This window comes from Poecilia mexicana, unplaced genomic scaffold (assembly GCF_051168715.1).
Source record: "Poecilia mexicana isolate PSO_F unplaced genomic scaffold, ASM5116871v1 scaffold_12, whole genome shotgun sequence".
NCBI lineage: Eukaryota > Metazoa > Chordata > Actinopteri > Cyprinodontiformes > Poeciliidae > Poecilia > Poecilia mexicana.
This window is the reverse complement of record NW_028263381.1, coordinates 6,859,781-6,931,869: the sequence shown is the minus strand read 5'-3', so window position 1 is coordinate 6,931,869 and position 72,089 is coordinate 6,859,781. Positions and strand designations below refer to the sequence as shown.

General features: G+C 39.8%; 1 protein-coding gene across 3 annotated transcripts; it reads right to left on the bottom strand.

Moving 5' to 3' along the window:
• Positions 1 to 38,478: 38,478 nt before the first annotated feature.
• Positions 38,479 to 66,685, bottom strand: olfm1b (olfactomedin 1b). Of its 3 annotated transcripts, none has more exons than XM_014972612.2 (6): positions 64,722 to 66,685; positions 55,461 to 55,610; positions 54,687 to 54,842; positions 51,307 to 51,526; positions 44,256 to 44,362; positions 38,479 to 40,654 (listed from the first exon to the last, which is right to left on the bottom strand). In XM_014972612.2, the coding sequence occupies exons 1-6, from the start codon at positions 64,785 to 64,787 to the stop codon at positions 39,980 to 39,982; spliced, it is 1,374 nt and encodes a 457-aa protein (XP_014828098.1). In that variant the 5' UTR covers positions 64,788 to 66,685; the 3' UTR covers positions 38,479 to 39,979. The 3 variants fall into 3 exon arrangements, with proteins under 3 accessions (XP_014828098.1, XP_014828092.1, XP_087866966.1); XM_014972606.2 differs by lacking the exon at positions 64,722 to 66,685 and adding an exon at positions 57,959 to 59,308; XM_088010840.1 differs by lacking the exon at positions 64,722 to 66,685 and having other exon boundaries at positions 55,461 to 56,010.
• Positions 66,686 to 72,089: the final 5,404 nt, after the last annotated feature.

The window sequence follows — 72,089 nt, the reverse complement described above, 5'->3', positions numbered from 1 at the left end:
AATTTGTTGCAGAGGTTTTAGAAGACTGCTCTAATTTGATCTCAATTTTTGGAAAAATACCCTGCCAAAAAAAAAAAAAAAAAGACCACAACATCCCATTTTCAGTTTTCTTAGATTCCACCAGATTGTAAAATAAAAAAAAAATGGCCTGGATTTTCAAAGACTCTCATGGATTTTCATGTCCTCGAACAAGGTTCCCACCGCCTTTAGAAGAGAAGCAGGCCCGCAGCATCACAAATCCACGTATTCTTTTTCAGTTTTTTTTTTTTTTTGTTTGTTTGTTTGTTTTGCTCTAGACCCAACTGGAATGTTTCTGAGTAGAGTCCCTACTGAGTTTAGCAAACTACTCATGTTTATATTTGTGATAAAGGCTTTTTTTTAGCTCTGGCATGCAGCCAACAATTTTTTTTAAATCGCCATGTACATAGTTGGTAGCTACTGGTGTTTAATATGGAGACTTGGTGTTACAAAGATGCCACTCTTTGTTGCAGGTCTCCATTGTCGTCCCGGGTGCTGCATGTGGTGGCAGGATTAGCTTGATTCTGCATTCTGCCTTATTTGTACAGGTTTAAGACAGTATCTGTATCTGCTTTTTGCCAGTTTTCTACATATAAAAACTCAGGAGTGGCTAAAATAGTGAAGTATAAATATTACGTTGACTGAGAGTCGAGTTATGGCAACGACTGAGCAAGAAATGTGTCACCCAAAGCATTTGCACAAAGCAAATTTGTTCAAAGATTTTGGACAAAAGAGCCAAAAATGTGTGGGCATTATTTCTTAAATGTGTCACAGCATAATGCGTGAGTTTTTATAACGCTTTCTTGTGCTGGTTTTTCAAGCACAGTCCAAAATGGTGGGATTACCAGCCGCAGGTGTTGTTTCACATAACTTTTCCCCCTTTGGACAGACCGTGGTCATATTTTCTTTCTTTAACTTATCATGATACTGCTGTGAACCTTGACTGGAACTCGTCTGTATGTTCATGTCAAGTATAAACACTTCAACTTCATACTTGAATTGTTTGAGGTAAAGTATTTCTTCAAAGTGCTCTCACCTGCTGGAGCAGAACTGATTCTAAGTGAGTTATATCCGAGTTGGGAAGTCAAAAATGTCTCCAGTTGATGTGAGGTTATGAAACAGACAATACCTAAACCAACTGAGGCTTGTCTTTGTTTCAATTATGCTGAGCCTTCTGGAGGTGTCACCCAGCTACTCTACAGGCTCTGTTAGTTCATTTGTGCTCTGCTCTGCAGTTTATGATATGATAAGAAGCAAACTGAACATGTGAGCGGTCTCATTAATTAATCGGCCTCCCAGCTGTTCGTTTACTTCACAAAGTTTCTTTGTTCAGTATCTCAACACAAACCAATTTACCTCAAAATAGGCGGAGGCCTTTTGTTGTTGTTGTACCGCATATTTCACTAGTATAATCGCAGGACAATTTAAGCAACGAGTCTGTTTGACGTAGACGAGAACATGGGGAGCAAATAATCCGTTATACAAACGTTTTCACAACTTTTACCAAATCGATGTCAGTCATTATGAGTCAGGACACGTTAAACTTTTGAGAAACACAGATTGTGCAAAGCAGCCTCATCTAGACCTGAAGACGTGTGGTCATGATTTTATGGCTCTGGGAGCTCTGCTAAATATTACATTCAAGGACTTTGCTGGGCTGCTTCAGTTTGCTTTATTTGCAGTATATTGGGTTTAAACAGCAGAGGCAGTTTTGAATGAAAATTTGATATGATGCATACTTAGAACAATGAGCTTTGATTTTATCCAGGACTATTCTTTCTTTCAGTTTCCAAGGAAAAGTCTGACCATACTGTTTTGACGTCCGACTGCACATCAGAGTTTTTGTTTGGTGCCATTTCTTTTTCCTACATGTCATCTGCTTCTATTTAAAAGGAAATGGCTTTCAGCTTTCCAAGTTCCTCAAAGTGGCACAAACCGGGAGACCTTGAACATTTCTCTGAGCTTTTAAACTAATTGTGAAGTCATGTTGCATTAATGATAAAGTAGATCCTGCTTGGTTGCACAGAAGAGCCCGTCCACAGAGATACACTGGGCTGTGTGCAAGCCTCTGTTATAAAGATCTAAATGAGACTGAATTACACATAAACTGCAAGTTCATTACAGCAAAAATCGCTGGCAGCAATTAACTCTGGGCTGCTGTAGATTACATTTTTAAAAATGTTCTTCTGCCAGAGAAACTGTTCCCTATTTGTCAGTTTGAAAGTTACTGCGGTGTAAACACGAATATCAAATGGACAACGTGTTTCATGGAGAAAATTAAGTTGCAAGTGAGGGGAGAAGAAAAAAAAAGGCCTAAAATGAAAACAGTGATGGGAAATTAATTGGAAAACCAAAGGGGAAAAATGACTGCGCGAGTTGTGAATAAAATTTGGCCATTAACGAATATTAAATTCCAGTGACAAATGTTACTGATGCTCTGATCAGAGATTCTGTGGCAGAGTTCAGAGATTTTTATAAATATCTGACCTGCTGATATTGATTTTAGATGGTGCCAATTTCAAGAGCTGTAAATATGAAAAACACTTCTCTTGACTTCAGCATGAGCCAAAAATGTATCAATTTGTACGATAATATATATATATATATATATATATATATATATATATATATATATATATATATATATATTAAAAATTCTCAAATGATCAAGAGCTGAATCTCTGTAATCTACAAATGCAGTAAAATTATCTTAAAAAACAGCTACATCTATAAATAAAATCCACAAACAATTACAAAATACATCACTTACTACTTTTACAAGACAAATTATAGCTTTTCATTATTTAATTTGCCCAGCACAAGACATATGATTGTGTCACATTGCAAACTTTGCCATATTTTTTTTTTAATAGGGACAGTTAAACGTAGCAGCAGTCTGAATATTTGTTCAAAGAAGCCCAGAATTACTAATATCATGTGGTAGATCTTTAAATTTGTTATGGATTATGATCATAAAGGATCCCTAAGCAGCCTTGATTTGTAAGTATTTATTTATTCCTGGACCAGAAGCAGTGACCCACATATTTTGAGCAAGAGCAGTGGGTGTTACACAGCTCCGCAGGTAAACAGAACGTCACCGTTATTTCAAATCAAAGGCAAAGCAATTACAGAATGTTCATTTTAAAAGGTCTTAGGCATATTTTCACTACAAGCAACGATGCTTTGTGCAATTTTTACATGTAAAAAAACATTATTTTGCAATTTGTATAGAATTTCTACTGTAGTTTTAAGAATGGAGTGAGGGCTACAAAGATCAGGATGTCATGGCCTGACCGTAATCATAAAAAAGGATCACTTGTCTCTCCTGAAACCTAAAACCATAACCGTATCTTCTCTCAGCATTCGCCTGTAATTCTTGACAAAAACTGGCATTTCTTTCCTGGCGATCGATCGGTTAGAATGGGTTGAGAATTTTCTCCCCCAGGCTGTTTTGTTGACGAAAAGTGAAAGAAGAAAACATACCGTGTGTTGCTCAAGTTGAAAACTAAAGCCCTGATGAGGAATAACTCCATTTCACTTTGGGTGCATGTTCAACAAGTGCAAATTGTTAAGGCCAGAATCTAAGGTAACTTTAGGATTACTTTGATATGCAGTAAAAATTTCATCTTTGTCTTGAACACAATGGTACAAGCTGCCTAGTTAAAGCTGCTGAGGGAATGAATTCTTTTCCAAGCCACTCGCTTAGAGAAACGACAGTGTTACCACATTGTGTACATTTTTATTTTTCAATTGCATTATAAAATGACTTTGTTTACTTCGAGGTCAGCCACATGTCGTCATACACCAAGTGTAGCGTCCTGTAGCCATTTAGAGAAGATGAATGTGCCTGATTCACTGTGACGAGCTGAAATGTGCACCAGCAGGACGGATTAAGCTGATCCTTCCCCACCAACAAAAATGAATGTAATGATTACAAGCAAAGAAATCAAACATGGAAACAAAATCTCCTTTGCTCTGGCAGGCGAAAGACAAATTTTGGTCACACACACACAAACCTGCGAAACACTGGCGTGTATGTGACAAATGTCATGATTGCAGTCGGAGGTGAAGCGGCGGTTCGCCGAAGTGCGAGAGGAATGGTGCCGTGTCAAATGGAACCGTTTTGCAGCTGCACTTTCAGCTCATCCTCTGGCCAAATTCAGCGATCCTAATAACCTTTTAGATGCTACATAACAGCTTCTCCCACGGGTAATGGCTATGTGGAGGTGGGGAGGGGAGCAGAAGCTCTTGTCTCGTGGCTCCTAATTCCTACAGACAGACAAAGGCTGTAACTGGTAAATGATTTCTTGTAAACCGTTTCTGCTTTGAACGCACGTTGACCGCAGTGCTTTAGAGAAACCACAGTCCTACTAATATACATACATAACCCGCACTCCTGGCTTCAGAAAGAGCTGCTTCACACCCCCCTGCAACCTCTCAATAATGGACCACGGCCCCTTAAGTGATCTCTAATGGAAGCACTTAAGAGGAGGAGGAGGCACTCATTCATATTCCATATTTCAAACTTGCAACCGTCGACCACTGCTGCAAATGGGTCAGAGCAAATGCCATCGCGACCAGGCTTTTCGCTCTCCAGGGAAATGCCATGACCGGGGGACGGGGGATATGAGGCTGCTGGTAATCCAGATTAATTTGGGACCCCCCCCACCACCCTCTCATCCCCTACCAAGCCCCTTTTCTAATCTGCTTTTAATCTGAAACAAGCAGTGTGTGGTTTAAGAGCACGCCATATGTGGTAGTGATGACGAGTGAAGCTTGCGCATCGTGAGAAAAGCTGAATAGTTTGACATTTGGAAATATGTTGCAGTCATGTCTCATGTTCATTCACAGCCCGTCACTCTGCCGATGTGAATTCGCTCATTTGAGTGACTCTTCATTACATCAATTTGCAACTTCTTTTTTTTTTTATTTATAATTTTATGACAAAGACGAACACAAAGTAATATTCGGAAAGGATACATGATTTCCAATTTTTGATTAAAATAAAAAAACCTGCATAAAACCCCTAAATAAAACCCAATGTACGCAACTGCCTTTATAAATCAACTTGTCAGTAAACAATCTGAGCAATCTGTTCTGCTCAGATTTGTGAGAGGGGTTTTATGAACAAATAGCATCATGGAAATCAAGGAATACGGCAGACAGGTCAGAGGTAAAGCGACGGAGAAGTTCATCACAAGCTTCAAACGTTTCTTGGAGGACACTTCCGTCTATGAAGTCAAAAACAATGACAGCAAATGACACAGCTTAAAGGCTTAACTCATCATTTGGCAGTTCTGGAGGAGATGCAAACATCCACAGCTCAGGTGGGGAAACGTGGGGAAAGGATAACCATTAAGTCACACGTTCACTCAACTTTGGCCGTTATCTCAATTTTTAGATGAGACTAAAGTCGGACGATCTGATGTCGATGCAGACACCACCTCTGTTACAGAAAATGGACATCCTGAGCACATCGTCTCCGCACAACGCTGGCAGTGGCGTGTGAAACTTGGAGAAAGTTGATGTAAAGATGGATGAAGCTAAATTTGTGGAGTCTTGGACATCAGTAGACATGAGTCAGGTGACGTTTTTAACTAAAAAACAAGACGCATCATGCTGGAGTCAGCCAAAAGAAAATAAAGATTACCTGTCTTCAGCTGTGAGTGTTTTCATCAGATGCATTAACGGTCAATATGAGAACAGGTCTATAACCACTAGCTAGACACCGCCGAGGATAATAGAAAGTTAAGGAGGCGTAATAAAGAGCAACATGCGTCTTCCAGTGCTGCTGATGTGCAATACACTTCAGAGATATCGAAAGATTTGAACGTGCGGTAGATATTCCTCTTCCGACAGGAGAACTACACTGAACATAAAGTCAGAACTGGAACAGGTTTGATGAAAGCATATATATATATAGGGCAAGTCAACGTTCATTTTATCAGTCCAATCAGGGAGTTTTTACGATATTTTACAGAAGGTCTGGTCAAAAGTATCAGATTGTAGATACCCTCAAAGACCTGAGGACAGAGTTAGCTGCAGGAGCTAAGCAGAAACTTACACTTTAGTTTTTAGTTTGAAAGAAACCCACAATACCATGCATCCTTTTGCTCTCACTTTACAATGGGATGACTGGTGTTGCTCTATTACATAAAATCTCATTAAAATACAGTGAACTTTGCGGTTGTCATGTAACAAAACCTGAAAAGGTTCACGAGACATAAATATCGTTGCAAAGCGTTGCAAATTCTTTCTTCTCTTCGCTTCTCTGTAATTTTGGGTGAAATTATCAGCGACAGGATGTAGTTAAAAGGAGCTTGTCGAGAGTTATGAGACGCTGAAACGAGAGATTAGGGAAAGGAGGAGAAAAAAAATTGAAAAAGCCTCGCTAATTAGCCACCTGTAAACAGACACACTATTCATCCGGCTGTCGTTTGCACAGCACTGTGACTTGTTTCCCTCCATTGAGCGACGAGCTGAGCAGCGGCTCAAACGTAGCGCCTTGTAACAGACAAAAACGCCGCTATAGGCCGACGCGTGCGAGCGCCACGGCCACCGGAACGCAAGGGGAGACAGAGAGCATCAAAAATTCATGCGCCTCACTACGACGTCTGCTGCGTGCCGTCTATGAAATATTCAGGGATACACGCGGAGACGTGGGAGATACATGGTGATTTGTCACGGTCTGCACGCTCCGCGTTTTACGGTGCGTGTTCTGAGCCGCGGAACGGAGCAATGAACGGCGAAGGAAGGAGATCCGTGGAGCCGGGGAGCGAGAATCCTCAAATGGCAAAAAAACCCAAAAAAAAAACAAAAAAAAACTGTGTAAATTCAGAGCTCCAACAGAGCGGCATTTAGTGTAAACACAGGAAGTGATTTTGAAGCTACACGGTTAGATTTTCTCTTCACTTCCTGAGCACCTTCTCCCAATCTCTGCACACTGCTGATATTAATAGACAGCTTAACTTCCTTTCTTTTTTCACCCCTCCTTTGTATTCCACACGTTCCCCCCGCCACACCTCGTTCTTCTGTGCCCCCATCCCCTCTCCTCCTCCCTCCCAGCGCTCCGTCTTCACCTCCTCCGTTCTGCCTCCTCCCTTCTCCCCTTGGAGTCAGCTTTGCAACCAGCTAATTCAAAGACGGAGCCGCATCTCATATCTGCGATCAGTCGGGTTTAACCAAAATTCCCCCAGCCTGTCAACAGTCTCCCAAGTTCAAAGGAGACAAAGGAAAGAAGGGCTGTGGGAAGAATCAGTCCCCCTCCACTTCAAGTCCCATAAATCTTTTAATCATGGCACTGACAGAAACAGCTTTTGCCTTCTTTCTTTCTTCCTCTCCTGTTATTCTTCTTCTTCTTCTCTCTCCATTTTCTTGTCTTTTGTTTAACATCTGGGTGCTCTTGTTTTCCCTCCGTTGCTCGTGGACTTCTCGCCAAAGATGACCCCTTTTTCTTTCTCGGACCATCGTTATTCCTCGTTTTGTCTGCCTACTCCTATCTAACGACTTCACCGCTCTGGTCTGTGAATTATTTAATAAGTGGGAGAAGAATCTCCCATCCCTCCACATGCCCCACCATCTCTTGTTATTCCAAAAATAGACTTTCTTCTTTGGAGAATAAATCATGTGCAGTAATTGGAAAAAAAAAAGGAGGAGTGACTCCAGTTGCTCTACTATCTCTGACTCGAGCATCAAATTTAACAGAATATTGTCTTGTATGGAGACAATTAGGGTGATATTACTTTTCCATTTGTTGACAACGGTTGGTAAAGCAGTTTGGGTATATATATAAATATAAAAAAAAACATTCCCAAACCACATTTCTAATTATTGCAAAACAAGATGACAATATGTAGCAGTAATATGCCATACTTCAGGGGCTGGAAAACCGAATTACGCCATAAACTGATAGCGTTGAGTTTTTTAGAGGCTTAAAAATAATAGAACATTGCAATGTCAGGATCTAATTAAATTCTACAAAATGTTTCGACATGAAGGTTAATTTACTTTAAACAGCCCAAGGTACAACACATCAGCATAGGGTTCAAAGAGTTTATGCAACACTCTGAATTCAAAAACAGAAATCATAAGCGAATGACTCATCAATTAATGACAATAGTGAAACAAGGAGGGGCTTGATAGCAGAAGGCAAAAACAGCAAATTGATGCTAAATGTCTTGTTTTGGTTGAGTCATTGCATGTTTAGACAATTATTCCTTCTGGTTTTGGATGCTGTGCAGCTAAAAGGATTTTTGCTCTCTTTTTATTGCGATGCGTAACTGTGGCAACTGGTCGTTACATCTGGAAGCAGCTGATTAGCATCAAAATGTCCAATAATACCTGAACTACGACCCCGAATCCCAGAGGAGTTGAAACGAAAGGAGATTTCATGGATGTAGAGCAGAAGAGGAAGGAGGAAATTCAAACCGTCTCTTACGTCAATCATAATGGGTAAGGTTCATATCCTCAACTCCGCCTCTGCCCAACAGTCAGGCAGAAATTTAAAAAGGAGCAGCATAAGCAAATGAATTGGATTAGCAGCGCTTGCCGACTGATCATGTCTGTCATACAGCAGCAGTCTTCAGCCAGAATGCAGAACCGACTGATACCAGACATATTTCATGCCCTGATTTCGCAGTTTTGCAAAATTGCAACAAGGGACAAGATGACATTCACATGAACTAAAACGAGTGCGCACTTACCAGAGCACTTAAGCTGCACATCCTCTCCGACTACGTAGGGGACTGTTGAGATAATTTGTTTCTACATTTAACAACTTTGCATTCCTTCTCTCTTGCGAGTGAACTCTCGAAAACCGACGGAGCTTAAGCGCCTTTTGCTCTGTGTTTTTCTTGATCAACAACACCTTAAGCCATAAAGCTAGGCTTATTATTATGAGGCTGGAATCCTGAAAATGGCCAGTTTGCAAATCTGTTAATCTGGCATTACTCTGATCCACTTGGCTCATTTTAATGCGGTTGGGAGGTCAAAAAATGGCCGATTGGTTAACGATATCCTACTGACATAGTCACAATGACTCCCAATGCCTGCAAATTAATTTTCATGATAAAACTGCATGCTAAAAGATAGGAGTCTGGATAATACTAAACACTAAGTAACAACACTACAAGTTGTGGGAAATTACTGCACTCAAACCAGAGTCTTCCTGACCTTTGATCTACAGACTCTGAGAATGAACGATTCGGATCCAATCAGAAATGTTGGCACTATCTTGCAAGTTTAGGTTGTTCCTCAAGAAATTAAAAGTGTTACAGAGAATTCATTTACTCCCCGAGGTACAGAGTTTATTCGCTTTTATTTTCTTCTTGGTTCAGTGCTTACACGTAATGTGTGTTTGCATGACTTACCCATTAGATCGCTGTAATTTTAAGCTTTCCGGTCCTACTAAAAGGATTTTCAGTAGGATCGACTACAAACAAAATTTAACCGATTGCATCCTGGCAAATGGTAAGATATGTCAAACTATTACCCCTTGAAATGTTAACAGGTCAAATGTGAACAAGTTTACTTTTGCCCAAAATACTCACAAAAAAAAAAAGTTAGCAGCACATTCCTAACTTACTATGTATTCATATCCAGATAAACCTTGCTTGGTAACTTTATTTGAAGGGGTGTGGTTAAGACTGACATGACACTGTCATAAATATGATATAACACCTGTTATGAACACAAAGAAGTCTTTATGAATGTTTATGACTGTTGTCATGAAGTATCATTTGCTAAATAATGACACTTTTATTGCAAAGTTGCATTAAAAGTCCTTTAGAAGTGCCGTTTTGCATTAAAGTGTCATTATTTACCAAATAATGCGAAGTTTGCACCTTTAATAGACTTTTAATGCAACTTTTAAAGCAACTGTGCAGTAAAAGTGTCATTATTTTACTGAATGACTAAAGACTTCTTCATGTTCATAACAGTCATGTCAGTCTTATGCACACCCCTTCAAATAAAGTGTTACCCATTAAATGTTATTCTTTTTCATCCAGACTTTTTTTTTTTTTTTTTATCAAAATACACAGAACTCGGAACACATCAATTTCAAATCACTCAGATTCACTGAGCTGAAGACAATATCGTCTGAGTGTAATTGTCTGATAATAGAGCGAATCTACCAAAAAATTGGTTGTTTTCATTTCAAAATGTACTAAATCAGCGACTGCTTTCTTGAAGGTTAGTGCAGATACACACAGTCAGGAAAAAAGGCAAAAGGCCATTCCTTTTTTCATTTCAGTAGTAAGTGCAAGCTGAAAATTAAACCACGCATTGAACGCCGCAAAACCATGGCCAGGATCTCCAGGCGTAAGGACTCGTACGTGTCTGGTTTGGGAATTTCATTCTGGGTTTCATCTTTGCATTTTGCAGATGTTGGCGATTCTCCTGGTGTCTGCTGGCGTCCTCAGCGTGCACTGAAGCGATCCACGGCCAATTACGAAGCAGCCAAGATGAAACGCAGCTCTCCTCCGTCTGAGGCCGTGGCTCGCCACTCTCGGTGTCGGGGATCCGTCTCACGTTACATTTCTAAGTGCGTGCAGGCAGGATGGAGGGAGAGACAACCGACAGATTGGGGGATTGGTCCTTACGACCGCATATACCATTTTGTTTATTTATGACGAAGAAAGAGCTGAGCTAGAGAAAAGCTCTTAATTCAACTGTCTGTCTATCTGCCTGCGTTCCGAGATTAACTTACGTACACGAGCTATAGATCATAACTGTATCATCAACAGGAGAGAAGCGTGTGACATGACTGAAGTCTTTGAAAGAACTGTTAATTAAAAATATGACTTTTATTGTTGTTTTGTTTTGGTTTTTTTGCACAGTTTGGGAGCAAATCCGGCTAACAGCGCGGTTCGAGACGAATTATCACCGTCCCATGGAAAATAAATTCTTACCCATAAATGAGGCTAAAGATCGCCTGGGGAGCTGACATTTGTGGGACCTCGGTGTTATTATCACCTCAGCCATCCACCGGTTATTGTTCAGAGGCACAAGTTCCCCTGAAACCAAACACTTCATCAGGCGAGGCGTCAGAAAAGGAGCGGGAAATGATAAAACGGCTTTCGTGTGCTGCGTGAGATGGTGAGCTTTGATGAAATTCCCAAACCCCCCATGCGCCCCCGCTCCTTCGTTCTGTCCTGCGGCTTCTCTGCCGTTTTCTCAGCTGACGTAGGGAGGAAAATGTGCCTCCCTGAAAATGAAACAGAATAAACAAATTATACCGGGTGTGCTGACCTCACTTTGTAATCCCCCATGAAATATGCTTTCTGATGCGCGCGCTAAACTAGACACTCTCCACGCTCCCCGAATAATCCGTCTCCCAGTTCGTGTAGTGCGCGAAATGTTTCAGGAAAGGAAGAAGCGATTTATATTATTCATTGTTTTTGGAATAAAATGTAGGAGCGGATTAATTACGGGAAATGGAGGGAACTCGGAGGGAAGGTTTGAGACGGCGCATGAGATGAACGAGTCAGTAATGTGTGCAGAAAAGGGGGGCGGGGCGGGGGGGGAGTCGTAATAATTATTTTTCACATTGTCCAGTTTTAAATCGACACTTTTGTGATGTACAGTCACTGAGGTACCCACGTACGCAGAGATTAAGAGGCAATCGAATCCACGTCATTTACACAGAATCAGTATTTGCTCCTTTCTTTGAATGAATCTACCCTGACTCATCGGGATAATCCTTGTGTTACGGTGAATAATCACAATGGTTTCTGGAAAACAGACCAAGAGCTTTGTCATAGGGGTTCTGAAAAAGAATGTCAAATCAGGCTTTCTCCCATAAATCCATCAGGCCTTGGTATATCTGTTTATGCCAGCGAAAGGTTGGTCACCACCCATGTTTTTTTTCACCTTTTCATCACGTTTAAATGTTTCACAACATAAATACACTTTATTACCAAAAGAATATAATGTGCTTAAATACATAAAGCAGTTTTTGAAGATTTATTTTATTAAGGTAAATAAAAGCTATCCAGATCAACCTGGATTATATGTCCGCATTGCATATTTTAGTAGATTTGGTATTGGGGAGCCCAGTCTGACTATAAGTCAGATCGTAAATATCTTCGGGACATTTCGGAGCAACTGTCACGATCTTCACTACTCTGTGAGTAGTACCTGAAACGTCTCTGTAGGGAGCGACCTCGGTCAGGTAAGCCATTACTTCCTGCTTGAACATTACTGTTTTTTGCAGAGTCTGACCTGCAAAACAGACAGAAGCAGGAGGAAAGCAGCCCTTTACTGTTTGCATATTCATATAATAATTGTCAAAAAAATTTGCTTAGCCGTTTCGGGGTCATCATTTCAGTTGTAGGTCAAGAACCTAGTAAGTGCATTACAGCAATTGATGTGCTTCGATAACTTTTATAATCTACTTACTGTGTGCCATCAACATGTATTTCTATTTCCATTAGGACATCACCATCAAACATGTCAGGGTGGGTTACTATGTAGCCCTGAAACTATAGCATCTCCACGGTTGACTGACATTTTAAAACAATATAGATGTTTCAAATTGTAACCTGAAACAGTTTTGAGTTTCAGAATATGTTGCTTTAATTGCCTTCTCACGTCGGCTTTTTAACTGAAATATCTTCTTCAAATACCCGTAGCTCATTTGCTTCTGGCTGATGTTTTTTTTAGGGTTTTTATTTTTGGAGTACAGCAAACTAACCCAAATGTTTCTGCTGCACTTGCTAGACCCATATTACTGCGCTGACATAGCTGCCAGCTCGGTCTAGCTCTTTGACAAGGTTTCTTTTCTTTTTTCGATTGTCAACTCTTGGTTGGCATCCATACACAAATCATCTGCAATTTTTCTCTTAGGTTGTTTTACAACATCTTTTTCTAGACTTTTTTCTCCCCCTCATCCCATGTTTAGTTTGGTTCTTATTGGTTAAAAATAACAGAATGAAACAGCAGGACATGAAAGTAACTAATTGGGCTCTTTTAAAATGTAGTTGAACATACAATAGGGTGTGTTCACAAATCATTCCACTGCTTTATTGTTTTCTCTTAACAACCCTCTTTAATCAGCTCTACTCGTCTCCCCTATAACAATTCATGACATTGTCGCCCTGATTAATGTCGCAGTCCGTCCATAGCTTTTGTTTTGCTCCAGCAAACCGTGACAGATGAGACAAACAAATCAGCTATCAGGATCCCATTTTATCTAAAGCCAAACAGATGCCTCATTTGGAGAAAAAAGAAAATATGACCTTGTAAAACTATTGGTGTATTAGCTGCTCTGTGTATCCGTCATTGTTCTTTTCCAGGTTCCTGACTTAGATGCGCACTGCAGCGCATGCAAAAGCAAGCAATCGCAAGCAATCGCACATAGTGACAGGTTGGATATGTAGACAAAGAATGTAACATTCCTTTTTATATGAGCTGACAAAAAAAAACAAAAAAAAAAAAACAGTGACGAAATACATACCAAAGAAATAAACTCTGAATGCAGGCAGCAAGCATGCAGCTGGGTGGAAGTTTTGAAATGCAAAGTAAAGGAATGATAATAAATAAGACGTGGAGAATCTGGGGAGATTTTTTTTTTTTTCCACTGGATTTACAACCTGACTTATCAGGGAGCAAATGAACATACTTTAATCTAAGCTATCCCATTGCAGCTCTAGTTGTATGTTTAGAGTCATTATATTGCAGGAAGGTGAATTTTCACCCCAGAGTCAAGTCATCTGCATCTCCAACCAATTTTCTTCCTTTGTTTGACTATAATTTTGTCTAGTTTCTGACTATACTTTGACACGCTTTCGTGTTTCTGGTAAAGCAATGATGCCGCCACCACCATGTCTCAGCATGAGTCACGTAATCTTTCAAGGCAATTGGTTGCGTGGCATTTTATCCAGGGTTTTTGGATTTACAGGGATTGAAGAGAAATGTACGCCACACTCTACTGCATGTTTGCGTGAACCTTGCTTTGTACACTGCCAACCCACACTTTTCCTACAAAGTTCTGTGTTTTTTCATTTCATTTTTGCGCGCTAAAGCAATAAGAGTTCCTTAAGTCGGAAACTGGAAGGCAGCCCCAAGTCTTTACTCTCTGCTCCCCACCATAATCCAAACTTTAAACCTGACAATGGAGTAAGGAAATCATCATCTGGTAAATGCCAAATCCAGATTCCTCTACAGGATTGGTAGACAGAAACAAGATTGGTCATTCTAAAAAAAAAAAAAAAAACAGACCTCTGTTTAAAAGTCGAATGGTGATGTGCTTTTACACCACTGTGTTCAACACTTCAGTCATAAAACATATTATGTTTGGTCTAAAATCCATATGCTGTTTGGAAGTCTTGCACCTCTCGACTTTGCAGAAAGTCGTCAACCTCTGCACAGACCTCACTCTGTGATTCTTCTTGGCCGACCGCTTTTGTGGCTGAGTTGCTGTCCCGTTTAGTCCATTTCACTTTGACATAACACCTCTAGCAGTTGAATGTAAAATACCAGGGAGCAAGAAAATATCACTGCGGGAGTTATTTCACAGATGAAATCCTATAACAGTACCCCACTGAAATTCAATAACCACTTTAGAGTGGCTGGGTTTCTACAAACCGTTTGTAGAAACAGCCTGTGTGCCTTGGTGTTGGACTTTCAACATCTTTGGCTGCAGAAGTGATTGAAAACCCTGAATCCAGGGATTAAGGAAGGTGGATTGAATACGTTTTGCAATAAGGTATCATTCTTCTTCCACTTCAGTTATTTGATTCTTTTTTGATTTTAACGATAAACGGTGAAAAAGTTGACAATGTAGTTTCGTAAGGTACTGTTCGCATTGAACTCTGGAGGTTTTTGGTGGTTTGCTTGCTGTCTGTTCGTGGAATCAAACATTTTCATAGTGCTCGTTCAAATGGTTCATCCTTATTGCACCTCAGTCTATTGTAATGTACAAAGGTGGATTTAAGGGTCAAAGCTGTCACCCATTTGATCGCCAATGTCACATAGTTGAATGGATCTGATCCGAGGAGGAGCAGTGGATCTATTCACCTGATCCTGCTGACAAACGATCCAGTGCCACTGAGACGCTGTTAGGAAGGACATTGTCAAAACTTAAATTCAAAAGTCCACCAACGTATTGATTACAGGAAACTTGTATTTCTCCTGACAGTTAAATTAAAAATACCTACTTGAACTTGGTATCCACTTTTGGTACGCTTTTTCATTTTCTGTGATAGAGGAAGGTGACGATAAATGAGAGTTACAAGAGAAAATGTCAGAAACTTGTTGCTTTACGGCAAAGTGATGATCTAGGTTTGTTAATTATAACTGGAAAATAAATACATGTCTATTGCCTTGCTAGCTTTTGATCCCCCTGTTGCAGATTATAAAAAGGAGGGGGAAAAAAGATAATATGGGAGAACCTTCTCCAATTAAATGTGTCTGCCTTGTATCACTTTGACAGTCCCGTAGCCGGTGCCTGTGGCGTGAAACTTCCATCTTCGTGAGGCCATTAAAATGTGCTGTCAATTTCCTGTCTGGCCTCTTTGGTTTTTCTTCTTAGTGGATATCTTGGCTTCAAGCTGTGCTGCAAATAAATGTGATTTTTTTGCTAATAAGACACGTTTTTGGTCATGGTTCCCTGTAGAGCACAAAAGAAAGATTGTGGTGATTTTTTTTTTTTTTTTAATTATTACTAAATATACGACTGGCAGACGCAGAGAAAATATCCACGGAAAATTGTAGTGTCCATATTTATGAGGGTATTTAAAAATGGAACCAATACTGTAGGTTAATGACAGAGACATAAAAAATGTACAGCCCCGTTATTGTAGTGAAAGGAATGATTAAAAAATTAACCACAGGCAGAGTGTGACATGCCATTTTTCAGTGCAATAATTTCAGTCTGCTGCCCGATTGACTTATGGACGACAAGTGTCCATTAATCCATTGGGACCCGAGCTAACATTTCACACTTTTCCCCGATGGAGAGGTGAGAAGTGAATGTAATGGTCCTTTCAGAAAAGCGTCGTGATTCTTTTGCAGTAACTTTGAGTTTGGGGTCAAATGGATAACAGGACTGACTGAAAAGGCACTGTGCTAGTTTCAAATCAGGAGGGTGTGGGATACGTTTTGGTTTCCCATGCAGTAAGTCTGGGTTACAATATAAAGACCTTTTTTTCTCTCCACTTATACTAAACACAATGTATTTAGACCTGCACAATCAACACGACTACTGAAAAAGATGAGAAGTTCTCAAGTTTACATAAACGCATATTTTGTCTTTAGCAGAACGCATCTATTTAATTTCTCTTTGGGACCAATAAAGTATTTTTGAATTTGAATTTGACGTCAAATGAGTCATTTCAATCTGTATGGAAAATTACCTTGAACTTAATTAAATAATTTCATATTTAAATAACTAAATATTGCAGGGCTTTATTATCATTATTATTTTGCGGTATTAAATTCCATGAGGCTGAAGACAAAAGCCAGTTAAACTTTTAAAAATAAAACCCACTGAGACTTATGGTTGCAACGTCTCTAAAAGTAAAGGGTATGATATATATATATATATATATATATATATATATATATATATATATATATATATATATATGCAGGCAAGTGAAGAGACAGATTAAGAGAGCAGACTTTACAGTCAGATGTTTCATGTACCCCTACAGTCCTCTATGTTAATGCAAAAGCACTTAATCAACAGTGTTAGTGCAGGACATTCTGCTAACAAGACCCTGTGTGATTTGCTTCTTTTGGTGTATATAAGGTCCATTTTATCTTATCGCACCCTGAGAATGTAGCCATGCTCTCTGTGAAGAGAAGTCATCGAGCCCTGAGCCTCTTGATGAGTCAGTCCTTCCCCTTCTCTTACTTTGTGCTCCAGATGGCTTGTTGCATATAACCATCTGGAAAGTCCTCCATAGAAACCTGTTGGAAAAGGGCAGGCTCTTAAAAAAACAAAAGAACACCAGCTGACTGGATGAAGCAACCACCATCATCTACACCAGCAATTTTTGACCAGTATTGACTAAAAGCAAAGCGTATATATTAAAACGCTGATATGCACTAATTGTGGTGCAGTCCCGTTCACTTTTAGCCACAAACGATACGGTAGACCTCAAAACTTGTCAAGTTTAGTTTATGTTACAAAAGAAAACCTGAACAATTTAAATTGTCACAGGAAAATGTGATTGTGGTAAAAAAAAAAAAAAAAAAAAAAAAATTCAACTTTTGGCCAAATGCCAACATTCAATCTTTTTGGGTACACACGTATCATCAGCTACAGTGAACATGATTAAAATGCAGTGAAGTTCAGGTGTCAAATGACTGCATGTTTGCTCCTTTACACCTAAGACAATAGTTTGAGAGAGGTTTTCATCATTTGCTACAAATGATGAAGCAGAAGCACTGAGCACCACAAAAACTCCCCATCTATCCACAGGAAACCAGGTGGTGGTGGCCGCCTTATGATCCAGTAATGCTTATAGAAAGATGAGGAGGAAGATATATAATAGTGTTACTTTACTCACATAATAATCTACCACGTAACTTCAGCACAGACATTTTGGACTGGAGGGATCCAAAGAACTTTCTACCAAGGCAGATTTGATGAATATTAGAGAAGACGGAACATGCGGATGGCATATTGAGCGATGAAATTGAATCAGAAGGTGATACAACAAAACGCTGCAAGAATTGCACACTTATGCAGCCAAGTAATTACAGGGATTTACTTATTTATTTAATCCCCAAACAAGGTTTATTCCTCTGTTGCAACACTGCAAGATATATGCATCGTATTTAAAATGACATTTGATATTTTCTTTCACAAAATCCTAGTATTATAACAGAGGTGTGAAAACCTTTGAGAGTCACTGTATGTAGGCCAAAGTATAGCAGCTGCTTGCAAGATATTCGATGCCTGGGCTTCACTTAATTCAGTTTTAATGGGAGAATCTTGGATCTGTGACGAGTTTGCTTATTAAGGCTTTTTGTAGAAGAGGGATTCCTCCTTGTTGCTACCCTGCTAATTAAAAGCAACCTGTCACCAGTGTTGCCATCTTTTCCCTTCTTGTACGAAGCAAGGTCAGCAGCAGCGACAGCTTTCAGCCTTGGCAGCGTCAGAGGTGTCCCTTAACTTGTCTTAATTAAATAAAAATGAATGTCCGACAGCTTGGAGGATATGCGGAGGAGAGAAGCAAAAACCAGCATATGTTTTCGTTTTATGTTGAATTGATTCAAATGGTTTCAGATCCGCAGTGACAGTTTGGAGATGTAATGCGAACACCAAGGTCTTCAGTTGGTGAAGTTTTCACACCCGATACGTTTCCCCCGTTGATCCTTTTGTGCAGGTGTGCATGCACTCACGCTTCCAAACGAACTCTGGCGTGTGAGAGAGGCTCCATGGGACAAAACTTACAAACTCTCCCACAAGTACTGGAAGTTAACTTAAAATATCAGTTTCTGATTGGACCCCAGGCAGGAGAAGGCGGGTTTTCACGGACAGAAAAATAGCACTGAGGCAGTTAATATTTAACATAACATCGAGTTTGACGTGTGCGACAGCACAGGTTACGACACAGCTCCTTTACAAGCTCCTTTCAAAATAAAAGCACACTTCTGTTTTATGTTTGATTAAGTTTCTTTCCAGTGGCTCTAAAAGTTTAAAGCTTTGTGTTGATTAATTTGCAAAAGGAAATTATGTATCTGAAAATAAATTAAAATACTTTGTTGGGGGGGGGGAATCCCATAAACCACAACCTCAATCGAAATTGGTGACATTTGAAAGGCAAAAAATCTTTCTGATTCCATAAACGATGTGGTACCAGTGACTTCTCTCACTTCAGGGTGACACTGGGACAACTCTAGAAGACATCTATGTCATCCAGAGTCTGGAAGAAACAAAAACAAAAAAAGAACTAATGTGGCCAGTTATTGAAGTTTCATAAATCAAAAATATGGTTTTAATTATTCAGGTGTTAGTACTTAAGAATCAAATCCATGTTTGTTGTGTTGAGTTGTTATAGTTGTGGAGCTGGAATGTTTCTAATGTGCTCCAGATGCATAAATGTAATAATATGAGCCTTCCATGAAGTTTAATAAATCAAAGAATGGTTTCACAAATAACATATTTGTTTATACAGGTGCTGGTCATAAAATTAGAATATTGTGATAAAGTTCATTATTTTCCATAATGTCATGATAAAAATTAAATTGTCATATATTTTAGATTCATTGCACACCAACTGAAATATTTCAGGTCTTTTATTGTTTTAATTTTGATGATTTTGGCAAACAGCTCATGAAAACCCAAAATCCCTGTCTCAAAAAATTAGAATATTATGAAAAGGTTCTCTGAACGAGCAATAAAAATAATCATCTGAATCAACAAAGTAACTCTAAACACCTGAAAAAGATTCCTGAGGCCTTTAAAAACTCCCAGCCTGGTTCGTTACTCAAAACCGCAATCATGGGTCAGACTGCTGACCTGACTGCTGTCCAGAAGGCCATCACTGACATCCTCAAGCAAGAGGGTGAGAAACGGAAAGAAATTTCTGAACGAATCGGCTGTTTGCAGAGTGTTATATCAAGGCACCTCAGTGGGAAGTCAGTAGGAAGGAAAAAGTGTGGCAGAAAACGCTACACAACGAGAAGAGGTGACCGGACCCTGAGGAAGATTGTGGAGAAGGGCCGATTCCAGACCAAATTAAATTTTCATCTCCGTAAAACTTTTCAGCAGATGGAAGCATGAAGTGCTCCAAAATCTTCTGATAACTGCTGCATTGATCCTGCCCTTGATAAAACCCAGTGGACCAACACCAGCAGCTGACATGGCACCCAGACCATCACTGACTGTGGGTACTTGACACTGGACTTCTGGCATTTTGGCATTTCCTTCTCCCCAGTCTTCCTCCAGAGTCTGGCACTTTGATTTCCGAATGACATGCAAAGTTTGCTTTCATCCGAAAAAAATACTTTGGACCACTGAACAACAGTGGTCCAAAGTGCTGCTTCTCTGTAGCCCAGGTCAGGCGCTTCTGCCGCTGTTTCTGGTTCAAAAGTGGCTTGACCTTTGACCTGGGGAATGCGGCACCTGTAGCCCGTTTCCTGCACACGCCTGTGCACAGTGGCTCTGGATGTTTCTACTCCAGACTCAGTCCACTGCTTCCCCCAAGGTCTGGAATCGGCCCTTCTCCACAATCTTCCTCAGGGTCCGGTCACCTCTTCTCGTTGTGTAGCGTTTTCTGCCACACTTTTTCCTTCCTACTGACTTCCCACTGAGGTGCCTTGATATAACACTCTGCAAACAGCCGATTCGTTCAGAAATTTCTTTCCGTTTCTCACCCTCTTGCTTGAGGGTGTCAATGATGGCCTTCTGGACAGCAGTCAGGTCAACAATCTGACCCATGATTGCGGTTTTGAGTAACGAACCAGGCTGGGAGTTTTTAAAGGCCTCAGGAATCTTTTTCAGGTGTTTAGAGTTACTTTGTTGATTCAGATGATTATTTTTATTGCTCGTTCAGAGAACCTTTTCATAATATTCTAATTTTTTGAGACAGGGATTTTGGGTTTTCATGAGCTGTTTGCCAAAATCATCAAAATTAAATCAATAAAAGACCTGAAATATTTCAGTTGGTGTGCAATGAATCTAAAATATATGACAATTTAATTTTTATCATGACATTATGGAAAATAATGAACTTTATCACAATATTCTAATTTTATGACCAGCACCTGTATATATTTCTCTACTAGTTTAGAATAATCTAGTCTAGACTACTGATCTGGTGTGGATGCATCCTAAATTGTCAAATCAGCCTATCAGTCAGTTTTTTCACCTCTTATTTTAGACATTTCATCTCCCACTGGCTTCAGCCCAGGTCATTTTTTTTCCTCCATTCTGCAGTGCATTTAGTATCACAAAGCCAGCCCTATTGGATGAAGAGCTGACAGTGGATGCCCCCCTGATGACCTACCTGCTGACAGTGTGTGCAACTGCAGCACTGTGGTCTGACACCCAGTGTAGTCAGCAATACCAGAGCTCTGCAGGGGATGATCCCAGCTCCCTTCTCCTCACCTTCTAAACCACATATCTGCCACCTTCAGACATTTTCTGATGACTCTGCGGAACCAGCTTACTGTGGCACGGTGTGCGAGTTTGTCGTAGCCAGTGGCGCCCAGCGGACTGAGTTGGGTGGACATCAACAGACTCAAATAAATCAATCAGTAAAGACTGGCACTTCACTCTCTCTCTTTCTCATTATGTAAAAATATTCAATAAAAAACTAATTAGCAAGAGAGTGGCTTAATTACAATAAGGTTTGGACTGCATACTCAGAGTCACTGTCTATTTGGAAGATCCATATGTACTCATACTTCCTGGTTGATTTCTTAAAAGGGGGTATTATGTATTTTACAGGCACCTCGTGCCATTTTATAACACAGTCAAGTAACTATGTTGCCCTCAGTTATGAAAATATTGTATACATCGTAAATAACTAAAATTGACTTTGCATCATAGCTGTATTTGATGCCTTGACATTAGCCTATGTGTCTATAAGAACCATCTGTCCTAACCACCAATATTTTTAATATAATTCCTCGTGGCTGGGGTTATTTGTCCTTGCTTTATCTCTACACCTTTTGTTTACAAGGGGTGTGAGAAAGGGGTTAGTCTCATGGCCAACCAATAAGATTCTATTCTCCATCCTCGCATGTTCAGCAGTCTGTGACGATGCTTTTTTCATTTCCACTTTCTCTCCACCTCCAGGACGTCCTGTGCTAACACGCTGCACACGGAGGAGGCGGAGCAGACATTCCCGATCATTACAAATAACTTCCATGTTGTATTAAACGTATTAGCCCTTCCTAGACTCAGATTCCGCTCGGTCCCTACTTAACGTGCTGTGCCGATGTAACTGATGGCCCATTGCTATCTAGTGCTTGCATAGTCGGTACCATCTGCATTGCTTCATCCCGTAGAGAGCAAGAGAACATGAGCAATCAGATGGTGAGGGAGCTGCAAAATCCTCCCCTCGTAATCTCAAGCCAAGAACCAAAGCTGAAATCATTTCAGACCGATGGGACATTTGGGATTAACTAAGCACAAAGGACTGTTTTTCTTCCCCTGTCCTTCAGCCATATTTGCTTTTCGTGTGCCAGGCACCGAAGCACTGTGTGCCAGATCAGTATTCAGAGGCCAACGGAGGCACAGCTCAGCAGTTTACCCCTGTGAATTCAGCAAGTCCTCCCTGATGTTTTCAAGGAGTTCTGCCACACTAAAGAGAAGTCCCAGAGGGTCACAGAGGGTGGCGTTTGTAGTTCCTCTGCAACAATAAAGATATACTCTCTCTCTCTCTCTCTCCCTCTGCGGCGGGGCTAGTTGTGTTTGCAGTAAAACACCAGCAGATGTAGTTTGTGGAAAACAGGTACTTAAATACACTTTGTGGGAAGAGAACTTGTCTTTCTCATTGACCAATTTTGAGTTGGAGAAAACAGTTCATGTTTTAGATCAGTGAGGATCTAAATTAGTAAAATAATTTAGATCCTCTGTTACTAATTAGTAAAATAATTAGCAACATTTAAGTTAACTGGAGTCAAAACTGTGGATAAAGGTCTGGTCCTTGCCAGGAAATGTACCAGTTCTGTCAAGAAGAAGGCACACATATCCAGCCAGGAATGTTAGAAGTGTATTGATGGCGACAAAGAACATTTCTCCAAATATTAGTGTGGTTAGATACACTACATGTATATTTGGGCCTGTATGTATAATGCTGACTCTTTGGGAAAATTCTCCTGGAAATTATTTAATATGAATCCATTTCTTGTTTAGAAATATCACTGAAGTCGATTCAGTTGTTGAAAATGTTTACTAAACTAACGGCTAAAGTTGAAACATAGCCTTGGACAACACCACTAATAGTATCAACTCTGGAATTTAGTAGCTAGAATAAGTTATTTTTGCTTGATTTAACATGTTAACACAATATCAAGATGACCTAAGCTTCTGCATGAAAAGGTTGACCTCTAATTAGCAGCAAACCGATTTTTCACAAGCGATAAAAAGGCATCCATTAATCTGGATGTAATTTGACTGGGAACTGTTTGAAGGTCTGTGATCAGTTGTGTCATTTCAGATCGTTTCATCATTCACCAAGACAAAAAAAAGCTATACTTTTAATGAATGTTATGCTGTTTTATTAACCTTTAAGTTAATCTTCCTTCATGATTGTCCAAGTAAGCAGGAGATTAATCATGTTTGCCAAATTTAGCAGTGCTGTAGATTTATGCCAAACTTCTTTTTTTTTTTCCTACAGCTTTTATCGTTATTATTCTGAGCTGGCACAGCCTTCTTAACAAGGTGACTTTGTCATCGCAGGATTGAAGATGATTGAATTTTCCAGTTATCAATCTAATAAATGCTGCCCTTTACTGTCAAACGGCAACTGTCCACTGCAATAAGTCCTATAGTACCTGTTAATAGGCATGGCATTGGTCTTACCTTCCAGCTTTAGTGTCTCTTTTTATCTGTTTTATAAAAGGCTGTGTATCTTCTCATGTCCAAAGTGTTGTTTGGATTCTTTCTTCACTTAATAGTGACATATAACATGTAAAGAAATAATGGAAAATAATTTAAACATGCTTAAAAAAGAAATATTAATATGTCTGCACTTTTTCTTTTGATATACAAGAAGAATTAACTCAATATGCGGTATGCTTTGAAATATGTGTCAGTGCTTAACTATCTTGGGAGGAAAAAGGTGCTGGTGATTGCACATTGGTATAGCAACAGAAGCATGGATTCCTTTTACTAAAAGGAATGGTTTATTACAGTTAGATTTTTTTTTATTTTTAATTTAGCACAGGATTTATTCACATTCAGCCAAAATCTTTACAAGATAATTTTGTTTTAACGCTGTGTTTAATATGTTTTGCATCAAAACATGTTTATATCAAGGACATAGACACTTAATGCAATGTTAGCCAAAAATGCTAACACACAAAATGCTTTGCACTTGAGCAGATTTATACAGTATATGTTTAAAAAATTATTTCAGGTGTTGAACTGAATGTTTTTTTTTTTTTTGTTTTTTTTTATTTGTTTATTTTACAACTTAAGACCAAAACCAGGCAGCATACAAATCTTTTTTTCTGGAGGTAAAATGCTTTTAGCTAGATTACCTAAACTAGCTAGACTAGTTTACCAATACCAATACTACTACTAAATACCTAATATTATTAGGTAGAAAACTAGCTATGTTTCTGGTATTAGAAAACGAGTTTACTATTAGCTAGTAACTAGTTAATGCTATTAGCTAGTTTACCTTCAGAAAACTAGCTAAAAACGATCTAGTTTTCTGAAGGTAAACTAGCTAATACTATTAGCTAGTTTAATAGTAGTATTAGCTAGGTAAACTAGCTAATACTATTAGCTAGTTTACCTTCAGATTAGCTAATAGGAGTTTTCCTATTAATAGGAAAATTCCTATTATCTAATAGGAGTTTTCATAAACCAGCATTGTGAATCTGTTTTATTGAACAGATTAAGCCCTTTATAAGAGCTTAGCAATGCAGCCATTCTTTAAGCAAGCAGTCCAGCTGCTGTGTTGTTGTTGTTTTTTTTTTCTTTCTTTTTTTTAACAACCACACAGCCTTTTAGTTTTCAAACAACATTTAATAGATTTTCATTCCAAAGAAACGACAAAGATATATTATAGCAAAATTATTTTCGCAAATGTTGCGGAATAAATTAGCTACATTCATAGCTGGTGGATTCAATTTGATGATTTAATGGGCGTAATTTCATATAAATCAATATATCATGAAGGGAATCTTATTAGCATAAGTAAAGCATTGAGGCCATTAAAAAACAAATGTTTTTTTTTTCCATTTAGAAGAAAATCTACAAGACAAAAATATATAAATGCCAGAATTTAAATGTAATTAAATCTGTTTGTAATTACTCAACAAAATGCTACAGCCTTGATAAAAATATTTTTAATGCCACTCCCTAATAAATGGTGTCCTATTAATCTAGAAGTCCATGCAGCCTAATCAGATGGAACTCTATGCAGCCTTAACAGGCCACACAATGATAAATGCATGCAGATACATGCCAGTTCATACAGTTGCATTTTTTAAAATTCATTCTCTATATTCAAATATTCTGTCAGAAAAATAATCTTTGCATTGCTGCAGCTCATAACCTTAAGTCTAGGTCATCATTTGCAAGCTAAAACTCTCTTTCATTTTTAAAAACGCCACTCAGACATACATCTGGTTCTGTAAGACACTGAAATGGAAGCTTTTTTTGTTGTTTTGTTTTTTGCATGTCGACTTGATGAACTGTCACACAATTTCCTGCGCACTTGCCTGTGGCTAGCAGAGTGCTCCCTTTAGCCTTAGGACTAATGATGCCTTTTCTTCCCTCTCAAGTTTTTGCACATTCGCTTTGAGAGGCTGTGCATTTCCGTTTCTCTAATAGGATTGTGTTCCGTAAAAAGCAAATGACTCCTTGTGGAACACCAAGCAAAATTAATTATAGTCCTTTTTTCTTTTTCTTTTTTTTTTTTTATGGGAGATACAAAACTCCAACCGCATACGGTGCAGCTTTTCAAGCAATCACGCTCATTTAAATATTAAATGCAATGGGATGCAATATTTTCCTGGATGATAAGAACTCATTTGAAATATTTTTGCTTTAACTGGAAAAAGGCTCCCATATTTACTGCAAAAGCCGCCTCATTTAAGTCAAAAAGTGCAATTTGAAGGGAATTGAGTCGCGGGAGGTCTCCAAATAGTTTTGTAAGCAGGATAAAAGTTCGATATGAAACATAGTTAGCAGTGACATTTTCCACTTATGACTGTAACTGAGTCTGAGAACTTTTTATAGAGACAAAAACTGTTTATTTTTGTGCCTCAAAAAAAGAGACAAAGATTGCAAACAAAATGCTTTTATAACTACATTCATCAATTGTCACCGCTTTCACTCACACACATTGAAACATTTTTGTGTTCTAAGGTGAGCAGGTGCTTTAATGTCCCCTGATGCTGCTGCAGCAGAAGCTCTGGTGCAGGATGAGGGATGGGAGGTGGGTGGGGGGGTTCAGTTATGCACTTAGTCTTAGTGCTTTCTGAAACATTGTTGAAATAAGATGAAGGAGTGAGTGTTACAAAGAAACGGGGCCGAATAAGATCCGGTAATGCACACAGTTGACACAGTTTGTCACACTTGAAAAAACAACCCGCACAGGAGGGGTTAGTCGGAAAGATAAGAAGGAGATAAAGGAAAAAAAAAATAAAATCTTACACTAAACAAATCAGCTTACTGTCATAACTGCCAAGACTGCAATTTCATCTTTGTGTTGTGCCACTCCTGTCTTGACTGAAATGCGATTGTGCAAACTAAGCCTATTTATGCAAATGACTCGAGCAACTCGTCTTCTATCCATTTTACTTCTAAATAAGTTGAAGCTCCTGTAGGAAACTATAGATCTCTCAGCTCAACACGTTGTAAAGATCAAAACGTTGGCACGTCTTCCCAAGCGGTACGATATCAAAGGGTTGTTTTTTTTTTGTTTTTTTTTTAAAAGGGTTTCTTTCTTTTTATTTTTGCAGTAAAGATAAAGTGGCTGTCAGAATCTTCTTTTGTCGTATTCTTTGTGAATGTGGATTTTGCCAGTGATCAGTCATCGGAGCCATTGATTCATTTTTATGGAAATTGTGGACCAAAAGGTTTGACTTTGGTCTCTTCTGGCTAAAGTACCTCCTTCCATGTTTCTAACTCTTCTTTAAACGTCATTATTTTATCCTTGAGCTGGCTGTTGGGTTTCTTGGTTGGTGATGATCTAATAAGATCCTCTAACAAATCTATGAAACCTTTCCAGAACAGCCACATTTAAATACAGAATAAACTACACGAAGGTGGGAAATGCTTATTAGGTGAATTCTAAGCTGTATTTTATAGAGAATGGAGATTAAATACAAAAGTACACCATGTTTCTTTTAGATTTAATTTGTAAAAAAATAAAAAAAATAAAACATTAAATCCATGTGTAAGTCTGCATACACGTCACAATTATGCAAGAGCTAGTGTTGGTCTTTCACGTTAAATATGAATTTTGTAACAATAACAATAAGTAGTTAGAACAATTTTACAAGCAGCTGTACCATCAATTACACAAAATCTAAATGGTTTTGCTTAGTTGATGCTGTGTTATGTTACATTTTCATGAAAAAATTAAAAATAAAAATTGTCACGCAACGTCATGAGTGACACCAGAAGTACTTTGTTTAAAAAATATCAAACTCCTCTCCATTAAAATTATTTTAAACTATTAAATGTACCGACATATAACGTTTATTGTAATGTTTCCATGTATAGCACTTTGTGACTAATGTCTTGAAAGGTGAGTTTTACTTCTCTATGAAGTGTGATTGTAAAAATACAGCTGGCTCACCCAATGCCTTACCATTGGCCGATTTACTTTTATGGCATTTGCTCAGTTTCTTCTTGTCGTCAATGAAGATGGGGAAAATGTTGGACATTAAGATAAATGTTAGGGTCGTACTCTGACGTAAGACAACTTTCAGACTTCTTGCAAAAAAAAAGAATATCGTACTGTATCTCTGTATAGTATAAAAAAAGTCTTAATAGTTTTGTTGCTGATAAAACAAAAAGTTCTTCAAAGGACCCTTTGTAGTCGGAACTGTTCAGACGTCCATAAGCCTGACAATACCCTACATGACAAAACGCTATTTGGCAGATCAGAGAATGCCGCTCGGCTACAACTTTTCAAATTTAATAGAGGCTACTGTTTGCAGGAAATGAAAGGGATGGGTGATGCGGAAGGGTTTAAGGAGGGCGATGTCAAGCTAAGACGCGGGCGCCGGATGAAATGCAGGAGGCGAAGCGGGCGTGCCAAGCCCGAGTGGAGTTATAGACATGCAAAGAAAGCTTTTCCAGATACTGTGGGTGCATATTAAGTCTCCTGTCAGACTGGGTCAAATGCAAATGTGAAATATAAATTTACCTCATCACCGAAGGCTTGTAGGGAAGGTGTCACAGCTTTATATTTAAACCTATTAGAAAGTTTTAAAGTGAAGAAAGTGGGTATCGGAGCATAAAAAAAAAAAGGTTGAGTCACAACTTTACACCCTTGAAGTGAAGAACTATTTTCCTGGACCAGGTGTCCTTTAAAACATATTATTGTAGTAGTTTTATTGTACTTTTAGACCATTCTAACAAGCTACTGAGCCATTGTAAATCATAAAGGCAAATGTCCGTTAAAGGGCAATGGGTTACTTTATTAGCTACGTGGGAATCGGGGTGAATTCAAATGAGGGATACCATGACTCGCCAGTCGGAGAGGGCTCTGCAGAACATGTCGAGTAGGAGGAATGGGGCATAAAGACAGCAGTGGAACAGGCCGCAGATATAAAAGGAGGAAGAGACAATGAAAGGGAGTAGTACAGCTGCTGTATAAATTTGTGTGAGAAAACGAGGGGAGAGGATGAGAGAACAGGTGATGGATACTGAAGCACAGTGTGCGGGAATGAATCGAAATAGCTATCCTGGAGCAAACGATTGGAGAGGTGCTCCCCTGTTGTATGCGCCAGATGGTGTTCATTGATTATTCATTGCGTGCGATGGATGTCACTGTCACCACACACGGCTCTGTTCTGCATTCTGCTCTCTGCCTCTGTGCACCTGGGGGCAGCTATAGATGGGGAGTGGAAACGGGGGGTTGGGGAGGTATTGCTGTAGGGAGACGCACTATACTATATGTGAATGTTGCAGGGTTTGGTATGAAATTGATTTATAGATCGTCTGCATGGAGAACGTTCAAACAACAAGTATGCTGGGTTATTTCTTTATTCCAAATGTTGGATTTGCGATGTTGGGACAGAGTTTTACCCAAAAAAAGAACAAAACATTGGATCAACACTTGTGATCTATTTGCTGTGCTACAGAAGCGGCTAAAATAAATGACATTTTTTATGCCACACCCTAGATGAAGAGGTGCTGACAAATACATGATTACAAATGTTTTTTCAGTGAGTCCATTCATTCAAATTAATACGCAAAATACAAATTACATACATGTTTCTGCAAACAACCAAGCAGTAGAAGATTACACGGTCTCTTCCTGTTATAACAAAAAAATAATTTTAGAAGGGAAACAATTTCCTGATCTTCAAAATGTCGTCGGGGGGAAAAAGAAAGTTGATTAAAAATTAAGAACAAATGATCAACATTGCAGACTGTATGAAGATTAATGTAAAAATATATTTACATCAGCACAAGATTGAAAGAGTAATGGTGGCCAAGGAAAAATAGATTGGGACAATAAATTTATTGCTGCTTTAATTCGATGTGCAGTTTTGATTAGACGACATTTGTCTTAACAAATCTTGACTAATTTCATTTTGAAACTTAATCCAAAACATATACACCTACATATTCACATTGCAATATTAAATTTTAATTTCATTTTGATTATTTTTTGTTTATGTCTGATGTTTTAATGCAGAGCTAAACTAAATGTTTTGGAGTCCAATTTATGTTTTTTTTTTTTCTTCTCCACTCAATTGTTCACATACTCCTATTTTGGGCTGAAATCTATCTGTTGTGTTAAATCAGCCTGGGGCTGGACTGATCCACCATTGATTCTGAACTGGATAAACAAAGTAAACCAAACTCTTTTCTTTCTAACTCAGCGGTTTTTAGTGTGTGTAAGAAAATGAGATCATGCAGATGTTTAAACTCTGTGTAAATGTACTTTCCCCCAGAGAATGCAAGATATTGGTTTTAAATTAGCTGATTGTCAATGCTGATTGGTCTGTTTGCATTGTTCTGGATGCTGCACCAGATTTCATGCATTCAGTCACTTAGCATAAGGATTTGGACTAAACAGAACCCAGACACCTGCATCCCTGGATACACACTCAAAATGACGCATGGCCGTAGTTACTCCCAGACTTCAGTCACTAACTCCTGCTCCACTTCAATTTGACCAAACTGCTTCACTCTGTCATTCATGGATATAATTCAGGATTACTTTGTCACTCCCAATTTGCATTCTTAATGCCTGAAGAAGAGACGGTAAGGGGAAAAACTGTGGCGAGAAGTCCATGACAGAGACAAGAAACGCAATTATGATCGTCAGTAAGATGGAAAAAGAGTCATGAGAGGTGTGGAGAGATGCATTCAGTGTAGCACTCGCATTGCGAGTCAAGGGCTGTACGTGGCATTCAGTAGGGAGGGTTGAGAACATAATTATACATTGCTGGTGCATAGGGGCAAACTGCCTGGAGGTATTGATCCAGGTCCATCTAATTCTGTTTTTACTTCTATTGTTGGAGACTGGGGTTGTCAGGTGAAACAAAGTAATCAGACTGAGCTTGGCAGGATTCCTGCACAGTAGGTTCTGAGTAGAAAGGACCGCCACATTGCTGTATTGGTTTCCAGATTGAAGGTATTCCACATTACCTGATAAGTGAGAAGGCCTTTACCACAATTAGGTCTTACTGCTCTTGACATATTCTGGTGGAGGTGGCAGGTCAGACACTTGAATGCAATAGTGACATCATTTTACAGTGAATCCATCCATCCATCAAAGGCAGCAACCTAAACAGAGAGATGCAGATTTTCCCCAGTCACTTAGATGATTCTCACCCCATCTCTTGGGGAGAGCACAGACACTCTGCAAAGGAAGTGCAGAGGTCAAAATGGACGGGTACAGAGACCACACTAATCCTCCTATTGACTGCTCACTCCATTTTTCCCTCATTTGTGAACAAGACCCTGAGATACTTTAACTCCCCAACTTTGGTCAAGATCTTGGATGCTCAGAACTGCCCATATTAATAGCTTACCCACAAAATATTCCCCAATATGCATACTGGAAACTGGCTTAGCACTACCATCTTCTTTATTTTTCTTCCTGTGGGTACAGCCTGCTTTGCAAAAACCAACCAACAGCGGGTCACTTGATATTTCAGCTTCCCAAGCTGCATTTCCTTCAAAATATCCGAGATGTGTTGTTTGAAAATCAACAGACAGATTTTCTACAGGTAGTTTCGAGTTACACTCAACAGAAAAAACTCAATTGAACCGTGAATTGGTGAGCGTCTGCTGTAATGTACAGGGGGTTTTTGTCACAAATTTGCAATGAAGCTAGTAAATTCGGTTTTGTTGAATCTGAGCAGATCATCTTCCACATTTTTACTGTGTCACCCATTTAGCTCTTCGCTAACTACAAACAAAGCGTTTTACGGCCTTCTTTCAACAGAACATTGCGATTGAATTACAGTCAGAATGTGTTTACTAAAAAAGTACCTTCTGAAGGTAATTGGTGGTGTTTTATTTAAAGATATTAAATAAGAACTTATTACTTGATTGTGATAAATTTTCAAGATTTTGTGGGGGAAATAAAATGTGGAAAAACATGGTTTTCCGCTTGATAACTATTCACTATTTTGTTTTTGACTACCACATAAAATCCCCCAAAACAAGAGTTTGACGTTGAAGGGGTGTAAATTCCTTTACACCTTTTACAACAAAACCTTAATTTTTTTAAATATATATTATAACAATTCCATAATTTGGTTTGATTCCCACAAAGCAACTGATGCTGAGTAGTTCATTGTTTACAGTTAAAATAATCATCGGAAATGACGATGCTGAATCATACCTTACCAAATCTGATTTAAAATTGATTAGAATTTGTCCAAATTTTTTTTTCATCACTTTTCACAAAGTAAAAGTACAGATTCTCAAGCCACCTAAAGCAAGAACAGTGTTCTACAAAACACGATCCTCGACTTTCACACAAAAAAAGCAGAAAAATGCCATCACTCCCAGTGTGGAAACTATTGAAAATGACTGAGGTGAAGATGCGACTGGCTAATGGGCTGGAGCATGTTGCTTTTAGCTTCCCTGTGATGATTGGCCGACGTCCCTGAGAAGAACACTGGCGCAGCCTTCAAACTAGAACGAGCGTGTGAAACCTCTTGTGTACGCAGATGGCACATATTTTGGCAGCACAGCTCTTTAGCATTACATACCCACAGATAAATCTCCACACAAGATACACATGAATGTGCACACATGGAAGATTTGAACCTTGGCAGAGGACCGTCCATAATTTTCAGCCAGAATGCTTTACAGCATGCAGCACATGTGTCATCCCTACATGTGGGCACTTAAGTGTAAAGAGAACTGTCCTTGTTGCTTCTTGGAGCGCGGTTGCATTTGCAGTCAGAGGTTTACACTCATGTGCATAAATTCTGTATTGATATCTATATTTTTTACTGATATAAAATAATCACTGAGGTTCATAGAGTTAAATTGTTTGGCACATACTTGGCTTTTAAGAACATGATAGGCTAATTGGCTTCTCTTAATTGCCCTTAGCTCTGTGTTTGAGTGTTTGGTTGTTTGTCCTCTGTTTAACTGTGTTGTCCTGCAACAGACTGGTGACCTTTGCCCTTGAGAGAATTTTGTGAAATCAGGAGTATATTTAGGCTGGTTAACATTGATCAAATTTTATCACAGCCATTCAGCAGATCGGCTGTTCGTGACACATTTCATCCGAGAATTCATCTCGCAGTTCAATATATATGTTTCTCAACTTTGTTTGATACACAACTCTGTTGAAGACTCACGTTGAGGCAGTGTGAAATCTTTACTGATTTACTATAAAAGTGATTTATCTCCAAATCTGAACAAAGAATGCAGTCAAACCAGCTTAAAAGAAAACATCCGACAATATTTTGGAAAGAGATGTTGAGCCACAGTAACCTATAAGTGGTTATTTTTATTCAAAAATATACCAAATCAAGCAGAGATACTCGTCAAGCTGTAGCTAACTGTGGATCGGTTTTGAATAGTTTGAGGGCCTGGAAGCGCCCTCCAAATTATAAAGCACTTCTCCGATGTTTACCCTCGTTTTATTTTGGGCTCGGTCTAATTCTGTCGTTTTAACTTTCCTTTTTAAGCATTAACTTTGGTTGGCTCCACTGTTCCTTCTCTGTCGTTCTTGTAGACCTAAATATTCCCAAATTGCAGACCTTAGTCATAGGATTACGTCCTCTCTGCTTTTTTCTTTTTTAGTTATCAGCAGCTATGATTTTTTTTTTTCTCCTGTGTCTGAGCCAAATGGAGGACAAATTGTAAATCAATATTTTCATTTATTAAACTAATATGAGTACGCTCAAAATAACGAGAGTCATAATGGAAAACCTTTTCTTCTCTCTGAAGCATCAAGAAAAATAATGATTTGAAATGGCATGTTAAGCTATTTGTGAGATCTAGCTTCAGTCACCTCTGTTTACGACGCAATAATGACGCCAAAAATAATTTTCCCATTAACAACAGAATGCCGATTCCCAAGTGTTGTGCTGAAAATACGAACTTACTGGAAAATGTTGACCTTTAGACCTTGCAAAGCTCACAATTCAGCTACGTGATCTCCTTTTACCAGACTACAAATGCCTCACTTCTCACATTAAAAACAAAAAAACAGTCCACATGTTTACAGTTACCTTGAATCCAGCAGCAAAGCGAGAGTCTCGGCCTTACATTCAAAATGATGAAAAACCTGCGTAGTTTGGGATGTGTTCTGAGTATGTATAGTAATCTCAGCTCCAAATAGTGTGTATGCATGCCCATATAAGATGTGCTAATTAGCACATTGACAAAAATGCTAATTAGGGGATATTTTGTGAGTGAGCAGGTGGCTGAACTGCTGACAAGGACACAATTGTAAATATTACTGCCAAATTAAGAATCACAAAGGGGACACCTGACTTTATTTTGCTTTGCCTTTCTATTGTGCTGTAATTAAAATGAATTGTCTTTATTACTGTTGTTTTTCCTCTCTCAGACCCCGTCTTTATGGTTCCATTGATTTATTATCAGCTGTTATTCCAGTCCATGGTTGTGTTGTCTTGCTCCGATGTCGCCCTGAGCCACAGTAAAAAAATTTTGGGTATCGTTTCTGCTTTCTTTCTGGGCCAGTGAGATCAATCTGGAGAGAAAATATTTGAAACGAAAACAAATAAAGGGAAGTGTATTTGAAAAAAATATATAAATAAATAAAATCTCTGGATGTATCACAGTGCATTTAATTTGAAAGTACTCACTGTGATTGCCACAGTCTCGGGGCCAGAGATATATTATGGCTGCTTCTGCTCCCTGGATGGTTAAGAATTAATCAAGTTACATCTTAATAAAAAGCAAAAACTGAGTTATTAGGTTAAGTAGAACTAATTAAAAGTACAGGTTATTTTTTTTCATGTGCAGCAAACATACATATTTGTTTAAATAAAACCCTGTGATTTGAAGCATGCAGGTGTTGTTGGTGTGTTTTGAAGTAATTATTTCTTTAGTCTTGAAAAGAGGAACTTTCCAGAGTAGTTACATGGATATAACACGAATGACAGAACTACAAAACCAACCAAAACTTGTCTATATTAAATTGAGAGCGACAATTTAATGAGAGCTTCAAGCAAAGAAGCAGCTCATAGGTCCATGGTAATCAGAAACATAATCATTTTATGTCATTAGAGAGTGGCAATAATGAAACTGAAAGTGATTATGAGTTTTATTTTCCTCTATGAATGTAGGAAACATATAAAACACACGTGGAGGAAAGTAACCTGGTTCAGTGCAATCAAAAAGCAACTTTTTGGCCTGTATGCGAAACACAACCTGTGACAGAAAGCGAACCCAATCACTGTAACGCTGTGGGGTTAAGAGAAGGGAAGCTGGGAAGAGTGGATGGGAAGATGGATGAAGCCAAATGTAGGCCAATCCTGAAAGAACACCCAGAAGAAAAAACCTGCAGCAAAAGGCCTGAGAGTGCAGAGAAGCTTTATCTTGCAGTGGTACAATAAACCCGACCACACGGATTGAGGTAAGGTAAGGTAATTTTATTTATATAGCACATTTTCAGCAACAAAACAATTCAAAGTGCTTTACGTGAGTTAAAAGGAAATACAAAGAACATAACAAACCAAAGGAAAGAAAACTAATCTAATGTTCTAAAGTATGTAAACTAAGTACTCCTATTCAGGGTTGCTAAGTATCTAATTCCATTTCTAAATAGTGAGTACTCTACAGTTTCTGGTAAAATAAGCTAAAGAGTGACTGATCTACTTCCTTTTCTGGGTTAAAGTGAGTACTCCACAATTCTAAGTTTGTTCTAATTCCTTTTCTGGGTTAAAAGTAATATAAACTAAGCAGTGACTGTTCCTGTTAAGTATTTCTGGATTCCAAGTTCGTAGTTGTTCTAATTCTAATTCTGATTCCATTTCTGGCCTGTATAATGTTGATCTAAATAGTGCGTACCCCACAATTTCTGATATTAAAAATAAACTAAAAATAATCCTTTTCTGGGTTAAATAGGGAGTACTCCACCATTTCTAAAACAAAAAAGAGGAAAAGACACATTAGGGCAAATGGCAACATTCAGACAAAACAATGGGCAAAACAAAGACACGAGTGAAGGCAGTGATGTCAAAGGGCCACGGAGCCATGTTACTGAGCCTCCTTGCAAAGTTCGATAAAGGTGTTGTTTATCCAGGAATGTCCTTGGGAGCTTTCAGCTCCACAGCTCCATGGATACAGGAGGGGTTGAGGAAAAACAGAGCAAGCAGGGCAGACAAGGGCAGGGAGGGAGCAGAGGAAAAAAGCGTCCGCCTTCATCAAGAGCAAGCGAGTACAATCCTGAAGACCGGAATGAAATGATCGGTTTAGGTCAAAGAATATCTTTGTGCTGCAGTGGCTTTCAACTTGTTTCCAATGGATAATCTCTGGCAAAACTTGAAAACTGTTGTGTCTCTTCAGTCTCCAGTCTTCCAGAGTTTGCACTATTATGCAAAGAAGTAACAAACTCTTTCTTGGATGATCAACTTGAGTAGCAAGTTTGTCAGGTTTAATAAATGTTTGAAGACTTAAAAAGAAGTAAAGGTCATAAATATTTAGTTAGATTATCACAGTGCTGAATCATGTTTTAAGAACAATCTTTCAAAATGTAGCGCGGTGTTCATAAAATGTTAAGAATCTGTAATTGGTTGTAGCACTCTGGCTTTTTATTCCTGACAGAATCTTGAACTTTTGAGGCGCGCGGCGCCCCGCGCGGTCAGGTCAAACCCCTCACCGCCTTCCTCCTTTTGTCTCAGAATTAATGCTACAGCGATAGCAGCAAAAGGGCAAGGTATGCACAAGCTAATTACCCGACTTCGCTTTCAAGAAATCCTGGGTGAGTGTGAAATAATTGCCAGAGAGGGCCAAGATGCACAATGATGAAATAAAGTGTAACTGTCAGATCCAAGGGTGTATGAGGTTGTGATGTGGCTGCTGAGAAACGGAGGCTACGGGCGGCGCTGATATGTTTCCTAATGCGCTCCTCGCTGCTTGAAGATTCAAATATATTCCCCTGCTGAGTGACAGCTCGCTGTGTCATGTGCAGCGAGATCCTCCGAGGAACACGTTACTTCTGCATGCGAGTTTACTTCTCTCTCCATCTCCAAAAAAATAAAAAAATAAAAATATCCCCTCCCCCTTATTCTGGTGAGTAGATCAGTTTGTGTCAGGTGAAAATAGAAGCAATCAGTTATTCATCGATTGCAGCATCAGAGGACTGAGAGGCAGTGGGGGGATAGTATGGGAGCAACAAAGAGTGTGAACAATTGACTGGCTGAACGATGAAGAAGAAAAAGAAAGATGGCAGCTGACTGAGGTGATCGAGAGCGAATCAAAGATGGTAAAACTGTTGAGTGAGCAAAAAGAAGACGGTCTGGTCTGGCTTCAAAAAGTAGAAGCAGATGAAGCGAGGAAGAGCGAGAAAGCCCTTGTGGCTTGCTTGTGGTAGATCAGTACAAACATACGTAAAAGAAGTGTTTAACATCAAATTTAAAGAGACAGAAAACATGTTCCTTTCATGAGGGTTATGGTTAAAGACTACAACTGTCCCTGAGTCGGGGATATTATTTAAATAGACGGACCACGGACAGAGGCAGGGAGACGATACTTCAGGTTCAGGATGAGCTGCAGACTTTATTAAGAACTTCATAAGAAATTCAAAATGTGACTAATCCGATGACTAATTGAACAAACATTTTCTAAATTCAGGAGGGAGTCCAGTGCTTCTTAGATAACAATTGGCCGAACTGTTTGGCATTTTTCCTTTTCTTGTTAAGCTTTCAGAACTCATCTCATTGGCTGAACCCTACAGACCCTCTCGTCCATATTAAGGATGAGCTAGTGTCTTCTGCCTCTAACCATCTATCATTTCTAGTTCCTTGACATCAAGTTATTTGCTGATGACTAACACTCAGTGTTTAGATTGCCAAAGCTGCTTAAAGCATTTGAATTTTCACAAAAAACTAATTGAAACTATTTGTAAAAATATCAAGGTTTGAAAAACTTCTCATTCAGCGATCCGATTTTATCAGCTGTAAACATCGGTTCTGCATGTGAAACGACATCACATCCAAATTAAGATGTTGAAATAACATGCTGTTTGCTTTGGTGCTAACTATTATTAGTTGGCCCATTGGCTAGGCTGACAACTTATGAACTGTAACTTCTGAGTACAAAGAACCTACCATTTGCTCCATTTGCACAGGGAAGGTATTTTTATACGCAGATGACATCTTTATTTTCACACAGATGGTTTTCCCCAAGTCAGGCCATCAGTTCTTGCTGGATAACATATCTACTTACGTTTTAATAATAAGATTGTAGCAACTGGTTGATAGTTTGGTTATAAATATGTGGAAAAACAAGTTAATAGCTAATTATTATCATATTGTTATAATGTGATTTCTTGATATTAAAAAGTTTGTCACATTTTTAGGGACAAACTTTTAGGCAGTATTATGACTACAATTTTCACTACAACTTTTGCTATTTTGGTGCATTATTTCACACTGTTGTTTGGTCATAAAACAACATAGTTTTGGCTCAAATGACACTCGCAGATACTTTTCAAGTAATAGTTTTCTAATTTGCATATTATTTTCTAATTTTTATCACAAAACATTTTTTGACTGCATCATTTCCAGTCATCTGCAACAGGAAGTTCTGGCTTGTAAAAAACAAAAGTGTAACTCTAATCAGAATAAAGTTGGAACGTTTTTAAACAAAAAGATGTAACGGTGAATAACTTTCAGCATGTGAAGGTGAAATACTCACTATATGACAATATCTTGCTTTACCACACCCAGCAGAAACAGTGTGTAATTGTTGAGACTTTCATTTTCTTCACACTCGCTTCAAACAGTGAATTTAGCGTTTTCTTCTGTACACACCCAGTAATTTGCACTACTTATGACTCATTAGAATGCTCCTCAAAGAATATTGCAATAAAAGATGTTCTCACCATGTGATGTGAGCTTGAAGCTCAGTTTAAACCAAACACGCTGTCTAACGGATGCCTGTAACTTTTAAAAACAACCCGAGAGTCAGATTTCTCTGTTTTATTGACACGATTCATAGACCATCTCATTTCAGATACAATACATGTCCAGCAAAGCGCAAAAAGAGTGAAAAGCCTTTGTTTTTAGCAAGGGTATACGTACATTTAACAAACATCCTCCACTCGCAGTGGGGCGTGGGGGTGGATACAGGATATGAGATGGGATTATTCTTTTCATGTAAACCTCTGACCTCTTCAGGCTCATGTGAGATGAAGATAAGCGAACCAGGTTCCCTTACCAACAATGCATTATGTCAGAAATTCAGTTTTTTTTTTTTTTTTTACTTCATAGATCAGTGAGCTAGCTAGATTCCTCCGACAGTTTAATAAAAAATAAATACAAGGAGACCAGTGGCTGAATAGTACAAGAACATTTAAAATGGAGGCAAAGAAACAGAAGCAAAAGAAGCAGACGTTACACAGGGAGAAGCCGAGGGAAAACTAAAAAAAAAAAAAAAAAAAAAGAATTATTAGCAAAATCTTTTAATTGTGTTTTGCCTTCTTCCAACTCCCTTTCGAGCTTGAATTTGTAGTATCGTACAGCAAAGGACATTCAACAGAGCAGACTGGAGTTATAGAAAACAATCATGCAAAGAAATCCGTTTCAACACATAACCACCGACACGGAAAAATCAGATCAAAAAATCAGCGCGATCAACAGTCAGTGCCTTCAGGCCTTTTAGTAGATGTTATTGTTGTTTCTCTACAGACTTTAGATTTGCTACTGTACTTTGATAAAAATGATATGAGAGACCCGCTTCCTCTTGGCTGTCCAGTCCTCTGACTGGACCGACATTCCACTTTTATCCGTAGGATCTTGGGCAGGGGTAGGATCCAACAGTTTGTAGCCAACAGTCGTTGTTCCAGAACCTCCCACCCCATGACTTCTGACCTTCCCCTGTCGACCACGGAAAAGTCCATCTGGGAGGAGCCTCAGGAATGACCTTTAGGTTGATATTTGCTTATATAAAAAAAAGGCGTGGTATTTTCTTTTAATGGCATCTGTTCTTAGTATTTTGAGTCTAATATATTTTCTATTTTTACAATCATCTTTTTTCTAGACAACAAACGATTAAAGAGTTTCATTCCAAAATAAAAATGCCTCTAATATACCACTATTAAAGGCAGCTATCAAAATAAAACACACCGTTAAAATCAAAAAGTCATCTTTAGACATTTATTTACAAAACCTTAATATTCCTTTCAATTATCTTGTTTTTTTTTAGATAAATAATATTGCAGTATTTCTCCAGTAGTAACATCTAATTTTGGAATGAAACACTTCAATGATAGATTTGTGTTCATGTACACATTCAATGCATTTTGCATTCAAGGATAATGCAGTCTTTCACAAGTTCTTTGTTTTAACAAGATGTTCTCGATACGGTCTCCTCTTTCAGAGATTGAATACAATGAGCTTGTTTTTGTTTTTTTCCCCCTTTCTTCCCAAGGACAACGTCTATCTATCCTTACTGAATCCTCCTCCGTTACAGTTCCTCTGAGCGGATGACGTGAAACAGTGTCACGTTGTAGAGCACCTGGTGGCCATTGTTCCAAGCATAGAGGGCGCGGTCGTGAGGATTGTAGTCCAGCATGGAGATGTGCGAGTACTTGTTCTGCAAGGGAATGTCAATGTACTCGTAAGTCGAGGAGTTGGTGGAGTACGCGTAGTAAACCTTGGTTCCTCCAGAGTATCCGTTTGTGACGTAGAGCGTGCCGCAGATCATGAACGACTCGCCGGCGCTCCGCTTGGGGTGGTTGGTGGTCCAGCTCTTGATGATCTGCAGCGTGTTGGGGTTCAGCTTGCTGATGACGATGTTGCCGGCGTTCTGGTTGGTGGCGTAGACGGCCCACAGGCCCCCCTCGTCGACCATCAGGTCGATGTCCGAGTGGCCACCCCAGGCGTAGTGATACGCGTTGTTGAAGCCGGCGTAGTCCAGCTGCCGGGACTTGCTGATGGACGAGGTGCGGAAGTCGAACTTGATGATGACGTGGCTCTGGAACTTGTTGAAGTAGATGGAGCCGTTGTAGACCACCTGGCCCGTCCCCGACCACGGGTGCGGCAGCCGGTGGGACGTGAAGTTGTCCGACGTCATGAAGTCATGCATGGACTTGTACTCCCGAACAAAGCGGTTGTTGTGGTAGCCATCCATGTACCAAACCTAAGCAGAATAAAAAGAAAAGGAATGCTTCAGATCTCTGCATCTTATAACTCCATAGTGTTAAATTTGCCTCACAGTCAAAACTAAGCGTCACAACGAACAAGCATCCTAATCAAGATAACAATAGGAATTCTTTTTTTATTTGAGCCAACAAAGCTTTTAATAATAATTAAAACTCCTGATGTCATCCTCAGGATGGCAGCTGACAGACCCTGCCAGGATAATGTCATCCTGCTGCGGCTGCGTTTTAACCCTGCTTCCTGTTGGCTCCTTTGGCGGCCGCCATTCCAGATCCACTAATACCTTCCCAGTCTCTGCGGAACTGATACGGCTAAGGCTCTTTCACCACCTGGTACCCCCTGCTGCTGCGACTGATTGGTGAATGCCAGTCACATGCAGGGAGCAGGTCCCCTTGGAACAGGATGAAACACACTGGAGTAGAAAAAGAGGTCGAGTGAGACTGTCCACTTCTGCCAAGTAAACACTTTTGTGCCATTTCGCCTTTTGGTGTGTTTTAATCAAAATCGACGATTTTAGTCTTTACAAAGCTCCCTTCTTACACTTCAGCTAAATTCTTAGCATTTTTCTTTCACTCTAATGTTAAATTGCCTCATCGGCTGTATGGATTGTGGTATTTTTGAAACAAGCTTTCTAAAGGAAGGTGTTATAATTAAATAATTGTCTGTTATCGAGCTCCATCCTCTTCAAGGCCCGACGTCCCTATTAAAATCTTACAAACGTTTTCTTTGTAGTGCATCATAATTATATAAGTAACAGCTGTTCCTGTAATTTTGTGTACACTCATCTTAATCATCAATGCCATATTCACTGTGGGCTTTTAACCTTTCGTTTTTCCAACATACAGGTTTAATGACTTCTAAAATAAGAATTTGTTGCACAGGTTTGCAGTCATCAACGAGGCAGTCGTATGATATTGGCTGTATAACAAACAGCTCTTCATAGCAGGGTCTGGTAGAGTTTGGTTAAACTAGTTGGTTTCCTTGCACAGACCTGGCTTTAAAACTCAGGGAAGTTTTTTTCATGGGAGAGAGTTTTTCACACTTAACATTCACCTTCTTCAGGCGTTCTTGTCAATGTGACCGAATAAACTAATCTTTGTCTCATCTGACAATAAATCTATAATGCTATTTGGCTCAGCCTTGTGGGTGGATGCTATTTGCAGCTTAAATGTGTTTATTTTAAAGTAAGTACTTCTTTTTTTACTCTGTACACCGCCAGAGGAGACATGATGGTGACCCAAAGTTTCATTTTAGACAGTGACACTGGTGTTTCAGGAGGTTCAAGACCCTGGCAGCCTTGGTGCCTCTAGAATTGTACTTGAACATCCCAAACAATTTCCTTTCATCTGACGGTGACGGTCTGGGTTAGAACTAGCTGCAAATAATTATTCTGGGAGGCCATGATCCCCAGTGAAGGTAAAGACTGATTTAACATGGAAAAGCAGGTAACATGAACCTTCCAGATCAGCCATAACCCATATCCTGTTCATAACCGGCTTCACTCCCCAGTGAGCAAAACAACTGCTTTATTTTAGCAGCCGGAAAACAGCCGACTAACCAGTGTGACTTTTTCCAGCTGATTGAGCCAAGAACACTTTAATCACATATTGGGACTTCTGATGCCCCTTCTGCTCTGGCAACATTTTTTACATTCTTGAAAATGGCATCGTCTTTCTCAGAGCCGCAGTTCAGTGATGTGTGTCTTACTGAGAATCCCTCACCTTACAATGCTGATAGGTCAAGCTACATGTATCTTTGATCTGAATTTATAAATAACACCGTTGTCTGAGAGGGATAGACAAAGCACTTACATGCTTCCCAGTATCGGTGACATCATTTGAAAATGACACATTCAACGTTTTTGAACTTATCCTTAAAAGCTGAGTTCATGCCAGGAAACTTTTAAACTTTCCCAGCTCTGCCAAGCAGGAATCATCATTATACACCAAAAACGAATATGGCATCCACCGATTTATGCCGATAAGTGTATGTGTACTGATGGGAAATGCATCTTCTGAGCCAAAACAAGTCCTGCTATGCAAAAGGGAAGCTGATGCAATTGGCTACAAAAGCAGTGCTGGTCAAGCTAACCTGACGGCTAACGCCACTCGCTCTCGGAGTGGTAGACTTTTTCTTTTTGTAAAGAATAGCTGCAGCTTTGCAGTCACGTTTCTTTGTGTAGTAGTCAGGTAGAGAACAAGCTTTGAAGTCTAATGTTGTCGTCTGCTTACCGAAGATTTTAGAGCTGCCGCTAACTAGCAAATGCCCAAGCTGAGATATTTAGTTACAACTTATCTGATGGAAATTGAAGATGTTGGAGAACAGAATTGACAGGTTCTGTTGGTTGCAGAAGACAATTTTCATCTGAGATTATGTGTAACAGGCAATCAGACTTCTGAGTAAGTTTATACATTAGCACATTTGTAACGTACAACACCAGCAGCAACGTCACAAAGGCCTACTATTATAACACTGAATTTAAAACAAAAAGTCGAAAAGAATCAGTTTTGCATGGACCATTGATAATAAGGTAATTAGATTATGATAAGCAAAGTTCTGAAATTTCTAATCAAACTGTTCCTATGCCTTAAGGTCCTTTTATTAAGATGCCAAAGAAATACTAGAGTGACCAGCTGTTGAACAGCTTTTGGAGCAGCTGGACCTGTGTGCTGCACACCTGCTGGGCAAAAGAAGCGGACTTCGTTTCTCCCTCTACAAAGAAAATATCAGCTGTAGATCTGGTCACAAAAGACAGATGGTCAACATTTTTACGTCCATCATAATTAATGTTATTTTAATCACTATTAAAATCCAAATTGGACTCTGCCAACTGGCAAAGATTGCAAAAATACTGTGCAAGACTTAAGTTAAAAGCTTTGCTCATGTGCTTTCTTCATATTCCGGAAATAAATAAGATTATTGCCAGAGTTTAAAATTAGATTTTCAGCTACTTCCATGACCAGATAAATGTGGGAATAATTAAACTGGACCAAAAATGTTTTGGTCCTTTTTTAGGATTTTCTCCATGTTCGGTTTTTCAGAGTGAGTAAATCAAAAAGTTTCCTTAAGAGAGTCATTTCTGATTTCTAACTTCAATATTTTCAACCAACTACAAACTAAGTTTCATTAAGAAACAGTGACCTAATTGAGCTGTTACTGCTGACATTAACAACTGACTCAAATCAGTGGAAATAAGTTTTTCCACAAAGCCATGACATCGTCTTCTAGGTTTTCCCACACTGATACAAGGTATAGCAATCTTAGCATGTCTGAACTTATGAAACTAAGATAAAAAAAACTCTACAAAATTATTTCTCCTATGATTCTGCCAATTATCAAATAGAAATTATCTAAAAAAAAAACAAAAAAACGTAACAGAAGTGGTAAAATAGGAAAAGTTTTTCATCGACTCTTTTTGGCAGATATATCTCACCCAACTGATTACCCAAAACGTTTCCAGCTCCACTGTTCGACTTCCACACCAAAAGCTTTAAATGTTCAATTCTTTTTCAACAACCAGATTAGACGTTGTCATAAAGTTGCGTTTAAAACCCAGCTGTGTTACTGTGTGCTGTACCTACCCGGGTATCTCCTTCAGGCGCCAGCGGGTCCGTCATCCAGGAGCCAAACCTGGATCCAGACGTCTTGATGGTGATCGGATCACTGATGCCTGTCAGTTTGCCGCAGGCTGCAAGTAAAGAAGTAAAATGGGAACATCTGCAGCAATGCCACATACCCCCCTGCCCCCTCACCCATTGAGGTCGAGCTTTATGGGAAAATATTATATGGTCATAAGGATGAAGTTGGCAGCTCCAGTCCAGCTCTATGGTATCTTACAGCCTTTCCCCATGCATGATGTACTCTGCAAGAAGTGCTTATTATTCTGCTCACATATGCTAATGCCTGTTTTACCCTCAGAATGGGAATGTGTGAAGAAGTTAGGGAAATGAAAAAAAAAACAAAAAAATCAGGAAAGGGAGAGGCTCTCTGTACTTTTCCTCTTGTGTGAACCACCAGGCGTCAAGGCGCTAATTAGCGTTGATTGAGGTGTTAATCTAAATTTGACAAAAATAACGCTGGTCTTGCGTCCCTCCTGACTGAGATCAGAGTAATCGTCTCTATCTAATAAGCGCAGGCAGAGACTAGAAGGTTTCGTTAGGCTTTCTAGCCATTTCTTAGCAGAGAGAGAGAGAAAAAAAAATAATAATTGAGATCACAGCAAAGGGCTTCTCAAAAATCACAAGATGGGAGTTAGCCACAGTAAAAAGCTAATTTAAAGTGCAACTCTGAGACGACTGCTCTTTTATGGGTTTCATTAGCCTCTCTCTTCCTCTCTCGCCTCTCTCTGCGAAGCGTTTCATCCATTAGTCCATCATCCCCTTTTTGTTCTTCACCGAAGTGGAATGTCGCAGTCCTTTTGTGGACATACAACCCGGGATTAATTTGTGCTTCCCTTCTGCTTAATCTTCACACACATTGCAAACCCCTCTCGCTGTCACATTCCAGCCTCTTATGTAATGGGACTCGTGGCTTTGTGCTGGAGCGTCGGCGTGTCTCTCCGTGCGCGGCATATGTCATGCCCGAGAGAATGTGTGGGAATTGTACCTTGGCTGCAGCTGAGAGACAAACGGATACTCGCACGAGCGTGGATCTACTGTTTCTACTAGGGGGGGTCGAGTCCCTTACATAACATCTAAGGGTGGGGGGGATTAGAGACCGCACTCAGACATTAGCCATTAATTTATTTATTTATTTTCTATAGTCGTGCATCTATCGTTAGAAGTCCACTGCTGCTGCAGTGGGCAAGGCTGATGGATCTGCTGTCTGGAGATACATGGGCGCAGGTTCTAATCCCCTTTTGGCCTGAATTTGTTTAGCCTGAATCAGAGGCCAAATCCAAGTGAGGGGGAAAAAAAAAAAACTAACGAGAGCTGCGGCCGATGCCACAAAAACACAACCAGCCCATCAGTCAGAACTTATTCATATTTTTAGCATGGTACGCATGCAAATGTGTTTCATTGGGATTTTATGTGACAGACAGTCCAACACAAAACAGTGCATTAATATGGAAAAAAATGATACATGGTTTTCAAAACTTTAAAAAAAAAATGCACTGACCCTCAGAGTCAGTCCTTATAAAATCACCTTTTTGCTCCAACTACAAATGCAAGTTTTGTGGGTGATGTCTCTATAAGCTGACATTGACTGATTGTTTGCCCATTTTACTTGGCAAAAATGTGTAACATGAATATGTCAACCAGTCCTAGCCTTGCAGGAAGGTGAACCTTCATCCTTGTCTTTTACAGACTAGAGCACCTTATTGACCTGCAGCCCTGGAAAAAATGGAGCCCACTGCACTGAACCCCATTGAAAACCTCCTGGTTACTCCACCAAATGTTGATTTCTGATTTAAACCAACTTAAACATTAGTGTTATTGTTTCTAAATGAATATGAACTTGTTTTCTTTGCATTATTTGAGATCTGAAAGCACTGCATCGTTTTTGTTACTTTGACCATTTCTTCTCATTTTCTGCCAATAAATACAAAATCTTTGCTTGGAATTTTGGAGACACGTTGTCAGTAGCTCATAGAACGAAAGAGCAATGTTCATTTTACTCAAACATATACCTATAAAAAATAAAATTAGAGAAACTGATCATATTAGGTGGTCTCTTTATTTTTTCCAGAGCTGTATGTTCAGCTCCATACCTTTTCCCATCAACTCCAGGGAGTTTCCCTGGTCCTGCATGATGTTGCTACCAACATGTTTCAATAGAAAATAATAATTTCTGGACCATGTGCTTTATGAGTTTTCTGACTTATATAATGTGCATAATGTTCATCTAACCAGCTCATCTAATTCCAAATGTTTGCTGTGACTTGTGCCAAACTGCAAATGGGACTTTTCCCGACGATTAAACATTGTTTTGTTTTGTTCTTTTCTTTTATTTCATTACTCTTGCTTGACTAAGCAAACAAATAGTTTTTTCATTGCTGTGGATTTGGAGTTGAGGATTCCTTCGTACAAACCCACTGTCATCTGGACGAAGCATGCAGGCAGTATTGTGAGGATCATTGTTCTTTGATTTCTCCAGTGCAATCAACACAATTCAGCCTGATTTGCCTGGCAATCTATTACCACCAGGCGCTGTAATAGATTGAAATCTTGGAAGCCCCTCGGGAAATACAGCGCATCTACAAAGTACTCACAACGCTTCACTTTTTCCACGTTGTCGTTTTACAGCCTCGTTTCAAATTGTATAAGATTGATCTCATTTCTCAAAAGTCTACACAGACAATAATGGAGTGGCTAAAGAACAAGCAGTTTAAGGTCACGTCGAGGCCTAATCAGTCACTAGATCTCTGCTCCGAAGAGTGAGCCGAAGATTTGCGTTACCAAGCAACAGCTACGAAACTCTGAGGATTTCGAAAGCCTCCGTAAAGAGAGTGGTGTCAAAATCCTTCCTTATATGCATGAAAAGCTGGAGAATCGAATACTTGTTTCACTCACTGACATGTAAACTAACTCTTAACTTTTCTTTTCTGTGATTCCCTACAAACAGAGAACTAGGAAGGAACCACATACTTATTTTTATCATCAAGGTGACTTCTGAAGACAATTTGTTGCACCTGATTTACTTTACGGGCATCAAAATACAGGGGCTGGGAGGATGAACACAAATCCTCACCACACTTCTCAGAAAGAATTGAAAACCACACATCCGTTGTTCTCCACTTTAAAGTTTTCTCCTACCTCGTGTTAGTCCACAGTATGAAATACATTGATGAGATTTTTGAATTTTGGGGATTTGTTTTGGGTATTTTTTATTATTTACGGTTCCAAACAGAGAACGGGAACCAGCTGCCGTGGAGCAGCCAGCAGAGGTATTTCTCCTGCTCCTCCATCCATCAGTGTGTCTGCGTTTCCACGGCCTCCCTTCGCCTGCGGCTCTGTGTGCATCCACATTGCGGTGGCACGGCAACGGGAGATTTATATATTTGATTATTGCCCAGCAAGCTGGCATGTCCACTTGATCGATGGCCATTGTGTCCCGACAGCCGCGGGCCCGTTAGTCTCTCTGGCACACAGCAGGTTGAAGGACAGCTCAGCGGAGACTCTATTTACTCTCATTCACTTTTCCTGCTCTTTTTCACTTTCTCCATTCCATTACCACCCTTCCTGCAGCCCTCCCTGTCTATCACTCAGAGGTAAAACATTTCTGCCGCCTCTGTGTTTTTTTTCCTTTCCCCATTGTTGTTGGTCGTATGCAAATGTGGCCAGTGACCTTGGCCGGTTTAATCTCTGCACGGCGCCATGGAGTCGGAGTGCATCTGTGTGCACGATGCATGAGAGCTTTAGCAAGCATGCGAAGATGAAAAGGAGAGCCACCCTCTGCTCTGCCTAAGCCAGCATCTCGCTGGGTGACCTCGCCTTTATCTCCTCCGATCTCGCACACGCCACCGATCCGTCCCAGAGGTCACGGCTTCCTCCCCCGTTTCCAGCTGCTTGGCCACAGACACGGGGAATGGCGTGTTCAGCGAACTGGGAGCGGAAACACTGGAAGGGTCCCGGCCCCCTGGGTTTGGAGGAGGCTTCTGATATAAATAAGTGTGAAATATACAGCAGCACTGTAAGCTGCTGTGGAGTGTGTTTTTTTTTTTTCCTTTGCTTTACACTTAACTGTTTCAAGTCAAACTAATTTCATTATCAGTTGACAAACACAAAATGCAGTGAGGTTGTAGAGATAAAAAGCTACCCAGTGTCCTATGTGAAAAAGTAAATGAACACTAGACTGTGTCGCACTCGGAAGGCAACAGCTGGAATCAGTGTTTTGGAAAAACTGACCATCTTTACTTCACTGCGGATGAATTTTGGACCACTCTGCATCCCAGAATTGCTTTAATTCAGCCACATTGGAGCTTTTTTTTAATTTATTTTTTTAAGGCAGTGCCTCAGCATCACACTTATAGTGAAGTTCAGATTTTGACTAGGCCATTTTTTGAGCCACTCAGAGGTGGACTCTGAGTGGCTCAGAGTCTACTGATTGATTGGCTGATTGACCTGATTTGTAATATTTGTGAACTTTTACCAAAAAATAAATAAAAATAAAATAAAATAAAATATCAAACTGATGGTGAGCTATTCTGCTTCAGGGATTTCTGCTGACAAGCAGAATTCATGGATCTATTAAAAATCTTTAAAAAAGCATCACAGTCGCCACCAGGTTTGACTGAAGGTATGATGTTCTTTTTAAAAATGCTGTTACTTTTACATCAGATGTAATAGAAAGTCAATAGTATTTTGCCAAAGGTCTTATTGAGATTCTCTTTGTGTTTAGTCAGCATTAGACAGCCTTTGCAGCATTCAGAAAGGTTATCATTTTTTCTCCTTTCTTATAGTTGAATCAACAACACAGACCTTAACTGAGGTAAATGAGGTCTACAGTGTTTAGACTTTGGCACTCTTGGACCAACATCGGCAAGTCAGACAGTCCTGGGAAGGTTCCCCGCTCTTCAAAGGTTTCTTTTTTTTTCCCATTTGTGGATAATGATTCTCACTGTGGTTCCAAAGCCTGAATTATGACTTTGTAATCCTTACTGGACTAGTTGGTGCCAAAGTCTGTTTTTGAACTTTGTTTGTATCATTAATGTTCTATTTAATAAATTTATTGACTCCTCAAGTCTGAAATAAATCTGGCCAAAGTGTTGCTAATGAATTTCAACTAAATGTGTGACTAATCTTAGTTGGAATAAACCATGAGGTTTTTCACGTCATCATTTGAAAACTACATTTCACATCTGCTTGTGTCATTCTCGCCTGATATTAAAATCTGTCTGATGACACGAAACGTTAAAGATTCGCCGCAAAAACGTACGACGACAGAAGAATCAGTTAGCGAGCTGAAATGGGCTGACAGAGGGCATTGTGGCTTGAGCACTTTCTAAATTCCCCTCTGCCATCTTGCACTGTGAATTATTCAAAACAGGGACACAATATACCCGCGATGTGCTAAGTGCCTCTGCTCTTGTAATATATCTTAGTCACCACGTGGGTGTGCATCTATTAGCACCGTGCTCTGTCACACGAGGTGTGAAGACACTGAGGAAGGGGCTAAAAAGCAAAGATAGGACTGGATCCACGTGAGCAGCGCAGCTGACTTTGTGGGCATATTTTCACGTGCCACTTTGAGGCAGCAAGCGCTTCCATCATACCGTTCTGATGAGGTTCCTGCAATGAAGCTAATCAGGTTTCACATATTGAGGAATACACATTAGGTAGGCTGAAATGAGGGCTTCTCCTAGTAGCAGGATGCCACATAATATTTCTAATAATGTACATTGGGAAGGTGATACGCATTTGCTGGGGAAAAAAAAAAAATGTTTGAAAACCCCTTAAAATCAGTTCTTTTCATTTCTGCAGCATAATCGCCCAATGTAAGGTTTAGAAAAATGCAGCCTTTAACCCAAATACAATTAAACGGTTTGGAAAAATCCAATTGATTTGAATAAAATTACCATGACAAAATTGTATGCAGCCATACCTCAACCCTGATTTGTAAATAAGGCAACATCCAGTCTAGTATAATATGTAACAAGCGAGGACCAAAGAGGGAGAGAAATATTTGACTATTCCTTTTTGCACAGTTTTTCTACCCTGCAGAGTTCAGGGTCCTCTCACATGCTCTCTTGTCTTTATCTCACTCCAGACTTTTTTCTGAAGAATTTAAGTCTTGGGACCAAGACGGCCATAAAAGGTTGATTTTGTGCCTGCTCAGTCATTTCTGTGTTGATTTGCCAATGTTTTCCTGCCATTATCCTAGAGAGACAGCTAGTGATGATCGACTTACACCAAATTTGTATGAAAAATATTCGAATAGTTCAACAAGTTTCTGAGAACGTGCACTCTGGCACGCCCACAAATCCTCCATTGTGCTTGACAGTCAAAGACACTTCAGGTGTTAGCTACAATACCGTCAAAACCATTGTTTTGGTTTTCGGTACTTTGTTACTTAAGATACCATTTTTCACTTCAGATTTATGAAATACCAAAGGTGCTAAAGTTAGCAATGAGGATTTGTAGCACCAACAAGGTGATTCCCAAAGCAATTCAGACTTTGACCTTGAATTCTTTCTGTTTTGGGTCTTTTAGGTACCGGTGGTATGCTGCACTTCTACTTCTGCCCTGCACTTCTCTAGTTTCACATTTATGCAGAACATGTGTCACATTGTGTGGCTTTGGTCAGGAGCAATGACTCAACACAAAAATCAGCAAAAGGGAGAAAAAAGCAGCCAAAATCCAGAAAAAAAAAAAAAAACCTTTTGGAGGACTTTAAAAAAAAAATCCTGGAGAATTATTCATCTTGAAATACTTTCAAAATACTAAGTGTGGCCGCTTTAAAGCGGTGATTTAAAAGTTTTGAGCAATTTTGCACATAAAGCAAGTGTATTTTGAGGGCTGGGCGGTTGCAAGGAATCTTCCCTTGCTTTCTGCATCATCATGTATGTATGCCTGAAAGTAAATACCTGGGCTAATTATGGCATCTTTAGCCAGTGTGTGTGTGTGTGTGTGTGTGTGTGTGTGCATGTATGTGCTTGAAGCAAAGTGTGTGTCAACAACTTTCTGTGCCTACCTAATTTTTGCATGCATGCTCGCAGTCTCTCCTCAAGATTTGACACTCTGTTGTGGAGCTCCTCGTAGTCATAGGCCCCCATCTCTTCTTGTAGCTCGCTTAGAACTGACGTCAGATTTCGGACCTCCTCCTTAAACTGCAATACCAATTTGGCATCGGCTTTGTACTCCTCCAACACTGGTATCAACGGCCTAAGCGCCTCCATTTTCGCCTTTATGGCCTGAAAGGATTAGAATAAGCTCGGTTGAGTGTCAAGCGCGACCAAAGAAATAAAAAAAGAGAGACTGGTTTTCCAGAAAAGAAAGAAAAGAAGAAGGGGAAAAAAAAAACACCTGTCTGAGCCTGACTACTCTAACTCTGCCCTGCTTCTTCACTTATCGTGTTCGGTGTTTTTGTGCGTCAAGTGTACTTGTGTTTTTGTTTGTTTGTTTTACTTTTAGTTTGTCTGTGCAGGTGTGTCTCTGAGCGAACAAACCCGAAGAATACTCTCCACCCGCTTGGACGGAGCGGAGCAGGCGGGGTCGGGGCCCCTTTCTCTGGACGGCGAGGAGTCGTTTTTTTTATTTTTAAAAAAAAGCAAGCCCTCGGTACACGGACAACAATTGGGAAAGCTCTTTATTGGTCATCAACGTTCAAAATGCAACATCGTATTAAGGGTTACATGCTTTACATGTCACACACAACAAAGTGTCTCGAATTTTTACGTCTAGAGTTTTACGTAAAGAGTTGCTGATTAACCAAATATGCATAGACAAAAGCCAAAAGAAAAGTGACTAACACCAATTAGTAATAATAATAATAATTAATAATAATAATAATAATAATAATAATAATAATAATAATAATAATAATAATAATAAATGTATTTACGCCAGCAAAAAGCTTTTAAGATGGAAAACGTTGACAGCAGTAACATGCAGGAATAGATCAGTAGTGGGTTGGTTCGGGAGAAGGGTGAGGGGGGTTGGGGGGTCTCTTAATCTTAATGATGCTAAGGGTAAATTAACTGTTTGATGCCCAAACACTCTCAGTACTGTGGCGCAGTTCAGGGGGGGAATCTGGAATTGACCTGCCTCTTCTTCCCTGTGGCTCTCTTTACATGTCTTAAAGTTAGCCCTGCAAGCAAGAAAATGACAGACTGTTGACAGGGGCTAGAGCTTTCTAACCTGACTCAAGAGACACACAAAGGCACACACATATTTAGTAAAATGCACTTAAACAATGTCACAGTAAATTGCGCGCATGCACCGAACATGGCTGCGTGAGGCTGTGTGCTACGCATGCATAAATGGTGGGGATGAGACACTTGGAGAAGTGCAAGACAGATGGTATGAAAACAGGAGTTACTTTAGATTCAATGCTAAAGCTAAAGATGCAGAAAAACTGTATTTATGTGGTATAGATGTGCACATTGCTAAATCCCTTGTCTGTTTTTATTGACAAACCAGTAAGGGGTGAAACAAAATCTCAAACTGACAACTGAATGTTTGTTTTTGCCTGGACAGCGTTAGTCTGCTAAAGCAAAGCTAGCAAGAGACTTTATGCTAGTCAGTGCTAAAATAAAATTTAACTGCTTCAGCTTGAAACCCAGTAGTTTGAGGTTCTTATTTTGAAAAAGGGAAATTAAGTATTTCTTTTAGTTATTCTGTTGTGTTAAAGGAGTCTTTTCCAATACAATATTGCTCGTATGGTTGGCTTACAAAAAATCTGCTACATTAGCCTTGAAGAAGCTAATGTAAAAAAGAAACACTGTAAAACTGATTAACTGTTAGCCGCAAAGGAAAATAAAGCTAAAGACTTATACGGGACAAGAAAAGAATCATTTTCAGTACTTTTGTGGCATTAAGCCCTCATTATTAACATCAATTAATTAAAAAATAGATATCAATATAAAAATTTAAGATACACTTTAGCTAAATTAGACACAATTTACAAGTGTTTTCAGTATGACCGTTGGTATGTGTTAAGTATGCATCAATAGGCATTAGTCGTACAGATATGCAAGCTTGGATATGTGGCGGTTTGAGGTACATTCATGACTACAGCCTACAAGAAATTAAGAGCACTTAAATTAGACTATAGTCAAATCTAGACTGGGTTATTCTGTAACAATTGCACACTCTTTACAACACAGAGTGGGAAAAGCAACAAAAAGGGTAAATTTACTTTCCTCGAATAGTAAATAGTGAAATTACCCAGAAATGGACAACTCTAATCTTGTCCATTCCTGTGAAACCACTAATGTGTATCATATCGAATTGTCGTTTGAGCTGAATGTGTTGTTACACACTTACTATAAATTTACTTATACATTAAGGTTTAATATCAGTCTTTTAGCAAGGGTAAAGACAATATGTTTTATAAGCGGTTTAACATGAAACTTTAAGACAATATTATTACATTCAATGCCAAAATTAATTTGTTCCAGTTTATATGTAGAAGAACAGAAATATCTGGGTCACATCAGCACTAATTAATATGATACATTCAAATTAAACAATACATTATTCCATTTGCAAAAACTTACATTTTTAACGAGACTAAGCGGCAGCTCATTTTGTTGGTATGATTTAGCAAATTTTATTGAAACACGTTCAATAAAAGTCTTTTCAACCCTTTGCGATTAAAATGAAGTTAAATCTTGCTCTGTCAAATTAGCTGTGTCAAATGGGATTTCTTCCACAGCTTCCCTTTTGCAGCATTTCTTTGGAGGCAGCTGATTTGAGAGGTGTTTATCTCCAACAGCTTACCTTGGTGTGTTTGACCAAATGCATTTCGATGAGCATCTATTGATTTTAATGTCATGAATTTAGCCGCGAAGCCAAACATGGCTGCAGCGCTGTTTGGTTTCAGGCCCATTGACGGGGAGAGCTCAATAACTTAAAGGTGTCGACTTGAGCTGCATTGAAGTGAAGCAAAAAGGCAGCAATGTAAGGCGCACTAATGCAAATCTACCAGAATGTCACAGCATCTCAGATGTGATCTGGAGCACCAGGTTTAGGAGGAGTCAAAAGTACAGATTCTGGCCTTGAAAGAGAACGATTATAGTTCCTGTATCTTGTATAATTGTGCATACAGTATGTGTGTTTGTTAAGCTAATTTTGTGCTGAAACAATAGTAGTTTAAGGTGGATGGTTACAGTGATTTATCAGAAATCTTGATGGTGATACTTGTTTTTAGCATTTCTTTTTATCTATGTAAAAGAGACGAGCACTTACAAACTGTGGAATATACACTATATGTAATATAATGATTGCAGTGATTCTATACTCTTCCTACTGACAGACGACACAGAATGGGTTAGGCTGCTAACTCTGAGTGACGCAGCAGTCTCTGAGGGTATGGTGGTGGGATGGATGGCTGCAGAAGGGGCCTCTTACCTTGTATTGCTTAGCAATGTTCTGCTTGTGGTTCTCCTCCACCTCCTTGAACTTCGTCTCCAGGCCACGGAGCTGGACCTCCATCTTCTCCACGTACTGAAGGTCCCTCTGGGTGCGCTGGTCCAGCACCTGGATGGACTGGGTCATGTTCTGGACCTGGGGATCCGGTACACATAAATGCAGGCTGAATATCTAAAACATCTCTCTCTTTTTTTCCCTTCTACCTCAAAGGTTTGCTTTGAGTAGTCTGGTGTAGAGAAAAAGCAACAGGTTTCCAATATGTTGTTTTGGCTTGGCACGCATTTCGTGATGATTCACAAACTCTGACATCAGGCAGCTAGTCAGGGGCCTCACAAGCGAAGAATACATACTGTTCAGACATTTGTCGTCTCCAGAAATGTTCTACTTGATGCACTCCCCAAACTAAGAGGAGCCTGTTGATGTCGGCTAAATCGACTAATCTGCATTACTTTGGATTAGCTTGTTTACCGATGTTTGCGTTGTAGCTCCCAGGCTGGGCGTTGAGCTGCGTTGCATCATTAGACATGTTGCTCTGGGTGCATGCAGCGCAACATAAGCGCAGCGTTCAACCGCCTCCCATGACGACTTGGGTTTCCAGGGAGCTCATTAGACACTTGATTTCTATTCTTGTCCCACATTCAGGGAGGTGACTAGGGGACCATCTCTTTGTGAGCGTGAAACAAGGTAAAAATGGCTATCCTGGGCATTGTGAGACACAGATTGCCGTTGCTGGGTATTTAGCCAAGCAATTACCTTCTCCAGCAGCTGCCTCAGTTGTTTGGTGCGAGCATCCCGCGAGCACATGGACTGCTGGGGCGCCACCACGGTGCAGACACACCTCCCTTCGCTATCCTGGGCGGAACTGTACACCTGCCACGACTCCTCTGGGTTTGCTGGCAACACCTTCACGCAAAAGAAGAAAAAAAAAAAGTCAGAAAGTGTTGTCAAATGGCTTGAAAAACATAGCTTTTTAAAAAGCATAATAAACAACAGTTAGCTTTGTTGCTTTGTGAAATATGCATCAACTTCCGGGCCGTGCCCATGATTAAGCACCGCCTGTTCGCCATCAAATACCGCACGTTCTGAAGATGCATCAGGATACCATACCATTAAAACCGATCTGCCGGTAAGTCAGCTTGGTTACCGTGGAAACTAAACGCAGGCTTGTCCAAAGGCATTGCTGACCTAGAAGTTATGAAAGGTCGCTCAGGCAAATCCTCCTGCTGCTGGGGTTCAAGAAATGTTTTCAGGTGCTGCGCCCCTCTCCTACTCCTCAAAGGGCTGTTTGGACTTTAAAGAGGGGAAGAACCTCCCCTAACAAGAGAAATGCTGTTTGGTTTCACTTTGATCGTATCATTTCGGCGTGTACAAAATGAAAATAAATGATTTCTCCCCTGTTTTGTAATGTAACCGAATGCCACGGTTACACTCGTTATTTACGAGTCGACCTGAGGTAGGAAGCAACTCCTTGACAACTAAGGGCACCCTGAGGCCCTGGTGGCCCCGAGAGCACTAGCTGTATCCATATAAAGGAAGATCAATGCTAATTTATTTGTATTTGCTCCGTGTGTCATGTTCACATTTCATCCACACTGTGATTGTAGGTACGATGATCAGGAATGTTTTTTGTGGGTGTTTTTTTTTTTTTTTAATGGAGGTACCAATCAATAACCAGAAATCAGAATGCAGCTAATATTTCATGACCATCTCCAATCGATGATCAGCAGTTCAAACACTACTGTCCTGTTTAGCACATCCTTCAAAACCAAAGAACTTTAGTGTATACACCCAACAACCAACAGCATCTGATTTGGTGCACCGTTGTTGAGTTTAGTTCCTTAAAACGACAAAAATGTTGATCTTGCGATTTTGTAGTTTTGAATCTAAACTACTACGTCTCACCAAAGAATGTGCAGTACTTTTTTTTGCTCTGCCTTCAGTCTATATATGGGTCACAGCTCTACCATTCCAGAACTATGACGTCACTTTTTTCTTTTTATAATCCATCACACGAGACGTGACTAATCCATTTACCGTCCTGCTGTTGGGATCAGAGAATAGGAGTGGCTTTTTTTAAAAACACATTCACTACTGTGTGTCAGCTGCCTTTTAATCCAGCCAGGGAGGCGGAGACAAAGCAAAAGGGGAATGAGGCTACAACTGAGTACTCACTAATTGCATAAGAAAAAAAAAAACTAAATAAAAAAAAAAACTAAAGATTCACACATAAGGCTTTTTATGACTTTTCCCCCTAAGGACTATAACCCCTCAGAAAAGAAAAGGTTTTCTGCTTCCTTGGTGGAGTTAATAATAGCATCAGAGCCTAATTTGTGTTAAACTCAAAAGGCTGTCGCGCTGCTGATTGATGCTTCCGAATGGAAAATAATGGGAATTCTCACTTTTGATCTATTTTCAGAGTCTATCTGAAACTCATTCCATGCAGAGGCACTATGTGAAGGAGTACAGTGGTGGAGAAGAGCAGTGACCACTTCTAGAAATCTGCTGGTCCAGGCAGTCTTGAGATGCAGAGGAGAAGCCACATTAAATCACGCATTCATTTCATTAACTGTTTTGTTGCACACCCCTTTGAATTGTCATCCTTTGCTGCACTAACCCGCACATAACAGTAGGCAAGTAACTCTCCTAAAAAAAATTGCATACTACCCCCTGGATTATCAATGGCACCTATTTGGCCACCCCCTTTTTAAAAAAAAAAAAACTTCCTGCAGGCACCCCTGTTAATGGGATTGATTCCATTAGGCCACTTATTATATCCACTGCTTAAAATCTAAATATTTGACAAGACCAGCATGACAAATACTTGATTTTGCTTCATCCAGCAGTGGCATTGAGCGCCTCCTTCTTCCATTCACCCACTGTGGAGAGAAAAGATGAAGACTCCTGCTGTTTCAGAGGGGATCTAGGAAAGCACGCTCTTTTTTTCTTTTCTTTTTTTTTTTTTTTGAAGCATTTAAATTTCCATATATTTTTAGAATCAAATCTGAGAGGAAAAAAAAAAAAGAAGAAAAGACCAACTTTCCATTTCGGTGCAGCAGCAGCGCAACATCAAACACCAGAGGAGGAATCTATGATGTCTCTCCAAAATCCTTTACTAGTCCGGGGCGCACAGCACGAGCTCAGCTTTAAATTATGAATGAACCAACAGCGCTTTTCTATAATTAACATTCCCTTTAGTGATTAAATCTGCCCGATCACTGAGGGGGGCAAAGGGGGGACTGAATGAAACTTACTCCCGTGCTCCGGTCTGGGTACCCTCCCTGCGCCGCCGTCAGCTTGGTAGTATTGAGCCCCACCAGAGAGGGGAGGGTCTGCGACATCCAGTTGGTGATCATCGCCATGGTGCTCAGCACGACCCCGATCTTCAACAACGGCACCGTCATCTTCTTCGCGCTCCGGACGACTCGGACTCGATGTTAATCCTCCTTCATTCTACGGACTCCGTGGAGAAACCGGGGAGGCGAGTCGCGGTGCCCAGAGCATCTCGGCGGTCCGACCGGGTCTCCGGCTCGGCTCGGCTCTTCGTGGACATCTTCAAAAGGCAAAGGGGGGATGCGGGGAGTGCTCGGACGCAGACGCGCAGATGGGTATCTGGGACAGAGGCAAGAGAGAGAGCCGCAACGCTCGATCCCCCCAAAAAGTGCACGACGGGTATTTAAAATAAGCCCCCGAAAGCACGCAGCGGATGGATAGATCCTCTTTGCTGGCCGTCCCGCACAATGCTGCTCCCGAGCTCCGGTTCGCCTTTTACTATCTGGGTCCGCCTCCTGCTTTGGGTGCGCTCTGTGATGAACTGCTCGTACGGGCGGCTCCAAATGGATGTGAAGAGGGAGGAAAAAAAGAAAAAAAGAGGAGGTGCTGTAGATCTACACAGCGCCAGACGCAATGATGTCACACAGTACGGGCTCCGCTCATTGTAACAGCCAATCTCGGACCGCAGCCGAATCGTCAATAAGCCGACCGACACAAGCTTCTCGACAATGAGGTCAGTCAGACAAGTGATGTCTGAGAGGACTCTGTGATCCTGGAGGTCATATTTCTCTCTCAGTGGCCTTTATGTCCGCACAATAAATCCCGAGCATTCGCTTTCAACTTGAAAAAAAAAAAAAGAAAAAGAAAAAAAAGTATAGCTGCACAGCCAACACCAAAAAAAAGTGCATCACAAAAGGCAGTACGGTTTGCAAAAGCAACGGAATGAGCGTGTTGGTTGTCTGATGGAAATGGAAGCGTTCGGTTATCAGAAAATATGCTTTTCATTCATGTGACTCTGGCGCCATCTTGTAGCTGATTTTGGCGTTACAAGTTTAAATAGGCATTACTTATTAAAGGCGCATTTCAAATAAAATCTGGCGGGGATTTCGGGTTTGACTTGCACCGACCTTTGCATCTATATAGTGTACACACTTGCGTTGTGAATGTCAGAAGCGATTAAAAACAATGTGCAGAAAATCATTATATCGATGGAAATGCGGTCATGGTGTTCATATGAATCAGAAGAACCGACTGATAGTCACAAGTCCCATCCAGTGTTATGTGGGGCAAAAGCTGGAAAGTTAGGGAAATATTACCATTGAGAGAAAATGTCTGAATCCCATTCCCTGGGACTAATTCAGGTAGCTAATATATATATATATATATATATATATATATATATATATATATATATATATATATATATATATATATATATATATATATATATATATATATATTTAGCAGTGACTTCATTCTGTATGTGTTAAATAAACTTTTTTTTATCCAGCAGCAGATATTGCTCTTATGCGTGTAAATAAAAACTTAAGTATAAATGCAAAATAAATGTTATTTAATGTATGTAGATTTCTGACAATTTATTGCTAAATTTAGTGACAGAAAGTGTACTATTTGCTGTGTAGTTTTTATTTCAAACTTTAATGCTAGTCTATAAGTCTTATGTACTACGATTAAGTATTAATACATGATCACCTATGGACCCATTTCTCTTATTACTTGTTGAAAAATGCAGCAGTTGTAACCAAAACCTAAAGTTTCATAGTTATGTAAACATGATTTAAAAATTATGTTAGTCTGTTGCATTTAATCTTGGGAGGGGGGGGGAGGGTATTGTACGCTTTAGTTGATTGTAAATAGATCAGCAAGTAAAAGTAAAATTTGTTTATAGCTGATTCAGAAATCAACACCAAATCTGGTCCTTCTTCTTGTGGAATGTAGAAAAAAAACTGCAGACCCCCCATCCAAAAAAAAAAAAAAAAGGCATGGACAATACAAAGAGTGATGCTTTAGTGGAAAGTGGTTTTAACTAAATTCTGCATATGGCCTCATACTGCCTTGGGACTGCTCAGTGCATTCATTTTTCACTGCAGTAATGCAACACATTCCATAAAATTACATCGATTTGCACCTATGACAATATATTTTAAAAAGAGAAATGCTATACTGTTTTTTCCTCTTTGCTTTGTTTCCTAGAAAAAAAAACCTTTAGATACTACTGGGTGTTTTGATGATCGCAGGTTTCAAACAACAATTACTTTTCTGCATTTTATGCTAATTAGCCATTCATTTAAAACAAATAAATATTAAATGAGACAAATATAAAAACCAGGAAGCCATTCATTCCCCTTCACCCTCGCCACAGAAACATCTTGGCTGTCCCAGCATTTACAAACGGAGGGTTAAGACCCTGGAATGAGAATTGAAATGTTCTGGATCAACAGGATGTAGGTTAAAGAGCTCTGATTACATGACTGTAAAACCTCTCTGAAAGAAAGATATGAATAATCCATGTGCAAACTGTTTCCATTACTTTCCCACCACCACCCCCAACCTGTGGCCTATCCCTTTTACTGTAGATGACCTTTAAGGTGAGGTCGCACAGTGACAGTAGTTTCACTGGCAGCTATCGACTTCCCCCACTAAAACTCTGTAGTCCACTTTCAGATTATATAATGAGAGGAAGGTTAACTTATAATGATGTTCTCAGGGCTGGACTTGAGGAGTCCTTTGTACACAGGCTTCTTTGTGGAAGGAAGGACTGCGCCCTAAAAGTAACCTCAAAAGGAACGGATGTACCTCTTTCTCGTTAAGCCCATCCAGCTAAAGCCCTCGGGATTCAATCATGGAGGACAACAGTTACGGTGGCAGAGAGTGATTAATAATCATTGACCTTCTTGTAGATGGGTCAATCAGACTGTTTATCAAGACAGATTGGTGGATATGCAGCAGCATTGATTGAGCATTTATCCTCATGGGATTTATGCAAACAAACAAGAGCATCCAGTGAACTGTTATGTGCTGCGTTTGCCTGAGAATAGCACTGAGAAGTCATTTCTACAATGCATTCGTTATCAACAAATCTGTAGGTAAAAGCAACAGAAATGCTGGGAAAAAAAAACAAAAACAAGCTGGCATATTTTACGGCACACCTCCACAATGACCTCGTACTGCTCTGAGATTGAGCATTAAAGCTTGATGAGAGTAGTACTTCTGTCTGGGCTCTTTGTGCTGCTGCAGCTGTTTTTACCTTGTAGGACAACCACAATGTCACATTCAGAATCTAGAGTTTTAGCTCTTTGCAAAAAGAGTGGGAAAAAAAAAAAAAGAAAAAAAAAACCCTCCACATATCTCAGCCTACAAATGCGCTGTGGAATGCGTCGTACCTCCACCTACTCCTCTTCTGCTTCCTTCCTCCTCTCCACCCTTTGCCTCAGCCGGCCGTACTGAATCATAATCATCAGCTGCCAATCACACCACGCATAATGAAATCCACTCTGAACCCATGTAACGCCAGACTGAGTATCATTGTTGTTGTTTTTTTTTAGTTTCTTCCAAAGAAAGCATTTAAAGCCAGTTTGTACCTGCCAGTTTGTAAAGCAAAAGGAAAGCTTTACAAGCTGAGCTAATTCTTGGATTACCACGCCGCACGGCGTCAAAAAGATGGCTTTCAACGTCACCACCTGCTCCATCATGTGTTGCTGAGGTACTTTAGGATGTGAGCCTGAAGCCCATTGGTGGAAGAGGCGGTGCAGGTGAGGAGCAGATGCTGCTCTGAATGCTTACTATTCCTCGCCGAGGGAGCGTGGGGTCTGCAAAGCCAAAAAAAAAAAAGAAAAAAAAATCTAGGGAGCAGAGGGCAGGATGAACACAGAGAGGGTGTCTCTGGCTCCTACAGCCAGATGTCTCGAGAAAAGACGTTCTCTTTCAAACTTTGTCTCTGAAAAACTGTGAGAGAGTTTTGAAGCGAGGGTCTTAATGCAGTCTTTGGGAGGGCATCATCGTTCAGGATCAGGGGTCAACGCAGTACAGTACTGCTTTGGGGGCTTTTCTTTCTTTCTTTTTTTCTTATCCTGACGTAGCTCAACAGTAAGACCTGCAAGTCCCTAATATTTGCAGAAAGAATTGTATTATTTTTTCCCTGCCTGGTTTCAGTCGGAGTTGAGGGTGGGAAGATGTTTGGTTTCCCCTCCTACACCGAAAGGTTTCCATGAAACGGAGGCAATAAAAGCAGCGGCTTTGTCAGGGTACCTTGTCTTTTGGTTTTTGTTGCGCGAGAATATCGACTTTCTCACAGGCCATCAAAGAAAAGACACTGTCAGGGCGTCGCAGGCCCTGACCTGCACAGGAACCAGGCTGCTGGTCGCAACGCCAGAAAGGAAGGCAAAACGCTTTTCTATCCACCTCTATGAATTCGCCACTTCCTGCCAAGACAACCCCTGTGTTCATCAGATTTTCTTCAAACATGAATTCAAGAGGGTGCGTGCGCTATAACTCACTGTCAAGCTTTTAATGGGTGGCAACAGGTGCCTGCTGCTTTTGTACTTGCCAGTGGGACATTTCATACCCACATTTCACAACTGACTAATTAAATTGATATTAGTCGGTCTGCAGTCCGCTGTAAGGAAATGTACCTGTAAGACTCCAGTAAGTAATGTAAAAAACCAGGAAGCAGCTGATGGTTGTTTAGAAAAATATGGTGTCACATTTTTTCATAAAAGCTATTAGAGAGGAGCTCAGTTGAGATTAAGAACCACAATGAGCAGAGAAATGATGTGATTCACAGAGGAATATGGGATATACAGTGAGTAACCCAGGGTGCCCTCCTATCTTTGGGTGGCAACACAAAGTTTAAAAGTATAAAATTGTACCTAGACTAGAGGTTTTTTTTCACTCTTTACTTTTAAAATTCAGTCAACGTTTTAAGCACTGTAACCTTATACATTGATCAGAGTTACTTTAAAACATGGCTTGAGAAAAATGGCATATATATATATATATATATATATATATATATATATATATATATATATATATATATATATATATATATATATATATATATATATATCTTCCATTTTCTGCAAAATCTGCATGGAACTCTAAGTACTGTGTTAAGATAATGATTTGTTGAATCTATCCCCCCCAAAATGCCACAAACTAGGGGAAATATGTAAGTTTCTTAAGAATACAACTCTTTTCATTTAATGTTGTTTACTGCATCAGTACAAAACAGATTGTTTACAAGCACAACTTGAGAGTAGGTTAGGACGAAAAGGCGGCCATGTATAAGAAGTTGTGCCATGAACTGTCAAATTGAATCTTTGCAGATTGTTGTGCATTTTCGGAAATCAGTAAAGTTATCTTTCGGTCAACAATCCCATCCATGCTCTTTCTTTGATTTCGTTGTGGCACCCCAGGATTATCAGGAGACTTCAAACAGTCCATGTGGCCCCTTTACTCTTTCTCCCCTCTTGCTTCTATCAGCATCATCTGCAGCTGCATTTTGCTGACTTGCTTGTAAGAACTGCCTGCCAAAAAAAAAAACGTTAACAACCAAACTTCTACCAAAAAAAAAAAAAACATTCTTGCATGAATGTCAAAACCAAGCTGTTGCTTCACTGACTAAAAACTTCCCTCCTTGTTCATGACATTTCCCATGAAACCTGTTGGAATCCACCCTGCCCCCTACACACACACCCCACAGCTCCCGCACCTCCCCAATCCTCTCATAGCCACATTCTGTCAATATTGTTCCGACACGCTGGTTGTCAGGGCCGGCAGGGTTTTTTGCAACAAACTACTTTACACCCACATTATTGAGTTTGCGCCTTGTGGCATGCCAATGGGGAGGGGAGGGGGGACAGAATTTATTGATAGTGCCTCGTTCCACATTTGATATTATTTTCTCTCCAATTACCAGTTGCAGTTGGATTCGCAACACAGAAACATATGAATGTGTGCTGAAGCACAAATTCACAAATTCAAATTCATCATAATTAGATGATAAAAAAGAGAAAAAATACAAATCCTTCACAGCATAGGCAGGGGCCTTGGTGATAAATAAACCCACTCCCCTCACGCCCTCACGCTCTCACCAGCCTTGCAGTCTCATGTTTATGATGTTTACTGCCTGTCAGGTGTTTCTAATAAACAACCCCAACGTCTGACTGGTTTTAGTGCGCACACTTTTTTGAGGCCATTGTTGGAATAATTGTTCCCTCCACTCACAGGCGCCAGCAAAGTCACAGTGTGGTCAGTGGGCATGCTCAACCCCCCCACCCCCTCTCCACCACCCACCCCTCTCATGTGAGACACTGCATTTGATTGTTTAGCTCCGATTTCTGTAAGGAGCAGCAGTCCATCACTATTGTTAATTGATGGTCCTTGTTTTTCTTTCTTTTTTCTTTCTTCTTTTTTTTTTTTTTTTACAGGAAGCTGCTGGCAACATCTGGTAGCAGAACGGTGGAAATGTTAAATCAGACCTTTCGCTAACGAGGACCGATGTGTCAGCGGTGGAGATAAGTGAAGGCACAACGCATTCACAATCATGTAATCCCGGGCTGTTAATCTGTTTAAGAAGGAGGGAGTAGGTGGGGAGTAAGGGGCTAATTCTCGGGGTCTCCTTGTATGAGGGAGAGCCACTTAACCTTTAGATACGTGTATACATATGCATAAAGAATAAACAAACAGGTGGGAAAATGGCGTGAAGAAAAGCAAACCTACTTGGGTGAGTTCTGTGCCCATGAAGACGAGGAGAATCAGAGTCAGGAGCTTGCTCGCGGGCTGCATCTCTTGCCTCCGGTGTGCGCGCGCCTGGACCAGCGGTCTCACATGCAGATCGGTTCCCTCCTTTCGCGTCCCCCCCTTTTTGGCTCAGCAGTCCTTTTTCTCTTCAACCACCTCTCTCGGCTCTGTTTCTGTGCTGTGGGTCACTCCACTCTCTTTTTTTTTTTCCAATTTTTTTCTCTCTCTTTCTCCCCCTTTAAATAACGATCACGGTTACAGTTTAATCCCCCGCAGCATATAACGGCGAATCTGTCTCACGAAATCGTATCCGGGCATATTCATTTCATATCGAGAGCCTTTATCTGTCTCCGGAGCCTCTCCCCTTGTCGGGTGACGGACGCTCTGGCTTCTAGCTGCGACGTGCGGCTGTGATGGACATGGGAGCAGAAGGACGCGCACACTGCTCCGCATACAACCGGGTACAAATCTTCAGTCAGGATATTGGCAAAAGTTTACCTCCCCGCCTCAAGCTGCCGTATAAGGTCTCGGCGAGGTGGGGGGAGAAAAAAAATGAGAGAGACGGAGCTGTCCGCGGTGCTGAAAACGGAAGTTGCATCGCAGGGAGAGGGAGATTTAAACAGGCAGGAGCCTGTTTAAATGCTCTCAACAATAATTAAAAACCCACGATAAATTTGACTATCAGATTGTGACGTGACTATTTGATTTCTAAATGAAACTGTATTATTTACCAGAACTTTATTTATTTATTTTGTCATGAATGTCATGAGTTGTGAGTTTATGGATGGACTAAAATGCAGGCTGGAGCTATGAGCATGGATCATGTTAAATATTTGAAATAAAAAAATGACAAAAAAAAACTTACAAAAAATAAATAAATAAAATAAAACAAAACAGGGAACACGGGGAGCCAGAGCAGAACAACAACAGCCACAAAAAAAAAAAAAAAACAGGAACTGGGAACAACAGGGAAGTAACAGTATTTAACTGGAGGAGCCAACAAGAAGGAACTGAGGATGAGTTCTGTTTATACTGGAGAGACTGATTACTGAGCAAAAAACAGGTGGCTGATTAGAAACGGGTTGCAGGTGTGAGTGGAGAGAGAGAGAGAGAGAGAGGGGGGACAGGGGAGAGTACACGGGACTGGGAAATATATTTTACACTAAAGAAGAACTAGACCTAAGAAACGTAATTCAACTAGATTAACCAATAATAACTAAACACAATAAATAAACATAAACTGTTCACTGAGAAAGGACTGAATTAAAGTAAATGTAACCCGCAATTATTAAATTAGTAAAGACTTTTATTGTTGCGGGCCCACTTCCTGTGTTGCCCCAAACTCTTCAACTTATTTAAAGCCTCCGCCTCCAGCACAGTTTGAACATCATCTGTTCCACCGAATGTAACAGTTATGGGCTATGCAGCTAACTGCGGCTACAAAAACAGCAGCAGAAGATGGTTCGTTTTTGAAGGAGCCTGAGGTGTGAATGAAGACACAAGCACTGTTTTAGTTTTGGTGTGAATGTATTGATGAATTTGGGGAAGAAAACAAACAACAAACAATTACAAATACACAACGAGGGACAACTTAATTCCAAATAAATCAATTCAAAGATCAAAGTTCTTGTCCTTAGCTCGCCATCAGTTTCAAAGAGGATCTGAGGATCTTATCCATTATGGGGAAAAATACCCGACCTTTGATCAGTATGGGCCGTATTAGACTGCTATCAGCTGTGATAATCCCGGTGACAGCCCAGGTAACAACCGCCAACAGTTAAATAATTCAAATCAGTTGTTGCAGAGATTTGGGTGAATTTCCAGGATGAAATTATCAGCAAGACGCCAACAGCCAGCCACAATCACAGTGGAACAGGTGATGTTCAAACTGCGCTGGAGGCGGGGTTTTAAATAAGTTGAAGAGTTTGGGGCAACACAGGAAGTGGGCCCGCAACAATAAAAATCTTTACTAATTGACTAATTGCGGGTTACATAAAACAGAAACAAAACTGATCTAATAAAAAATAAACTGAAGAATACAGAATAAACAAACCTCAAAACAACTCAGGATCCTAACAAGGAATACAAATTTCACACTTTGAAATCAATTTCATATTAAAAGCCAAAGTGTCTCCAGGGTCTGTTGGGTCTCCAAGCAGCAGCTTGCCTTCAGCTGGCTCTTTCTTACAATCTAAGAAAAATCTGTTACATAACCACGCCATTTTGGTTTCATTACTTTCTCAGCATATCATGAGTTCATACACAGTCAATGAGCTCTGTGTTTATAAAATGATTGTTTAGGGGTCCAGGTGGGATCTGTGCTAACGTAAATTATATGAACAATTATCAGACCTCTCACACAAAAGAAGAAATATCAATCGAACCGATATTAAGGCTTAACTTATTAACTTATAGCTTAGTTTGTTGCAGGTACAACTTTCTTAATTTGCATTGAATGAGAGGTTAAAGAAGTTCTTCTACTAGAGAGCAACTATCTATTCTACTATTTACACAAATGATGCTGGAAACGATGCAACTCCTCCTCCACCACCTACTGCAGGTTTATTTTTTTTAACTGCTGTCTGTTTTGGTGAGAAAAAATAATGATATTCTGTAAAAGCACATTTATTGGTATTGAATTAAAGAGCAAATGGTCACAGAACTTTCTGAATTTTACAATTATTCGCACTAATTCCTGAGAATTGATGGCACTTCAGGTCGCCAGTTTATTGCAAGGCTCATTGTAGCACGTTGACAAAAAATAAAAAAACTGGCAACATTTTACCATTCACATCACATGATCAAATATTTGTATTTGTCAGAGACCATTTATTGGTTTAACATTTTCTAACCACCTCGTTCTTATATGAGCATTAAATGTTCATTTTGGAGTTCTGGAGGAGTAAACCTTTCAGTATTTGGTTATTCAGAACAAACTATTGGATATATAGAAACATACATTTCTATTATTGTTCACTTAGTTAAAAATAAATATAGAAATAAATTTTAGGGTGGAACAAGCGCAATGAAATCTATAAATGTGGCTAAGATGATAGAATAATCATCTTTTTGCATAATTTATGCAAAAAACTATATATATATTCTTTTTCTTCTTTTTCAGTATTCCTTATACGTCTTGTTGACTTTCCTCATGGTCATCTTCTTGTCCCGGTCAGGATTTGAGGAATGCCTTCTTTACTTTGCCACTGATAAAAAGCTAGAATTTTGTTGTTGTTGTTGCCTCAAACCATGTGAGCAGACATGTGGCACAAGGTGCTCCGGTCAGACGACGCCATAATTTAGTCGTCTTGCTGACAGGCAAACAGCTCTGCTCACTCATATGCATATTTCTCTTTTCACTGTACAGTTCTGCATTATTTTTGGTCTATGAATAAAAATCCACTTACGTGGTTGGAACATGAAAAAAAAAAAAAAAAAACTTTTGGTAGTTTTGCATGTCGCTATATATTTCACATATTGAGTCAAAGTTAAACAAATTGCCTTTCTCAGCTTCCATGATCATTTCATTTTATTTTTCTTTTAGGAAAACATACTAATAGAATAAACATGCATGGGAAATTTTAACTCACTCAGAGAAGACCTGACTGCTGGGCAGGCGAATGTATTGTCTGAGTGAAGAGGGTGGAATACTCTGGACGTAAAAAAAGAGCATTTGTTTGTTGGCAGGAGTCCTTCCCTGCATGTCGGTGCACAGCCCACACACACACGGGACAGCAGGTGACACATCTCACCAGCACGCCGGCCAACATTTAACTTTGTTTTTAAAGAACAAAGCCACAGCAGGAACCACTGAGCCAAGCAGACCCTTAAATTCTGCCTGATGAAATGTTCTCGTTTTGCAAGCTGTGAAGAATAATCGCTGTGGAACAATCGATTTGTGTTTGATTGCCTATCAGGCTACAGTTCTTGCGAGTGCAGGGGTGAGGAGGGGGGAACAAAAACAAACACTGCTTCAGTTATGCTGTTTAATTAATACACTCTCTAAAGGTTTTGTTTTAAAAAAAAAAAATCAAAATCCAATCAGAGCCACTGGTTTCATTAGTCTGTTTTGAGGTAAGATGTTACTTCCTGATAGCAGATCATTAGAAGAGCAGTGGTGAGCGAGTGATGAATGAAAACACAATCAAAGATACTGAACGCCAACTGGGAAAAAGGAGAGAAAGACGAAAGAGCGCAACAGTGAGTCTGCGTAAATTTGATGAAAGAGCTGCACATAGCAGCTTAGCAGAGAAGCTGATTTAATGCAGCTGCTTGAGGTGGTATTTATTTTCTGCTCATTGAGGCGAGAATACAAAATATCCAATTGTCTTGTTTGCATGCAGATGTATTTAACGTGTCATCATTGCGGTGGGTGCAGATGGGAGAGGGGGAGTCATTGTTATGTGAGCTGTCAGGGTTGGGGGGGCTTGTAATCAGTTCATGACCATTTGTTTAAATCTGCAATTTCTTTATTAAAGTAATAGGGAAATTTATGGAGAAGTTTCCCCATAAAGCTTTAGCAGCCTTTATTCCAGAGCTTTGACAATATGTTTTTATTTAAATATTTAGATTTTGTTAACTGTATGAATGTTTTTTGAACATGGGATGAAGGCCGTTGTCCTTATCATCTCTTCCTTAGCAGCCTGTTAGTTCTGGAGTTCCTCAAGGAGCCACCTTTAGACCCTTTTTTTATTCTGAACATGTTCCCTTGTGTTTTCTTGTCATAATTTCATAAGTATATAATTTCATTCATCTTTAAGGCAGACAAAATACAAACGTATACCCCTGGAGAGGAGCCAGCCAAGACACATGATAACTGAACTCCTGCTTTGGGCCTCCAAATCCTCAGGGGCCTCCATTAAATGCTGGAATGTTAACACAAACCATATGTCAAATTTTTATTTATGTATTTTTTTGTTGAGAACAAGAATGCTATTCAATTTTATTAGTCATTTCTGCATGCCAATGCAAATTAAATACTGCTTAAAGTCCCACACAAACTTCCTATCATCTGTTCTTGGCACACTAAGCTATAAGTTAAAGAGGTGAAATGCTGTAAGACTGGTAATACTGGAAATACTGAGCTCATTTAAGGCCCTTCTAGCTTCCAGTTAATTCTTGCGGCCCTTCAAGAGCAAGAAATCATATTGATTGTCATTCAAAATCTAATAACCACGCTAACTCTAGCCGTTTCCTATAAATCAGAAATGTGTCTAATGTGAAGTCTATCATATTTATTAGAGACAATAAGACCCATGCTTTATAAAAGAGATAACTGCTGTGCGTTGGTTGTAGCGGGGTGCCGTGGCGGTCGCTTCATTTCTGGTGAGAATGTCCACATCCGGACTTGGTCTCTTCCAACATTCCTACTAATCTTTGCACAGAACCTCTCCTCTGCTTCCTCTTGGCTTTGAATGGAGTCGCTTTATCTGCCAGCACGAAGACAGCTGCCATTCTTCCTGGAAGTGACAGATTGAGTTCATTGAAAAGGCTGAATATGACACACGCGTGGCACAGTTTTGTGACCCACTACTTGTCACCGAAATGTGCAGCCAAATGAGTTTTCATGCTCGAAATCTCTGCTGTGGCTCTTGTTGTAATTCAAACACTTTCTCCAGACTTCCCCCTTAGGACAGCCTTGTTAATGCTGTAGGGTCTTTGTGCTGTGTGCCCATCTCCTTAGAGCCTCTCAAACAGGCAAAAGTCAGTGATACGCTTAATAAATCTTTTGTTTATGCAGTATTTCTCCACTTAAAGTGCAAACCACAGAGACCCACTTCACTGCAACAAAAGTGTCTCATGGTATTTGACTGTTCCTTCAGCTTGTTGACTAAGAGCGATCGTCAAAAGAGGAACCTCAGAAATGAGTCTTCAATCATAAAAAGTTTCTGTACCTTAGCATTATTGTAAGCCTCTAACCAGAAACCTGTTAGGCTTTTCAACTCTGTTGATGGAGTGACCTTCAAAAATGATTTCTTTCCATCCTTCTCCAGATTTGTCCGTTAAACTGGAGAATTTGTTTTTCCAAGTACTGATGCTGACTTGAAGGTGTCTGTGCCTCATTTGATAATCCGTTTCAACATATTGAGTAAGGAACGGCTCGAGTGCATCAGAATTTATTTTTATTAAGTCAAGTATTTGTCTTGGAACTTGAGTCCTCATCATTTTGTCCTTGTAAAACTAGTTCTCCATTTAAAACATTTATTTAGTCTGCTGAATAAAAGCCGGGATCAGATTAAACGTTTGACATATGATTAAAACTGAAATGTTATTTTAATTCTGAATTATTTAAAATATTTCCAATTTTCTAAACCATTCAAAGTCACAATATTAACTTTTAAAATCTTTGACTTCTTCTCAGAAGAAACCTTTTGGCAACTTTCACATAAACATGCAGGACGATGAGCAAGGCCGTGCAGAAATGGTTCCTCTGGCGGTGAGAACGAATGTTTTCGACAAACATTAAGGTGAAGTGAAGCCATTTGAAGAAAGATCGGAAAAATAATCCTGCAGCCTTATTTTGTTGCTTCAATGGTCAATGCTCAGGGTCTGTGTTCAAATCGTGCAAAACAGGAACAGGAACCCACAACAAAACAAAAACATTCAGCTTGTCTTTCAATACACTGGTAATAAAAGCAAAGACAATTCTACAAATATCCATAAACTGCTACCATTCCTTGCCTCAGTGGTTGGAGACCCCCACTCCAGTGCTGATCAGTTTTAGATACTCACCCTGCACTCCAGTATACTTGATATATCAATGTAATAACACCCCTAAAATGTAACTATGGCTCTTGGTTTTGTTGTGCAACCCCAAAGTTAATCGTCAGCCCCCATCTGACCACTCCTTTGAAATCATTCTACAAGTGTCCCTGGTGAGTAAACTAGTAATTATTTTTAGTTTATTGGAGAAAAAAAGGTTTTATCATCTTCTCATCTTCTACTACGGTCTTGTCTGAAAGTCAGTAGACGCAGCGTGCAGAAAGCGAAACATCTCCTAGTTTTGGTCATAAACATTTTGTTCCCACTACGGCGACTTGCTGTCGCTTTCCCCTTCCATCACTTCATCTCTCTTTGCTCTCCACAGCCATAGACGCCTATTAAAGACGTATTCTATTTTATTATGTCTCTGCGATGCCCTACTCATTTAGTGAGCTCGGGACCCAAACCTCCATAATTCTGTGACCTTGATAGGCTGCTGTGCTAACAGGGGAGAGCTCCATAAAAGCATGATTTAACAGCCCCTTGTGTGTTGATCTTGAGTTAGCATTAATGCTTTGGATAATCACTCTATCAGCATTCAGCCTTCAGACCTTGGGAGAATAAAGGAGAATGTGTCTGAATGGT

Coding starts and splice junctions, on each gene's coding strand:
- olfm1b (XM_014972606.2), bottom strand. CDS start 58,108: ATGACGGTGCCGTTGTTGAAGATCGGGGTCGTGCTGAGCACCATGGCG. Junction 51,527..54,686: donor ACATTGCTAAGCAATACAAG/GTAAGAGGCCCC, acceptor TAATCCTTTCAG/GCCATAAAGGCGAAAATGGA. Junction 40,655..44,255: donor CGCCTGAAGGAGATACCCGG/GTAGGTACAGCA, acceptor TATTCTGCTTAG/GTTTGGTACATGGATGGCTA.